Here is a 72089-nt window from a genome sequence, read left to right as displayed (position 1 = left end):
ATGGAATATAAAAACTAGAGGGAAGAAATTTAAATTTTGAGCGTGGAAGACATCAGAATAGCTATCATGATTAAACTTGTTTTTTACTATTTATAATTGCTAATTAACCAATGACTATTAAAGTTGGTTGATTGCATGATTTTCTTTCCACCTATCCCCAGCATCGTTCCAAATTTTGATTGACAAACGCACTCTTGTATAAAAATAGTTTTCTGTTTTCAACCCTATTGAAATAAGGTTTGTGACTGAAGGGAAATACTGCAACTTGATTTACAAATGGCGTCATCACCAATTATTAAGCTAAAGGTTGTCACTGGTTCATTTTAAATATCAACTAATGTTGGGTCGTGATACCGCCGATCTCACACACGCACGAACGAGGAAATAAAGCACGCAAACGATATAACGTGGTTCGGTGATAATCCACCTACGTCCACGGAGAAGATGACCGGAATCTTATTGATGGAACTCTCAATACAAGAACTTCACACTCACAATCTATCACTCTAAGCAAACGCTAGCTAGTGCAAGAATTCTCTTCTAATTGTGTGTGTAATCTGTGTTCTGCGTCTCTCACTACTGAGCTCTATCGAGTTATTTATACAAGATGCAATCAAGAAATAAAATCCAACTAACTCTATTTCCCAAAGTTAGTTATAACCGCTGCTCGGCTAAAACCGAACTGCCATTCTTGGTTAGCAACCGAACTGCATTTCTCGGCTATCAACCGAACTGCCTTTCTCGGTTATCAACCGAACTGCCTTTCTCGGCTATCAACCGAACTGCCTTTCTCGGCTAGCTCAAAGCCGAGCTTTATTTCTTGATCTCTTCTCGGAGCTGCCGAGGCTCCACCACTCGATCACAACCGGACTCAAAACCGAGCTTCATTTCCGAGCTCAGAAGCCGAGCTCCAGTAGTTTGCATGGACACACTTTCACAAATCTCCACCTTGTCCTTGCAAAACTCCATCAATATCTGGATTCCCTTCTCAATCCTTGTTACAAGCTTCAACACTCCACAATCTCAACCAACTTCAAACAATGTTTGAATTTCGAAGTTGGCAGAGACTTTGTCAACATGTCTGATGCATTTTCTTCGGTAGGAACTTTCACCACATTGATCTTTCCACTTTGAATCTCATCTCTGATGAAGTGTCTCCTCACATCTATATGCTTCGACCTCTCATGGAACATTTGATGTTTTGCTAAACATATAGCCGAGTTGCTGTCACAGTTAATCTTCACTGCTCCCAGCTTCATTCCTAAATCTTCCAAGATTCCTTGCAACCATTTTCCTTCCTTTGCAGCCTCAGTCAGAGAAATATACTCAGCTTCGGTTGTGGACAGTGCAACCACAGACTGCAAATTTGATTTCCAGCTGATTGCTGTGCCATATAGTGTGAAGATGTAACCACTCTGAGACTTTCTGTTGTCTAAGTTAGCCGCATAATCCGAGTCACAGAATCCTTCTAGGACTTCCCTCTCCTCAGACCAAACTCCACCACCAAACTTCAAGCCAACCATGACAGACCCTTTCAGGTATTTCAGAATCCACTTTAGTGCTGCCCAGTGATCCCTACCTGGATCAGCCATATATCTGCTTGCAACGCTTATGGCATGAGCCACATCCGGCCTTGTACATATCATCAAGTACATCACACTTCCCACTATATTCGCATAGGGTATCAGACTCATTTCCCTTCTAGCTTCATCTGTCTTTGGCTCTTGTTCTTTGCTAAGTTTGAAATGGCCTGCCAATGGAGTGGAGACTAACCTTGCATCCTTCACTTGATACTTTTCTATCACCTTCCTGATGTAATCAGCTTGAACCAACCTCAGCTCCCTTTTTCCTCTGTCTCTGATGATATCCATCCCTAGGATCCGCTTTGCCTCCCCAAGGTCTTTCATTTCAAACTTCTGCTTCAGTTCCTTCTTGACAATCTGCAGCTCATTCTTGCTAGATCCAGCCAACAGGATGTCATCTACATACAGCAATAAGTAGGCAACTATCAGATCTCCCCTTCTCTTGATATATACACAGCTATCAAAGTTTGATCTCTCAAAATCCATCAGCTCCATCTGCTCGTGGAATTTCTTGTTCCACTGCCTACTACTTTGCTTGAGGCCATATAGGCTCTTTTTCAGCAAGCAAACTTTCTTCTCCTCTCCAGGTTTCTCAAAGCCTTTAGGCTGCATCATATAGATCGTTTCCTCTAGATCTCCATGCAAAAATGCTGTCTTCACATCAAGTTGATGCAGCTCCCAGTTGAAATGAGCAGTCATGGCCAATAAGATCCGAATGGAAGTGTGCTTCACCACTGGAGAGAACACCTCTGTGTAGTCAATACCCTCTACTTGTGTGAATCCTCTAGCAACCAGCCTTGCCTTAAACCGTATGCTTTCAACTTCCCCCACCTCTACTTTCTTCTTAAACAGCCATTTGCAACTGATCAGCTTCTGAGTCCCTGGATCAGTCACCAAAATCCAAGTCCCATTTTTCAGCAAGGACTCTATTTCTTCTTCCATGGCCTTGATCCATTTCTGACTTTCCTTGCAACTCATGGCTTCTTCATAGGTTGAGGGTTCTGAAAACATGAGTACTTCTGCTACACATAGAGCAAAGAAGCTCATGTCATAATCTGAGAATCTGCTAGGTAGGCCTGCATTTCTTCTTGGATTTCTTCTGGCCCCTTGAGCTGCAGCAGCTTGCTGCACTGGTGACTCCTGCTCACCTGTGTTCTGAGTATGTTGAGAGCTAGTTGCTCCACCTTCTTCTTGATTTCCTGTGATCACAACATCCTCATCAGTGTCTGTTCCAGCAGATTCTCCACCAAACTCAAGGTTTTGCATTTCAGAGCTACTGCCACCACCAGAGGGCTTCCCATCATCTTTAAATGGCATCTCCTCTTCATTGAATGTCACATCTCTGCTCACAATGATATTTCTGCCTTCTCTATCCAAATTCCACAATCTGTATCCTTTTACCCCATCTTGGTATCCCAACAACACACATTTCTTTGCCCTTGGCTCCAATTTACTCTGCTTAATGTGTGCATAAGCAGCACACCCAAACACCTTCAAGGCTGAGTAATCACCTAGGCTTCCATACCATCTTTGATCTGGGGTCTCATTGGATATAGCAGATGATGGACACTTATTGATCAGATTAGCTGCAGTAGAGACAGCCTCTGCCCAGAATCTCTTTGGCATTCCAGAGTAGAATAGCATGCACCTCACCCTTTCTAGCAATGTCCTATTCATTCTTTCTGCCAGCCCGTTCTGTTGAGGATTTCTTGGCACGGTCCTATGCCTTCTTATCCCTTTCACCTTACAGAAACTATCAAACTCCGCAGACAGAAACTCCATGCCATTATCAGTCCTTAGATATTTAAGCACTGAGCCCTTTTCATTCTCATATCTAGCATGCCATTCTCTAAATTTTTCAAAAGCTTGGGACTTCTCTCTTAGAATGTAAATCCACACTTTTCTTGAGTAATCATCTATGATGGAGATGAAATACTTACCTCCACCTATGGATTCAGTTTGGGATGGCCCCCACAAGTCACTGTGGGCATACACAAATGGGGCTGATGAAGTGTGTTTCCCACCAGAAAATGGCAGCTTCTTTGCCTTTCCTAGAATGCAAGATTCACATTTCTTTAGGCTGTCTGATGCACTTAACTTCATCACTCCTTGTTTAGCCAGCTCTCTTATGCCTTTCTCACCCACATGTCCAAGCCTGGCATGCCATAGATGCAGGTCTTCTGTCTGGGCAAGATTCACAGCATCAACCACGGTTTCACCCAGCAAATAGTATAGGCTGTTCTTTCTCTGGGCCTCCATCACAATTCTGGTGCCTTTTGTTACTGTGAGGATCCCATCACCAGAGTTGAATCTGCACCCTTTTGACTCTAGCATTCCAAGAGATATTAAATTTCTCTTGATTTGAGGAATGAATCTGACTTCTGTGAGAGTCTTCATACTCCCATCCTTCATCCTCAATCTGATGTTCCCAATGCCCTTGACATTGCACACTTGATCATTTCCTAGCATCACTGATCCTTCCCAAGCTGATAATTCTTGGAACCAAGATTTGTGTGAGCAAATGTGGAAGGAGCACCCTGAATCCATGATCCAGCATTCTTCAATCTTGGCCCCTGAGTGGATATTCAAAGCTTCATTATCTTCAACATCCTGAGCCAGATCAGCAGTCTCTATGTTCCCAGCCTTTTCTTGCTCTTGTTTCCTCTTCCAAGCAAAACAATGCTTCTTTAAATGGCCCGGTTTCTTACAGTAGTGACAGCTTCTCTTCTCCTTCCATACTCCACCTTCTTCCTTCTTCTGGAACTTCTTCTTGGAACCCCTTTTATTCTGATTATTTTTCACATGCAGACTCTCAGCTACTGGATCAGTTTGTTTGTTATTAGCCTTCTGCGATTCCTTCATCTTCAATGCAGAATGAATCTCTTCATAGGTGACCTTGGTTTCTCTTCCAAGAAGCACTGCATCCTTGAAGTGCTCATAACTTTTAGGCAGGGAATTGAGCAACATCAATGCCTTATCCTCATCTTTAATGACCTCATCGATATTCTCAAGATCATCTATGCATTTCCCAAACTCCTCGAGCTGTTCAGAAATGCTCTTCCCATCTGAAAACTTGAAAGCAAGAAGCCTTTGCTTCAAATGTAACCGGTTCGCCAGAGACTTGGTCATGTACAATGACTCAAGTTTCCCCCATACTCCTGCAGCCGTCTCCTCCTTGGAAACTTCCCTTAGCACCCTGTCCGTGAGGTTCAAGATCAGGGTGCTATAAGCCTTATACTGCATATCTTGAAGCCTTTGCTTCTCCTTTTCATCAGCATCAGGTTTGCCTTCTTTAGCGTCACCTTCATTCTTCAAGATATCCCATAGGCCTTGCTGCATCAAGATGGCCTTCATCTTCAGCCTCCACAGCCCAAAATCGTTTCTCCCGGTGAACTTTTCCACCTCGAACTTGGCTGTAGACATTTCTCAAAACGAGCGGTGGGCAATCGCCAAGATCAGCTTATACAACGGAACCTCTAGACACGAACTCACCCAGAAACCAATCAATCGGCAAATCGTGGAAGTCTTCCCACAGACGGCGCCACTTGTTGGGTCGTGATACCGCCGATCTCACACACGCACGAACGAGGAAATAAAGCACGCAAACGATATAACGTGGTTCGGTGATAATCCACCTACGTCCACGGAGAAGATGACCGGAATCTTATTGATGGAACTCTCAATACAAGAACTTCACACTCACAATCTATCACTCTAAGCAAACGCTAGCTAGTGCAAGAATTCTCTTCTAATTGTGTGTGTAATCTGTGTTCTGCGTCTCTCACTACTGAGCTCTATCGAGTTATTTATACAAGATGCAATCAAGAAATAAAATCCAACTAACTCTATTTCCCAAAGTTAGTTATAACCGCTGCTCGGCTAAAACCGAACTGCCATTCTTGGTTAGCAACCGAACTGCATTTCTCGGCTATCAACCGAACTGCCTTTCTCGGTTATCAACCGAACTGCCTTTCTCGGCTATCAACCGAACTGCCTTTCTCGGCTAGCTCAAAGCCGAGCTTTATTTCTTGATCTCTTCTCGGAGCTGCCGAGGCTCCACCACTCGATCACAACCGGACTCAAAACCGAGCTTCATTTCCGAGCTCAGAAGCCGAGCTCCAGTAGTTTGCATGGACACACTTTCACAACTAATGAATTCCTTAAGGAATCATATTTAATTCTTTAGTAGAATCTTCTTGAAACCCATAATGTAATCACATTTACTTGGATTGTGATTAGGGCAACCTTTTGCACCTGTCTTTAGTATAGAAGCTATAATTAAGTCAACTCCATATATCCAAAACTAGCTATGATCATATACACATTAAATTATTAAAATTATTTGTTACGCTCTCAGAAGCCCTTTACATATTTATGCACATCGTCTATGTGATTGATATTGTTTCATGGTAGGTTTTGGTTTCGATAATTTTCGTGACTTTAATTGGTATATATGTTATGCCCATGATCTAGATTTAATTTTGCTTTAGTTCAAAGTAGCCCCCACAAATCGTATAATTGGATACCACTAGGTGAGGCATGCTACGCTAAATATAAAACTATGTAAAGAAATTAATGGAATCTAGATAACTAATGTGCTCTGTCATGTGAGAACTTGTTCTCTAACCAGTGATGTGATAACTCCAACTTACCTACAAATATTATCATTTTGTAGGGACCATGCTTCACATGCCCAAGATTTGAATATATCTCCAACAATTAAGCCTGATTAGATATCATTAGGCATAAATACTCATTAAATCATTGGATTAGTTAATGGCATGCTAATGGGGAGCTAATTATGGTCATGTCTTCTTTTTCACTATTAACTATCTAAATAAGATTCGTACGTCATCAATAGGGAATAACCAAGAATAAAGAAATAGTATAAATATTAGTACATGTTAACAATGAATTCCTATAGCATACTTCATGTTCAAATAGTTAAAAGACCCAACTAAAAGTTATATTTTCTAGAATCTAGATATTTTATTTTTACAGTATTATTACAAGTAAATAAAATTACAATTAATGAGCTTTGTTATCATTCAGCGTAAAAATGAACGATCACACGATTACATACGAAATGAAAAAGAAAAGATTAACGCGGTTCGATCAACTAGTATACAACCAAGGAAGAGCTACAATGTTAGGAAGTTACTTCTACCGGGTGATCGGAGTCCGAAGATCGGCGATCGATGGGTCTTCATCATGGAATGTTCGTCGAGCAAGAGAGAAAGATAGATTAGGGTTTGTAAAATAAACGCAAATAATAAAAGGAGAATTGTGATTTCATTAATTGGAAAATAATGACAAGGCTACTATTTATAAGATTATGTATCCTATGATTGATTCAACTCTCTTTTATGATCTGAAAAATAATTAATAAAAAAACTTAGAAATGAGCTTATAGATATAATCGATTCTAAAAATAATTATTTTAACAAGAAAGTGATTATTGTGGAGGTTAGATAGAACCTCATTGAGGTGCTAGCCGTGTAGTTCAAAGCTTGAGCTATGTACAAGTATATCATAAAAAATACTAATCCCTTCGTTCAATAATAGATGTCACACTTTCCTTTTTGGGTTGTCTCATAAAAGATGTCACAATTCATTTTATTTGGAAAAAGTTTTATCACACGTTAAAATACATGTAAGTATTATTTTCTCTCTCCACTTAACACACAAAACATCTCCTAAAACTTCATGTCATTACTCAAGTGTGACATCTATTATGGGACAGATGGATTATCATTGACTTGAGTAGCAAAGGTCGGAATATACCATACATTGCAGCTTGAAACATGGAAGGGGCATTCGTGAGGCCAAAAGACATTACCAAGAACTCAGAGTGCCCATCATAAGTTCCAAAAGAAATTTTGAATATTTCTTCTATTTTGCATGCGGATCTGATGATATCCCGAGCATTGATCTAGTTTAGTAAAATACTTTGCACACCCCAATTCTTTGAACAGCTAGTTAGAAGTTGTGATTGGGAAATGGCCTATAATCGTGCCCGTGTTTAAGGCTCAGTATTCGATGCAGAAGTGGAACGTTCCATCCTTCTTATGAATCAGTAGGAGTGGTGAGGAGAAGGGGCCATGACTCTTTTGAATCAGTAGAAGCGGTATGTTTCATCCAATCTTCTCTACTGATTTCTCGGTCTCATTTTTCTGAAAGTAAGGGTATGTTTAGGGCCAGACATTTACGGACTTTATATTCAGTAGGAGGTGAATATGGTGGTCAAAACACTGGATTTTGTATGCAAAAAGATGTTTCGAGTGTACATGTCTGATAGGTTGATTTGTGTCATATGTTTTCAATCACTATTTGCTCTATAACGAATATATGTGCATGTGTAGATGCAGTTTTCGGTATAGAAATGATGAAAGTTCGTGATGAAAGTTTTTGGGACAGATGGAGTATAACTTTTATCGATAAGTTTGTCAATAACCTCTACAGTGTTTGTGCAGTGTCATTTACGTGCAAAAGTTAGTTAATTACTCCCTCTGTCTCATTTAAGATGTCCACATTCTTGAATGACATAGGATTTTAGGTGGAGTACTTGAGTGTGATAGAGTAGACTGAAAAAGGTGATTAAATATTATTATGAGAGAAGAGGAGAGATGAATTTATTACCAAAAAATAAAAAAATGGACCTAAGATGGACATTTTGAATGGGACGGAGGGAGGAGTTAATTAACATTGTGTTTTCTGCTAGAAATTCGTCGATGAATCGTCTGATGTCTGTCGATTCACTTCAATTTTTGTAGTGCACTAAAAGACCTCTATTTGTCACGAATTAGTGACTGACATTTTTCATTCATTTTCCATCATTAATTCTTTGAAATTTCAGTGGTAGTCACTCATTCCCCTTTTTTTTTGTAGTGTCTCTAGTAAAAGAATTCATCTACTAAAAACAAATATGAGATCGGGCATGATCTAAGGAGTTAATAAATGCTTAACTGTAACCCGTTATTTAATGGAATTGGATTCTCCTTCACGCACCCTACTTAGGTTTAGTATTCATAGACAATACTATTCTTTAAAGAGTCAGGCACCGTATGGCCCTCAATTCGGAACCTAATTTACCTGCAAGTGGCTTAAAAGTTAAAACTAAATTACTACTAAAAAATTATTAATAGTTTTTTTTTGTTGTTGTTGGTTATCAAAATGCTGATTTCTAGGCATCTCGAAGTATGAAACTGTTGGTCTAAGGATTTAAAGTTGTTCTATATCCAAAAATAGATATAGATCTCATATTATTCGATTAGGAATTGACTAGTCTCATGCCACTCGATCACACTAATTGAACTAGTCTCATGCTTACTTTTTTTTAGTTTATTAATAGTTTTAGAGAAGCAACGAAATTATATAGGGTGTCTTGTAAATACATTGTTGTGCCAATATTTTATTTTGTTTTGATATGGGAATGATTGTTGCTTGAGCTAATTCAGTGCATCTTAGCCGACTTTCACCTAGGCGCAAATATTCCTATTACCGACTTCTTTAATCAAATACCAATATTATTTCACATTAAATTAGGAGTTAGGGACTCAATGTCGTTTGCCAATTTTAAGGTATTTGAAATTAGTCAACCTCTGCAATGATAAATTCATTGAACGTACGTAATAAATACAATACACATGCAAGTAATTAATAACATTTAAATCGGTGTCGTGTCGACCAATATATACATTTAATCTGCACAATATATTTGGCTACTTTTATGTTTTCATCAGTTAACCGAATCTTACACCTGATGTAACTTGTTTTTTTTCTGCATAATTTTGAGCTGGTCTTAATTAAGGATTCGAATTAATGCTTATATGAGTATTTTACTTAGGTTATGAGTATTTTGCTTAGGTTGGGCTAATCAAAGAAGATGGGTTTGATTATTTTTGGTATTAAGTTGAATTAATATATGTCTGCTGCACGTATCCATATTTCATAACTAAGCTGAAACACTTAGTGCTTGATGTAATGGATATGGCGGTGGTTGTACCTGCCATAAATATTATGGAAATTGGTCATAAAATAATTTTCACAATATTTTCCACAATCTTTAAAAATGGTCTTAAATGTTAGCAATTGTTTTAAATTTGTGGATTTTGGAATGCCAAAAAACATACGTATGGACTTAGGGATGTCAATCGGGCCAGCCCATCGGGTTGCGGGCCGGCCCTACTCGGGTTGCGGGTCAATCGGGTGCGGACTAATCGGCTTGTGAATTCTTTTGAGTTGTAAAAGTTCAACCCTAACCCTAAAAGCCCGGGTTTCGGGCTAGCCCAGCGGGTTAATCGGGTTGCAACCGATAAGATTAACATGCGATCAATCCAATAAATAATGATGAAAATTAGTTATATTCATAAAATGGAAAATATTTAATTATGATACATTTGAGATATATGGTCAAACTCAATCATAAACATGATTAAATACTAATATTTGAGATATTTCGTGAAATTTTAATGCATATTTTAGAAATTTAAATATTTTTAAGTAAATTTGAAGTTTTTAATTTATTCATCAATTATTATATTAATAAAAATTCAATAATTTGTATATTTAATATAAAATTGAAAGTTATTTTTTTAGTTATCTATATTATAAAATAAATCAATGAAGTGTCGAATTAGGAGTAAAAAATAGAATAATAGAAATTTTATCGGGTTTTCGGGTCTAGCCCTAACAGATCGCTGGTTAATCGGATGAGGGCTAATCGGGTTTTAATTTTATCGGGTTAGAAATTTTCAGTCCTAACCCTATAAATTTGGCGGGCTATTCGGGCAAGCCCACGGGTTGCGGGCTACATTGACATCCCTATGGTATAATAGCCAAAATTACATTTCATTATGTGAGGAAGATGAAATTGATGATGATATAGATGCTCTAGATTTAGTGTCAGCATCCACGTAGAAAAATTTATACCGAAAATTTTAGTACGGTAAATCCGCAAAATTGATATTTTTAAGACAATTTCTAAAGGTTGTGGAAAATACCATATTTTTGTGAAAATTCACGATTTTTCTTTACCAATTTCTCTAAATATTAATTCATCTAACTCAATTACAATAATAGATAGAGTCTGGGACGGACATAGCATAGGCCAAGCCCCCGAGCGGCGGCTTGGCCGGTGCCGTCCTCCTAGATTTGCCTACAGTGTTCTTGAGTTTTTTTTACATAGACAAACGGAAGAGGGGAGAGGGCGATGAGGAGAAAAGAGGCATAGAGAAGGAAATGTAATAATGACCTTGGGTTGTGTGATTGGGAGCTGTTGATGGAGTATTTCATTTCTTGTTTTGTGTAATCCTATTAGTTTAGGAATCAATTACTACTCTTCCTATTCATAATTTTATTAGTATTATATATTTTGTACAATAATAAGTAGTATATTGTTTTTATCATTTTATTTATTAATTTCTTTCCGCAATGATTAGTAGGAGTGTCATATTTCATTTTTTATATATCCACCACATATATATTTATCTTTTACTAAATTTTATAAATAGACCTCACATTTTAATTATATTTTATAATAAAATGACTAATATTTTATTAATTTTGTTTTACCAATTTGCTTTGTTTTTTTAATATTCGAAATGAGTCAAAGTAAGACAAGTAATTGTTGATGGATGGAATATCATACTCACTCCATCAGCCATTAGGAGTCTCGTTATTTTTTCTGCACTCATTTTATAAAATGAAAATAAATACTAGTAAAGTAAGAGAGAGTATAACCATTTCTCCACTTTAAGAAACATTAATTGTGAAGATGGAATCCACGAGCTCGGCGCTGCATGACAAGTTCGGTATTACATATCGGTTGTTAGCCGAACTGAATCGAGTTCGGTGATTAGCCGAGCTTCATCGAGTTCGGTGATTAGCCGAGCTTAATCAAGATCGGCGAAGTAGCCGTTGTGAAGTAGCCGTTGCTCAGTCATAGCCGTTGAAGTATTAGTTAATTTTCGGTTAGAGTTAGTTTGTAACTGCAGTGTGTAGTTAGTGAGCTGTTGAGCACGGTTTTTTGTAGTAGTCTAGCTCAGCTACATATACTCTACTTCTACTTGAAGAGAGAGTAATCCATTGTATCAAGATCAATATTCAATAAGAGTTTTTCATTGTTTTCTCAATATCGTGTGTTACTCCATACTTATCACAAATCAAGTTCTTCATTCATTCTTGCAATTGTGGCTTGTTCATTCCTGATACGTCTTGATTTTATAACAAGTGGCGCCGTCTGTGGGAACGAAGAACAAAGCTTAGGCAATTGAAATTGTTTCCTGGCTGTTTTGAGGTTATTTCTGCTACTGCACATCATCCGTTTGAAGAATGGCTACTGCAAGGCTAGAGGCTGAAAAATTCACCGGTTCCAACGACTTTGGACTTTGGCGAATGAAGATTCGTGCAATGTTGATCCAGCAGGGGTTGTCTGCTGCCCTTGAAAAGAAAAAGGAAGGTGATGAAGGGAAGGCCGAGTTGGATGAGAAGGCTGCGGCCAAGTTGGCAGAAATTCAAGCTAAGGCTCACAGTGTTGTGATCCTTTGTTTAGGCGATAAGGTGCTACGAGAAGTGGCAAAAGAAACCACTGCAGCAGGCGTGATAGCAAAATTGGAGAGTCTTTATTTGACTCGCTCTCTTGCTAACAGGTTGTGCATGAAGCAGAGGTTATACGCCTATAGATTCCAGGAAGATAAAGGCATTTGTGAACAAATGGAGGAGTTTTCGAAGATGATTGATGATCTTGAAAACATAGATGTCACTATAGGAGATGAAGACCAAGCTATCCTGCTGCTCAACGCGTTGCCAAAGAATTTTGATCATCTTCGAGATGCGATGGTGTATGGGAGGGAGAAAACCATCACCTTATCTGAAGTAAAGGCCGCATTGAGAGCAAAGGAATTGCAGAAAGGTGCTTCAAGATCTCAAGAGAGTGCAGCTGAGAGCCTACACATCAAGAAGTTCAAGAAGCCAAAATTCAAGAAGAAATTTGAGATTTCTAAGCCTTCAAGCTCTGAAGTAAAGGAGTCAAGATCCTGTTTCTGGTGTAAGAAACCAGGACACCTCAAGAACGATTGCTTTGCTTGGAAAAAGAAGCAAGCATCTGAGGGGAAGAAACTGAACAATGCGGATTGTGTTGAGCGAGTAGAGCTTCCAGAAATCATGAATGTAATGGATGGTGGAGTTAGCGGATCTTGGATAATGGATTCGGGGTGTAGTTTTCATATGTGCCCACATGAACATTGGTTCCAAGATCTAAGTCCTGCTACTGGAACGGTGCTCTTAGGGAACAACCAAGTCTGCAATGTTAGAGGAATAGGAAAGATAAAATTCAAAATGATGGATGGATCTGTGAAATTGCTCAGTGATGTGAGGTACATTCCTGAGATTAAGAGGAATCTCATATCATTAGGCTTGTTGGAAGTAAAGGGGTTTTCATTCTCATCTCATGAAGGCAAGATGATGATCAAGAAAGGAGATCAGATGGTTATGACTGCAGAAAGGAGAAACAGCCTGTACTATCTGATTGGAGAGGTTGTGATTGGTGATTCAAATGCTGTGGCTGCTGAAAACTTGAATCTATGGCATCTACGGATGGGACATCCAGCTGAAGGAAGCCTCAAAGAACTAGCCAAGAAAGGTCTTATTTCTGGAAACACATCAAGCAACCTTGGTTCCTGTGAACAGTGCATCTTGAGCAAATCAAAGAAGAAGCCATATCCATCTGGTATGCATTTATCTACATCTCCTTTAGAGTATATCCATGCTGACTTATGGGGGCCAGCTCCAGTAACCACTCTTGGTGGAGGGAAGTACTATCTGGCAATTGTAGATGATTATTCAAGGAAGCTATGGGTTTATATCCTAAAAGAAAAATCAGACACTTTCTCTAAGTTCAAGAATTGGTGCTTGGAGGTAGAGCTTGAGAAAGACAGCAAGGTGAAGTGTCTTAGAACAGACAATGGAATGGAGTTTCTTTCTAGAGATTTTGATGAGTTTTGTAAGGAGAAAGGGATCAAGCGTCATAGGACAGTACCCACAAATCCCCAACAAAATGGGGTTGTTGAAAGAATGAATCGAACAATCTTGGAAAGAGTTCGGTGTCTCCTTTTCGCTTCTGGTCTGAGCAGTAAATTCTGGGGAGAAGCAGTTTGTACTGCTGCATATCTTATCAACAAATGTCCCTCTTCTAGCCTAAAGTCAGATACACCAGATTATAGGTGGTATGGGACTCATGGTGACTACTCAAAGTTCAGGGTTTTCGGATGTGCAGCATATGCACATGACAGAAAGAGTAAGCTTGAGCCTCGGGCAATAAAGTGTGTGATGCTGGGGTATCAGAAGGGGGTGAAAGGTTATAGGCTATGGAGTGTTGAGCCTGGTAATCAGAAGGTTGTATTGAGTAGGGATGTGGTTTTCATTGAAGACCAGATGCCTTACTTGAGCAAGGGAAAACAGAAAGATCAAATTCCCTATGATATGTTTGAGGTGGAGCTAGGGAAGCTAAGCCTGAATCCATCTGCGCGTGACAGTGATTCAGAGAGTGATGAGCTCAGTGATGAGCAACAAGGAGACTCCATTTCTGATCAAGGTGGAGTAAATCCGCAGTCTGCTGATGGCAACCTAAGGAATTACCAACTTGCTAGAGACAGAGTAAGGAGAGAAAATATAAGGAAGCCAGCTCGGTATGCTGAAGCAGATGTGGTATACTATGCATTGTGTGCTGCTGAAAATCTGGAGTATGCGGATCCTCAGTCTTACAAAGAAGCAATGGTGAGCAAGGACAGAGAAAGATGGATAGAGGCTATGAATGAGGAGATGAACTCTTTACTCAAGAATAACACTTGGGTTCTTGTGGATAAAAGCAGCTTGAAGCAAGAATCTAAGGATAGAAAACTCATAAGTTGTAAGTGGATCTTCAAGAAAAAGGTGGAGACAACAGATAAAGGTAGGATCAGGTTTAAGGCTCGGTTGGTAGCTAGAGGCTTTACACAAGAAGAAGGTATTGATTTCACAGAAGTATTTGCTCCAGTGGTAAAGCACACCTCAATAAGGATTTTACTTGCTGTTGTGAACCACAGAAACTGGGAATTGCAGCAGCTTGATGTCAAGACTGCATTCCTTAATGGGGACCTTGAGGAAACCGTCTTCATGAGTCAGCCTGAGGGATTTATAAAGAAGGGAGAGGAGAACAAAGTCTGCTTGTTGAAGAAGAGTTTATATGGCTTGAAACAAAGCCCAAGGCAGTGGAACAAGAAGTTCAATGAGCAGATGGTTATTCATGGTTTTCTCAGGTCTGAGTATGATGATTGTATATACATCAAGAAGGCTGGAGATACTCCTGTAGCATACCTCTTGCTCTACGTAGATGACATGTTACTAGCTGGTCCATCTGTGGCTGAAATCCAGAAGATCAAAGCTGATTTACAGAAAAGTTTTGAAATGAAAGACTTGGGTGAAGCTAGAAGGATTTTGGGGATGAATATCTTGAGAGATAGGAGCAAGAAGTTACTGTTGCTATCTCAGTCAGAGTATATTGAGAAGATCTTGAAGAAGTTTAACATGGAAAATACTAAGGCAGCCTCCACTCCTCTGTCACAAAGCTTCAAACTGTCAAAGGAGCAGTCTCCGAGAACTGAGCAAGAAGTTTTGGAGATGAAGCAAATTCCTTACTCGAATATTGTTGGAAGCGTCATGTATACCATGATTTGTACAAGGCCAGACCTTGCACATGCCATCTCAGTCACAAGTAGATACATGGCTGATCCGGGAAAGGAGCACTGGAATGCACTCAAGTGGACTCTCAGGTACTTGAAGAGTTCTAGGAGCTGTGGGATCTTGTTCAAGGGAAGTCATAAGGAGGGTGAGGAAGCTGTTCAAGGGTATTGCGACTCTGATTATGCAACTAATCTGGACAACCGCAAGTCTCAGTCTGGATATTTGTTTACTTTGTATGGTTCTGTTATAAGTTGGAAGTCCGGCTTACAAAGTGTTGTGGCTTTATCCACGACCGAAGCAGAGTACATTGCACTCACATCAGCTGTGCAAGAGAGTTTTTGGATACAAGGTGTGATCTCTGATTTTGGGATAAATCAAAGAACTATGGTAATTTTCTGTGATAGTAGTTCTGCAATTTGCTTAGCTCGGCATCAGTATTTCCATGAGCGTAGCAAACATATAGACGTTCGTCTTCACTTCATCAGAGACGAGGTTGAGAGAGGAAGAGTGAAAGTGTTGAAGATAAGCACTTTGGACAACCCGGCTGATATGCTAACAAAATGTCTTGGCAAAGACAAGTTTGAGTATTGCAAGGATCTTATAAGTTTGAGCAGTGGAGGAGCTGTGGATTCAGGTGGAGAATTGTGAAGATGGAATCCACGAGCTCGGCGCTGCATGACAAGTTCGGTATTACATATCGGTTGTTAGCCGAACTGAATCGAGTTCGGTGATTAGCCGAGCTTCATCGAGTTCGGTGATTAGCCGAGCTTAATCAAGATCGGCGAAGTAGCCGTTGTGAAGTAGCCGTTGCTCAGTCATAGCCGTTGAAGTATTAGTTAATTTTCGGTTAGAGTTAGTTTGTAACTGCAGTGTGTAGTTAGTGAGCTGTTGAGCACGGTTTTTTGTAGTAGTCTAGCTCAGCTACATATACTCTACTTCTACTTGAAGAGAGAGTAATCCATTGTATCAAGATCAATATTCAATAAGAGTTTTTCATTGTTTTCTCAATATCGTGTGTTACTCCATACTTATCACAAATCAAGTTCTTCATTCATTCTTGCAATTGTGGCTTGTTCATTCCTGATACGTCTTGATTTTATAACAATTCTCTCTCTTACTTTACCGTTTCTCCACTTCAAGTATTTATTATCATTTTTACAAAATGAGGGCATAAAAGTCAACGGGACTCGTAATGGCGGACGAAATGAATATTTACATTAAATTAATATTTTAACAACTCAATTTGTGTAGACTGTTATAATATACTACTCCGTCTCTGGTTAAATTTCAGTACCGGCTCATTTTTATTTCTGATTCCGTCCCTGGATGGAGATGGAGTATGTGTTTATGTAGTAGTAGTATTATTATTTAATAAGTAGAAAACATATACTATATGCTAGGTAAGATGTCTTATGGTCATGGGACAAAAAAGTAAGAAATGCACGTGGAGGCTCATCCATTGCACTAGATCTAGATCTATCGTCACTTTTGAATACAACTTCTGTGTCTATTCGTTTACATTTTCAAAATGGCAAATAATTGCAACTCCGAATTCATGATAAAGACAGTAGTAAAGGATGAAACATATATACAAACAGTTTCATTAGGTAATTAATATACTACTACTTTATATTTGCATAGTAATGATTAGAGGCCAAATCTATATGTTGGCATGTTTGCAAGTGCATGATGGGTAATATATTCGGTAGAATGCAATGAATCTATAATGTCATGCATTCAATCACTGATCCCCACAAAAATATCAGTTGGTGCCCTTTCAAAACTCATTGCTTACATAAAAGGATATGTCACAGACATTTACAAAATTGAGAATATGTATTGCAATAGTGTGATTTTTACATTGTTAAGTGATAACCTTATATTTCTTCTTTTTTTGCCACGTGTGTGCATATAAGAAATTATTTTTAATACTGAAGCTTGTGATAATTTGGCATTGATATAACAAAACAAATAAGCTGGGGGAAAAAGGCTGCTAATCAAACTATTTATAGCAAAGGCTTGAGCTTTAGTGCTTTACAATACTAGTAATAAATTAATTGAGAGGGAACCCATATTGTTCTTGGCGGTTAAACATGGACATTTGTAATTGGGCTGCAAGTTTGGGCCCAGTGGGACGGAGTGATAGTATATTGTTAATAATCTAAATTATTTTTTGATTTAACAAGATTACGTAAGAATTTACTCACATTTTTATTATGTAGTAATTTCATTACTTAAATTATGTGATTTCATTTTTTGAAAAAATGGGACGGATATAATCAAACTGGATTAAAGCGTAAATTTGGATAAATAGGCCCAAAACAATAAAATGATTGATCATCATTTCAGCAAATTTCTTGCATTGGTATTAAATTATTTAAATGTTGTAGTATTATAATAAAAATAATATAGACCATGAAGTGTATAAGTTAGGGGAGATGGGAAAATCATATTTTCGGATCAGAAGAAGAAGAGTAAATGTAATTCCAATAGTGGAGAGAAAAGAAGAGAAATTACTAATGGAATTAGGAACAATTTGATGGATTAATTAGATAAATGTGGTGGTAAAGCAAAGCTGCTGGTGAAGAATTCAAATTGGATTACTTGGTAATGGGTAGCAGGCACCCTCACCCAAAGCTATTCATTCTTCTTCCTTATCTACGACTATTTTTCTAATCTCAATCTCACCACAATAATATATAGTAATATCGTTTCTACTTATGTTATGTAGGATTATTGTGGGCAGCGTAAGCAATTATGTGATGGCCAATGCTAAATGTGCAGTTACCATTGTCAAGAATCCATGATTTTTTTTTACAAATTTTCAACTAAATAAACCTCCATTTTTACTCTCAAATTGTACATCCAACATCTCCCACGATTATTCTTATGTATTGCATTTATTTGTATTTATAAAATATTTCTATGAATTCTGGGTTCGTTAGAGTTACATAACATAAACAACATTTTATGTCAAAATTATTGGGATAATGGTCCCTGAAAATTTCGTCTCAAATTTAGTATTTTCTACAAACTTTAAATTTGGTTGCAAAAATCATCACAAAAATCAACTTAGGTTTGGTAGTGAATTTCCCATGAATTCAGTTATGATTTTTACGATCAAAGTTCCTGGGGTATACTGCCAAAATAAGCCAAGGTTTATGTCACGACCCAATTCTCGTTAACGATAACAAGATTGAGTAATTCGCGACTAATGAGAGATTAAAGAAGCGGGGATAGAAAAGGGGTAGAATCTGAAGAACTTGCCGAAGGCCAAATGTGATATTACAAAATAACAGTCAAGTATTTGATCACAATTCTCAGAGTAGAATAATGCGACATGTCAACTGAATCAGAGTTCGATGATGACACATTACTATTCTCTTTTAACAAAATACAGCATAATAGGTCCTTACTGAACGACTTCGTGTATGAAGACACAAATCGTTGAGAAATCCACACGATTATTTAATAGCATCGACTCCAATCAATTCTTCTCCATCTTGACGTTCAACCTGCACATTTATAAATACATGCAGAGCTGAGTACAGGAGTACTCAGTGGACACGTGCCGAAAACAAAACAAACAAATATAAGTTGCCATCCATCAGCAGTATCACACGGGGGTTTTCTTAAAAGGCCCGAGCATACTAAATTCTTTTGTGATCTTAAAAGTCCGACTGATCAGTCTAAATTCTTGATATACCCACCATGTCTGACAATCCAGTGTGCCGTGAAGGTGGCCGCCTTCAACAAGCACCCTCGTCGGCCAACCTCTCTCTAGGATGGCTCACAGCGCTCGCGCACGTCATTCCGAATAGGATTTGCGGTCCTATTGGGAACCGAATTCGTTACCAAGTTTTTGGCATCGCCAAACTCTCGGCATATAGCCCTCACAGACAGGTCTCGAAAACAAACATTTTATGGCATGACAACAACTTTAAAATAAATCACATCCCCATTTTTGAGAAAAGATGATATTTCATGACTTCAAAAGTATTTGCTTTATATCCACACTATAGTGCTGGATATTAAAAGAAAGTCCACCTGGTATGCTTATCTCCGATTAAAATCCTAGTTTGGCCTCACTTGCCCTCGAATAAATTCTCCTTTAGAAATAAATAGCGTAACACGCTAATTAGTACTTGAACTTTTTTTTAGAAAAGAATGCTTGCATCCTATCTCTTAGTCTCGGCTCATAGGATTTTTCTTAAATCCTAACTCGGCTTTACTATACGACGGCACTTAAATTATTCTGCTCACTAATTTGGAGAAATTATATTTTCTCTTAATTAAATATGGATTTCTAAAATCTGTCTTAAATCCTTTCTTTCGGATTTTACAATTCCTTAAGGTTTCTTAAGGCCGCCATGGCGTCGCGGGGCGACGCCGGTCGGCCCTTCGCGTCTTCGCTTCATCTCATTCCATTTTGGGAAACTTAAATTATTCGGAGATTAATTCAATTAAGCTCCAAGCTTAATTTCTTAAATTAATCCTTTTCCAAATAAAATTAAATTATAATTCCAACAAAATAATTTATGTAGTTCATCCCAAACCAAACTCCCTCGGCCCAAAATTTAATCGGCATCTCATTTAACTTGGCCCAAAACCCAGATAAAATCATTATTCCCTTGTGGCCCAAATCAATTATTTCATTGGCCCAAACAAAAGAAATAGACGGTCCACCATTATACTCCCCCTTCCGTCGACTCTCTCTCTCTCTCAATTACATTCTCAATTTCTAAAATTTCCAAAATCAAGCATCGCAGAGTCTTTTTCCTCACGCTCACGCCTCGACGCGTCGCCATCTCCGGCGTGAATCAATCATCGCCGTCCACGCCCTTCTCCGGCGTCTCCTCTCCTCCCGCTATTTCTTTCACTTTCCCAAAATTGATTTCCTCTTCCGAATTCGGCGTCTTCAAAACCGAATCGGGGAAGCGGTGGCGTCCCCTCGCTTTGGCGAGAACACCGTTACCTCGTCGGGGCTTCGGAGCTCCGCCGGTGCAGGTTCCCTCTCCCACATCGTTCTCTCCCGTCGAGCTTTCGCCGCCTACTCATCTCCTCGCGGATTCGCTCCGCCGCCGTCGCCATCTACCGTTCTCGGCTTTGCTTCGGCGACTCCTTCCCTAAGCTAAGTCATCCTCCCCCTTTCCCCCGCTTGATTTTCGGGAATCGTGGCAGTAGCTATGTGAAATTATTTCCATTATCCATTGGGGAGAGATTTGATAGCCTTGATATCCTCGTTCTGTGTTTAAGTTCTCATTGTTTGTTTCGTGTGGCCTATGTGGTTTATGCATTGTTCCGTTTTGTCGAGTAATGGTCGTTTCTAAGCTCTACCTTATTTCGCGAGTCCTAGAAATCTAAGTCCTTGACTACTTACGGCTGCTCTATATGATGCAATATGGTGTTGAGGAAGCTACCTCACTTGGTGAACTCTCTTGGTTTTCTTGGCTTCCCTCTTAGCCGCCGTCGCCTTGTGCCGCCGTCCCTTACTCCGTCGCACTCCTTGCCTTGTGAAAATTTTGACAGAATGTAGTTGTGGAGTGGGGAAGGGGACGGTGGTATTTATAGGCAACATGCCTTGGCCTCTTGTGGCAGAATCTTGGGCATTGAGCTCCTAATTTTGGCTACAATTTAGCTTCCTTTCTGAGCTTTATAACAATGTTGATCATGCTAAATTGGTGAATAATAGACTAACCTTCCTTGGCTGTTTCCTCAGCCTTGGATGGTGGGAAAGATTGGCTCTGGTCCATGCTTATTTTAAGCTTATATATTGGCTCCTTTTACCACGCCCATTTGCTCTAATTTACACTTTGGTGAAACTTGAGAAGATAATAAAAGGGCTTATCCCAGCTCTAATTTGCAGCCTAATGGTTGACCTATATAGCTCTACTATTCCTCATCTCTAATTGAGCTTTTGTCTCTTTTCCCTTTATTTGTGAGTTCCAAACTGACCCCTTTTTGGTGTAAACTTTGTAGGTGCAAGGTCATCTCTTTGGCACTTTGTGGCTCCTCCAAGACCGAGGAAGATGGGGAGAGATTGGCTTACTTCACCATTTTTTCCTACTTTCCTACTCATCCTAGTTTTGGAGTAGATGAAAGTTGTATGTCCATTTTTATGTAATACTTGAATTTGTAGCTCAAGGAGTGGGGTGTAGTATTTCCTTAATTAAGCATTTGGATGTAGAGTTATTTGTATGCACTCACTTTTCCTTAATAAAAGTATCCCAATTACTTTTATTCTTGAAACTTTTCTTTTGTACTCAAATTCTTTCAATAAGCTTGATTTGTTCCAACGCCGGATATTACAATGAAAATTCTACGTCCTCCAAATGAGAATTAATCGATCTATTAAATCCGACTAAATCCAACTAAAAGGAAAAATTTGGGGCGTCACAGTTTATAACATTATGGACCAATAACTTTTTTAAATTTTATTATTTATTTCTTACACAAAATTTCTATTTTACACATTATTCGTTTCATATTTAATTTTTGTATTACATCAAATGTGTATAATCAAATATTTTATGTATTTTACCATACGATTTTAAATCCTAAGCGATTATTCATTCATCTTATTAATGTTAATATTTACTGTGTAGCAAATATTTTAAATAGGATACCCAATAAAGTTTTTTTTAATAAACTTCTATATAAAGGAGGAAATTACAAATGATGTCATGAGGGCTCTAACTCAGCACCTCTTACAATAATGTCTAAGCTCCTTGCCGATAGGACAAAGGCTCTGGACAATAAAGTTAATTGTACTTGAATCTCAAATTTTCCACTAACTTTAAATTTGATTGCAAAATTAACCCTTATACTGAATTTCCCATATATAAATTGAGAAAACAATTAATTTTGTGGGAAATTCACTACAGAACATAAGGTCATAATATTTGCAAAAATTTAAAATTCGTGAAAAATACTGAATTTTGACCAAAATTTGTGGTTTAAGAAACCAATAACCTAGATACTAATTTTTTCAGAGTTAATCCAAAATAGAAGTTTGGGTTAACGAAATGGGTAAAATCAGACTCTTACTGGGCTAGGCTAGTTACTTTCTTGACAGGTCCTCACACTATATGGGCGGGTTAAATTTCTCGTTTGATCCATTTTCCTCATTGGACTTTATTCCGCAAAAGACAGAAAAACTCTACATTGACTTCTTATTATGCACAATTGTCCTTTAAAATCTCATTTTAACGTTTTAAAAATTATTTAACTTTATGAAAATAAATGGCTAACAAAGGTAGTTAGTGAAACGTCAACTCCAATTTTATACTTCATATTGATTTATACAGACTAAAATGACTTAGTTGAATATAAGATTCACTTATCTGAAATATTGAAAAACAAATAGAATTTTGAATCGCATAATAGCAAAATCGGATACTCCTCCATCCCAATTAAGTTAGGTCAGTTAATTTCTTTTGGGCATAGAGATTAAGAAATTGTTATGGAGTTCAATGAAGATAAAATATGAGAGATAAAAAAGAGTTAAATAGAAGAGGAAATAAAGCAAGAGTGATTTGAGATTTTATTTTTTTATATATAAAAAAAGGAAATAACTCAACTTAATGACACAATTTAGTTAGGACTTAGGACGAACGGAGTGCTCCTTTTTTTTCCCTAGGATTATAATGTACTATTATAAATTAGTGTGTTGTATTGCATGCAGTAATGTAGGGGTGGCAAAGGAGCGTTAGAATCTTCAAAAATTCATGCGTGATCGGCAATTGTTATACAAAATTATACTATCATATTTTTTTAACAGGGTCTAAATTCTATTAAATCAACATTAACTAATTGGCTTCAAAACTCCAAACTAAAATGACATTTCACTGTGTCCGAATCTCAAACCTTTTATATGACTCGATAAGATCTTGAACAAAATAATATTAAATGAACAACTAGAATTTGCTTATAGTTCTCAATTACTACTAATCAGTTCCTTAGCATAAAAATAGTGCAGACTGAATAGTGCAAACTAAGTAACCGAAATGGTGATACCCAAAAATGTGTTAGTTGTTAGAAGGTGGTTGGTTTAAGTTATTTTATTTCCACTTATGTATTTTCTGTTAGAACAACCACCACTACAACATTTAGCACTAACCTTTTACCTTACAAGGAAAGATACAAAACATAATAGGGAGTTGGATGAATAATGCTAAAACTATAGATTATGAAGTCTTAACTCTACCAAAAATAATTGATTGTACCACTCACTCTATGTCCCAATTGGATTCTACTTGCACAAATTTCACCTTTAAGCATGCTTTCATTATTAGTAGTAGTATAATTAGGTAATTTTTATTGTTCAAGTATTTTGATTTAAGAAGCAAGTAAAACCCCAATTTTGACACACTATTTACAACGTAACCCCTTGTTGTATCTTATTATTATTCAAATCAATAAATTGATTGAAGGTAATTTTACTTCAAAATATCATCATATATAAATCAATTTGTACATCTATCAAATGATCAATTAAGTTAATCTTACTAATCTACAAATTCAAAATGCTGGTAATTTTTTTCTTGATATTTCCAAATACCCTACATATACAGTATACTTTATTCCTAAGTCGATCAATCTGATGCGCCCAGATTCTACTGAACCTACCTAACAATTTAACGTCAAAATTGCGTTTTGATTTTGTTGCAAGTGAAAAAATCTATTGTCTTCACTAGACCATGATGAACTGAAACTGTCAGCAAACATGATTTTTGTCACCTAGTAATCCTCACATTTGTCTTGTGCCATGTGATAGATGTGTCTTCACTACCTAATTTATCTTCATGCAACCCCAAAAAAATAAAATAAAATTCAAAAATATAAAATATCATGATAAGTCAAATGTTTTACATCAATGATAATTTACCTTTATATTTTGGTGTGGACGCAATGATTTTGTGAGAGCCCTTGTTGAAGCAAAGCGAAACAATGAAAGGGGAAAACGCATTGTTTAAGCAAAAAAAGGCAGCATTCAAATCCAGGAGCCTCGCTGCTTCCTTTTTCTCGTGAACGCCTTTGCTAATCATTCTCCATAAAAACCTCTCCTATCATCTCTAAAGACATCATTCTTATTCCCACTCCTTCACCTTTTTGTTGTTTTATAAGCTTTTTCCACTTCCAAAAATGGCGGAAACCGAATCAGCCACCTTATGGATAGAGCTCTCCCCTCCCAAGATGAGATTTTGAAGCAGCCCTCTTCTGCATTGCCGCATTGGGTGTCGAAATCTGTCAAATTCTTGAAACAAAAAGCTACTAATTCGAGCAAAAGGTATCATTTTGATGGAATGGTAGTGAACAACTCTGTGTATTGTGATTCAATCGAGGAGAAAATGGAGGTGTTGATGAATGAAGAAGATGAGAATAAGTGTAGTAAAGTCGGAGAGGTGAAGGATTTGAACGAAGAAGAAAGCGGTTCAAGCTCTGAGTTTTTGGCCTCTGAGGTTAGTCTGTGTGATGAAAATAGTAGCACTGAACAATCATCTTCGCCATCTCTGAAGGAGCCGAATTTGGATAAGAGGAAATTAGTTAAACAAGGATCCTGTGTTTCAGGTTATGTTCTTTTTGTACTTACATTTGATTGTCTTCTTCTTGTTCAACACATATTGAATTGTGTGTGTGTGTGTGTGTAGAGAGTGAGATGATGAAAGAAAGATTTGCAAAATTGCTGCTTGGTGAAGACATGTCTGGTTGTGGCAATGGGGTTTGCACTGCTCTGGCTATATCAAATGCTATCACCAATCTCTGTGGTATGAATGTTTGTTTGAATAATTGAATCTGTCTGTCTATGAAAATTCTGTTTTTGATTGTGTGTCTTTGTGTCCTTAGCTACACTTTTTGGCCAAATTTGGAGACTAGAGCCTCTGCAGTCGGAGAAGAAACTCATGTGGCGAAGAGAAATGGAGTGGATTCTGTGTGTTAGTGATCAGATTGTGGAATTGGTGCCTTCTTGGCAGACATTCCCTGATGGCACCAAACTAGAGGTCACTATGATTCTTGAATCTCAAATGAATCTAGTTTTGAAAAATCAATGTATTGAAGTGGATGGCTTTTCCAATTATGTGTTAGGTCATGACTTCCAGACCGCGGTTGGATTTGTACGTTAACCTCCCTGCGTTGCGTAAATTGGACAACATGCTACTCGTGAGATACTCGAATCTTCCTCATAGACTACTTCTACCTCTTGCTAATGTTATAGTAATTCTCATTTTTTGTTCTTCTTTTTGATAGGAAATATTGGAGAGTTTTGAGGGGTCAGAGTTTTGGTATGTTGAGCAAGGGATACTAGCATTGGAGGGAGATGGAACGACATCCTTCCGCAAGCCCCTCCCTAATCAACAAGACAAATGGTGGCTCCCCGTTCCCCGAGTCCCACCTGGTGGCCTCAGCCAAGACTCTAGAAGGATGTTGCAGCACAGGCGCGACTCCACGAACCAGATCCATAAAGCTGCAATGGCTATCAACAATGCTGCACTAGCTGAAATGGATGTACCTGATTCATATCTAGAATCTCTTCCAAAGGTAAGAAAATTAAGATATAGTAGCACATGATTAAAAAAATTTGGAAATGACCCTTTTCTTGAACAGAATGGGAAGGCAAGCTTAGGGGATGTGATCCACAGGTACATCAGCAGTGATCAGTTCTCGCCTGAGTGTTTGCTGGACTGCCTCGACTTGTCATCCGAGCACCATGCCATAGAGGTCGCCAACAGATTGGAGGCCACCATTCACGTGTGGTGGAGAAAGATGAGCTCAAAGCCATTACATGGCAGCACACAGAGATCAAATTCAAGATCATCATGGGAAATGGCCAAGGATTTTGTTAGTGATGCGGATAGACGAGTGGTGCTTGCAGGGAGGGCTGAGAGCCTCCTCCTCTGCTTGAAACTGAGGTTTCCTGGTCTGCCTCAGACCACTCTAGACATGTGCAAAATCCAATGCAACAAGGTTAGTTAGTTAGTTAAATATGCATCAAGATATGTGTTGTTGTTGTAGCTGATGCAATTGGTGTTGACTGTCATTATCTAGGATGTGGGAAAATCCATATTAGAGAGCTACTCAAGAGTTCTTGAGAGCCTAGCATTCAACATTGTGGCGCGTATAGATGATCTACTATATGTGGATGACTTGGCGAAGCATTCAGATCAGCTCATCTCAATCTCCAAAGTTGGTGTGATCACTCACAAGAATGTGGGGTTCAAGGCAACCTATGCACCTCTGAACTTCTCATCACCGTCGCCGCTCATCAGCACCCCTGCCAAGGGAGAGAGAACGGTGCCTCACACCGAGAGAAGAAAGCTCCCACTTAATGGATTTGGAGTGAAGAAGATTTTGACAGATTATCTTAGCATTGATGGGAAAGGGAAGGAGATGAGCGGCATGGAGAGATCAGACTCGTTTTCGAGTACCACACGAGAGATATCTTCGTCTCCGTCTCTAGAATATTTTTGAGGTTTGGTTGAGGCCATTAGTTCCTTCATGTCATGGTTCTTTAACAGAGTTTATATTCACTTTTTTTTTTTATGTAAATGGGGAGAAAGACTAGTGTTTTGGAATTGGGTGTTTTGTATGATTATGTTTTTATTTGTGCTAAAGCCAAAGGATATCATGCTTTCCAAATTCTAGCATTATTAAAAACTCTTCACACGTAACATTATACTATTTGAAACTACACATTAAATACACTATTACTCAAAACATAAACAACTTGTCGTTGTAGTATAGTGGTAAGTATTCCCGCCTGTCACGCGGGTGACCCGGGTTCGATCCCCGGCAACGGCGTTGCTTTTTATATTTGTTCTACAATTTTTTTCTATTAGTACAAAAAAGTAAAATAAAAATGTGGTAGTTACTAGAGAGAAACCAATTTTGAGTTGGGTGGTTGAGTCACCCAAATACCCACACACAATTCAACACCAAAGCAATTCAAACAAACCATAATCATTCAATGCTTACTCACTTACTTGGTGCTTCTCACTTTCCTCTTTTCACATTTCACACCACCCAACCCAACCCTCCTCTTCTATAAAATAAAAACACCATACGATCTCCTCCAAACATCAAAACTCAACCCACATTTCCATTTACAAAAGCAATGTCTCTTCTCTTCAAGGTTGTTTGCCTCGTGGCCTTGCTCCTCGCAGCCGCAGGCCTCGGGACCGAGGGCGCAGGTGGCGCGTGCGGCAAACTGTCCCCGGACAAAGTGGCCGTGCAGCTGGCGCCCTGTGCACTCCCGGGGCGCGACCCAAAGGCCGTGGTGTCGAGCAGCTGCTGCCTCCAAGTGAAGAGGATTGGGAGGAATCCTAAATGCCTCTGTGCCGTTCTACTCTCGGCCACGGCCAAGGCATCTGGCGTCAAGCCCGCCGTGGCCATCACCATCCCGAAACGCTGCCGTATTGCTAACCGCCCCGTGGGCTTCAAGTGTGGACGTAAGTAATCATGATCAAGTACTAACTAGTTTTCAATCCAGAACTACGAATTTCAATATAGTGTATCAATATTATCATACATAAATTATATCAACATAAAGACATAAGTATATCAACATTGATATAATTATATCTTTGTATTGACAATTTTAACATACAAAATTGAAATTGTGGATTGAAATTTGAAAATTAGTTAGCATTTTAAAGACTATATATATGGTTAATTTGTTTTATTTTTTGTATGTGTTTGGTTTTGCAGCTTACAGCTTGCCTTGAAAGGGAGTCGATAACTGCATAATCGGATCATTATGCATAACTACGAGTTTGTTACTTGTGTAATTGCTACTTTGTGTTACTAATATAACAAATAATTGAACTCCCTCTTTCATTATATCTTGCACATCAAAAAAAGGATGAATTATAGTACTCCACTACTACAATATTATGAGGTTTATCTATTTATAGAAAAGGGAACAAATGAAGTTTACTCGGCTACAGTTACAAAATATTGACTGCGGCTAAGAGAAGCTGGCGTTTTGATATAATAACTGTCACCAAACATCTGGTTTCTTCATTATAAGGAGCACTGCTTAATATATTTATGCCTGCAGAGAAGACCAAAAATAAAATTATGATAATCATAGAGGTTGCAATCATCTAATCAAGAATGAGTTATAGTAGTATGATTATTACCTTAATAAGTTACATGTATTTAGGTCTTAATAGTACAGAGATCCTGCCAAAAAAATAGTCAATATGATGCATTCATAAAATAATTTAGAGCATTCCATCAATGGATTCCATCTTATTCTTTAAATACTAGATTGCATATTTTATCACATCGCGCAAAATAAACGACGCACCCTGCCACCAATTCCCTCGTGAAGCACTGCCCGAGTCGTCTTCCCCTCCGTTATCTTTGTTGAACTGACGTCAAACAACGTTCGATGCGTTAGATTATGGGATTGCAATACCACAACAAAGAGAAAGACCCATGGAAGTAAATTTGGGAGATCATTTTAAGCTTTGAATCATGTCTCACAAAACATAATTGACACCAAATCATATATATGAAGGGTCAAAACATGCTCCACACCAACAATAATTTGATCTAGTTAGTCACTCTCAAAATTGAAGAGACATCAACAACAAAAATACGAATTCAGGTAGTGAGTATGGTTACTCACACTAGTCCCGGGATTCTGAGCGGTCTCGGGTCGAGAATAAACATCTTGACCACCGTAGTATATCGAGGAGCTGTAGTGAAAGGGCTGCACCTTCTCGTCCGTGTAATACGAGATGTCGTCCTTCCTCTGGTTTTGCCCTCCTACTGCATTTCTATCTGGATTTGAATTCACACAAGTCAAGTCACATTAAACTAAAATCTTTTCAATAAAGTTTTCACAAACAAAGCAATAGCAAATTGTGATTAAATCATCATCTTATGTGATTGATTAGGAGTATATCTATATATACCTGTAACACCATTCTTTGCAGTCCAAGTTGGATTTCCACTTATAATCTTCTTCTCTGTTCCAGAATACTCTTGTCCCACAACCTACACATATGATCACAATCATGATGCAAATCAATGTCTGAAAACTAAGTAAAATCCTGACAACAAGTATTTTCACTCTTCAAAATCAAGAAATCTCCAACATCCACCTTTTCCTAGTATGTTTGAACCAAATAGGGCAAAATTCAATGGTGTGAACACAAACTCAATAGTTACTAGTTTCCAATTTGAAACAGATAGGAAATTCATTACAAAAGTGACATGCAATGCAAAAACACATTATAATCTAACAAAAAAACCCCATCAAAAATCCAAAATTGGTCCGAATTGAAGAGAGGAGTGTGAGAATGCAAAATTTAGATCACCTTTGGAGGCGGCGGAAACATGGAACCAAAAATCCCAGAAGAAGAAGAAGAAGAATCCTTGACCCCAAAGAGATCAGAGGCAAGTGAAGAGCTGGTTTGCTTTCCTCCTTCCATTTTCTCTCTGTTTTCTCAAATTGAGAAGCCCCTCCACTATTATATACAAGAAGAAAACGTAACAGCCCACAATCTTTCCCCACAAACAAACAGAAACCAGAAGAAAAAGCGAAATCGGTTGCGAAAAAGGGGAAACAAAAAAGGCAAATAAAATAAAATAGAAAAACGAAATGGGCAATGAGAGAAAAAACAGAGCAAGGCACGTGAATGTTTCTCTGAGTCTGATGGAAAATAAATAGAAAAGAGTATTAATTAAAATTGAAATCAAGATAATGGAATTGTGTGTATCTTCATCGCCGACGTTGTATTGTTGGAGTCTGCAATGAATTTAATGAAAAAAGAAGTCTGGTTTCGGTTAAAAAATGAAAATTCAGTTTAGGTTTTCAGTTTCAGTTACTCATCGGGGTTGTAGTCTAACGAGATTGCGGCACGTGGATGCCAGATGTGGGTCCGGTTTCTCCAACTCCCAGCCTTTCACTGCCACGAATACCCAGTGGATAATAACAATCCCTTGCCATTACTCATTTTATTTTTTTCATTTTATGTTTTTTCTCATCGTACTGTCGCTTTCTTGCAAACACAGTTCTGACAGTTTTATCGGATTCACACCATTTTTTTATTTAATTAATCGAAGGTCTGGGATTTTCTTCTTCTTCTTTTCTTAGAACAGGCTCACTTCCAAAATGATGAATTTTATCATTTAATTAAAAAATAATTTTTTATTTTCATTATTCAATGTCGAATTAATTTTAAAAACTGAATTAGAGACTAAATCTCAGTCATCCATTTTTCTAATTTAAATGAACAGTGTATTATCTAATAACGAACTGGAATATATTTTAGTTCGACGGTTTGGCATTAAGAATTAATTATGCCTATATCACAACTCTTATATTGCATTACTAGAGAAGCCCCATATGATTTGGTTGAGTGTATGTGGTCAATTATGCATTTTTGCGAAACAACCACCGAAAGGCAATGGACTTATCGACAGTTATCTTGTTGTAATTTGTTGCAAGCATTGACTGCTACAACAAAGGACAATATTGGCACCAAATAGATGAAAATACATTAAATTTCTTGTACAGTCAAATTTAAGAGCATGGTCTTATCTCTTTATCTTGTCGGTCAAAGCAAACCGATTTGGTCTTCTAATCTTCAATTCCATATAATCTACTTCCTTTATCCCATGTTATCTAAAACGTTTCTTTTCGGCAAATTTTTTTTATTATGATTATATATACTTAATTTGATATGTATTGCATATTTATTGGTAAATTAAATTAAATGAGATGAATAATAAATTAAATAATTAATACTTAAAAAAGTAGAAAATGGGAAAAGAGAGATAAGAGATGAGAAATAAATACTATTAAACATGAAGACTAAAATCTCTTAAAACTAAAAATGGCAAAAAGTTCAAAAATAGTGGAAAATACATCAAATATAATTTATGTGGTTCACTCTTTATTCTACTAGTATTTCTAGATTAATTACATACTCACAAAACTGTGAAGATGCCCCTAGTTTTTTCTCATAAATTTGTCAAAATAAATCTCTTAGTATTTGGGTGTTGGGATTTGGATTTGGATTATGGAGTTCATATAATACTAAACATGTATAGACAATAGTTTGATCTCTATTTTGTTTTTTCCTATCAATTACTTTCGTGTATACTTTGATATCATTAACATAGAGTTGAAAATAAATGGATGAAAGTATTTAGAAAGCGATTGATGGATAATTCGTTTGAAATTGCATCTTTAATAATATATTGAATTTCTACCGGCATATCGCATATGTATATTATCTAGAGAGAGTGAGATGAAATCTAAATTCTAAACTAGAAGAAACGGTGGGATTGGAGAAAATCTTATCCCCAAAGGAAAGTAGGATTTTGAAGATGTTTGGCTTTTGAACATTCGGTAAAGTTCGGATGAATTTCGGCAGCAAAGAACAAATATTTGGATAACCTTTTTTGGGAATGAATTTTCATTGGACATATACATATTTCAATTTGTTTAACTTGCCCTCACTATTCTATTCTTTATAGTTTATGATGAAGAAAATTAGTACCTAGCTTCTATTCATAATTATTATTGATATAATTACTTTCATGCCCTGTCGCTCATATTGGGATCGTATTAATAGATTCGGGGTTATTTGCGACAACTTGGTAAGAGCTAAATAAGTACTAGTCTGATTTTGGATAATTTTAACTAAATTAACAATCCCAAAACAAATGGTTGGGCCCTTTCAATTTGTATCCTCCCATTATTTAAAACAAGTCACTTTTGAGTTTGTTTGAAAAATGTGATTTCTGTTTTTGATATCTACATATTGCTGATTTGTCTGAACTATAATTGGTATTGTGAGAGGGAAAAAACTCAATCAAAATCATATAACAAGTCGGAACTAAATAAAAATGAGGAACGGAAGAGAGAGAAATGGACATGTTATGAAATGGAGTTATATAGTAAGGAGTCGTTTGGTAGTTATGTTAGAGCAGGATACAATTTCTTATTTAATTTTAATCACGTGTTTGGTACTCATATCAGTTCATTAGTTATTTACGAACATTCCAACAAAAATACTTGTATGCATCAAAAACCCCAGGTTCGGCGGGGTAAATGCATTAAAAAGGGACAAATTTTAGCACATGGTGCTGCGATACCTATGTTTTTTTATGACCAAAAGGATCTCGAGCTGAAGCTCATGTTAGTAACTTACAATTTTAGGTTTTTATGGGTTATATAGCTTTGAAAATTGAACGAAGATAGTGCAATAAAATTACTAAGTTGTCCTTCATATTTTTTACTCCCAAACTAGTGTATACACATACATATTAGAGGTTATTTTAGTCTATACAAAATTTACTAAAATTAAAGATAACTTAAAATTTGATTGACTACCAAAAAAATGTAACTAGTATAAACCATGATATGTATCATGATCGTTATCCTAATTAGTCGTAACATAGATAATCTCCCAAATAAGCCCTAAGTAGGTATATTTAGACCTATAAATTAGAAGGCAGTTGATGGTTAGAGCAGTGTCAGTTTTATGTTAGCCCACATGCTATGTCTTTCTATGGCCCATGCTCCAAGATAATCTCTATAGTCATACTACTATAATATACTAAACTATTAATAATTTATTTAAAAATTTCATATTTGAGAATGCTCTTTGAATGTGAGGAGTTTTTATTAAATACATGAACTTTTTTAGATTTTTCTGATTTTGCACATGACTTTAATTCTTTTACTATTCTTATTATTATGATTTAATTTTTTCATAAAATTGGTTGCGATTTATTTTCGTCCCATTAATCCACATGGGATCGTGAGAACATTACAAAAAAAATGTCAAAATTTAAGTTATCACATGTTTAAGTTATAAGAAAAGTAAAAATGGCTCAAAATTCAAGTATTTTATGTCAATATATCATCTCTTGCATTTCAAGTAAGAATTGTTCAAAACGATTGTTTTGAGGTTTAGAGAACCAGTAATTTTGCTAAGTAATTAATTACGTCGAAAGAAATCTACATTTCGAGGTTATTTGATAGATAGGATAAAAATAAAATGGATATGATAAAAGTAGGTGGATAGTAAAGATAAGAACAAGATAGATACGATAATGGTTATTTGCTAGATAAGATTCAAAATCAAAATAGTAGTACTATAAGTTAGATATTTGGAATCATATAGTACTAGTACTATTATTTTGTACAACAAACAATATGATTAGAGCAAATAAACTCAATTATTATCTTGGCTTATAAGTCATAACAAACGAGGCCAATTAATATGTAGGGTTTAGCTCTCACTTCTCCACTCATACATTAAAATGGATAAGTAACGTCTACATCACTTTTACTATGTAGTGCCAAATTACTGATTTGATAACTCTAGGACCACACATATTTAGATTCATGCAATTACAAATCGAGTCAGATTTATAAATCATCTAAATACATATAATCGTCAACAAAATCAAATAGTTGTTGGAAAGTGGTGTTAAGAGAATGATTGTATTGTTGAAAACATAATGTTAATCATAATGCATAATGAATGATGGATAGTCATAGTAATGTGTATTACTATGTCGCATAAATTAACTAAATTATATAATCACCGTGGATGGAATAACATTATTGTCACAATTGGGGCAATAAACATCTTAAATCTAATCCTTATCTTAATCTAGTGGTCTCTGTCCTATTTCAATCTTAAGTGGGCAAAAATGTTTCCCTCACATATGTTCTACAACAAAAGCACACTGATCATTAGTTTAGTAGTGTGGGGTAACACATGGACTTAAAGAAAGATATAGGAGAAGTAGAACTAGTTTGAATTTCTATTATAAATGAGATCACGTCGATTTTCCTCTTCTAGAATTTTAATTCATCTGTGTGATATTATAAATTATAGCCATAAATCATACTCCCTCCGTCCCGTCCCTGAATATGTATCCCACTTTGATCCGACATGGGTTTTAAGAAATCAAATAGAAAGTGGATTGAAAAAATTAGTGGAATGTAAGTCATATTTTTACACATAAGATTTAAAATAAAATGTGAGTGGAATGATTCAATGGAATATATAGTCCACTGCCAAAAATGGTAAAAAATAAAATGAGATAATTAATATGAGACGGACCAAAATGGAAAACTGAGACACGTAATGGGGGATGAAGGGACCAAAATAGAAACGTGGGACACGTAAATGGGAAAGAAATGTTTAATTTAAGTTTATTATTGAATTACATAATGGAAATTTTTCTATACAACGAAATTATAATAATTTTATACACCGGCAGAAACAAGGGTGACTGAAGCCTCCATCAATCAATGTTAATTAAAATTCTTGTGAAATCGTTAGATATTTTTACGTGAAATGTGTGAAAAAGTCGTCGTCGATAAATTGTATCCTACAAATATTCTTTTCAATATTTTGAACTCAATACTGGAACTCCAATTAGTGATGATATCTTCATTCTAATAGAATGTGTTGGATAAAATTAATCCGGAGAGTTTGAAAAAGGGGGTAAAATGATTAATGTTGTAAAAGAATCTCCATAGCCCAACTATCTAGGCCCCGTTTACGAGCTACGTGGGATTGCACTTTTTTTTTTCATTCTAATTTCCAAACCTCTAATGCAGAATGTCATTTATATTTATCAACAGCACTTATTTCCCATTTTAACAAGCCCGATTACTTGGTGCAGAGCGTTAATTTATACGCATGGCTTTATATTTCAAATATCAAATGTATAATGCTCTTTGTAAAAATCTTCAAATCTTGTCTCACATCGACTTAGTCATTGGCGGACACACGTTGAAGTGATGAAGCCCCTCCCAAACTTTTTTTTTATAATAAATTTCTATTGCAAAAATTTTCAGATTTTTCAGAATGTATCTTCGGCCCTTCCCAAGGTAATACCTTTGATGTCTAAATTATTAGAGGTTTAATGGAAGGAGGGGCTTGAAAATAAAATTACAGATAAAAACTACCTGCGGCAATGGCGGTGAATAGAGATGGAAGAAGGAAGATGAATTGATTTACAGCTATCAACAATTAAACTTAAATGATTAAAAATAATATTAAAAGAAAAAGTCAGTTATCCTATTTAAGTGGAACGTTTTAGGCTCTACAAATTATAAAAAATGTCATTACACTTTTGTAAATTGTTGAAATAGAAAAAGGGTTTTGTCTTATGCCAATGCTGTAGCACTTTCCATCAATGTAGAATTTAATTGTCACCGCTTTAGTAAAACAAACACAACTAGAATATGAAATATATCATTCTTTTGATTAAACTTATTATTCAATTAATTTTATCTATTAGATATTTATGCGGTTTTATAATAGTTGTTATTGTGATTTTATTATTATTATTATTATATATATATATAATACTCCCCGGTCCGCGAATAGGAGTCCCGTTTTTTCATTTTAGTCTGTCCTCGAATAGGAGTCCCGATTCACTTTTACTATAAATGGTAATAGGGTTTCACATTCTACTAACTCATTCCACTAACATTTCATTTAAAACTAATATATACAAGTGAGACACATATTTCACTAACTCTTTTTCACTCACTTTTCTTAATATTTCTTAAAATTCGTGCCGTAAAAAATGAGACTCCTAATGTCGGACGGAGGTATGTATATTACATATGAAAAATTTTAGTGAAGCCCCTGCCAAAATTTATTTCTGCGTCCTCCACTGGACTTAGTAATGATCTTATCTCATTTATATAAAATGAATAACTCTCCCACCTTATAAAAGGTTCGGTAATTCATTCCTAATACTCTCATAATCCTTCACTAAATGTCTTATTTTGTCATTTTAAAATATTTATCATTAAATATCTAATTTTACTAAATCATATCATTTACATTTTAATATAAAACTATTAGATCAAAATACAATTTATATTTTTATTAACTTTCTCCCTCAGTTTCAAACGCTCCTTATTTCATAAAACATGAGTAGATGGCAAACGGATGAAGTATTAGCTATGAAGAGTACTACTACTAGTTAAGCTAAAAATAAATAATCATAATCTCCAAAGAAAGTTAAAATTCTCTCTGTTTTCTGGAAATTATTGCATAACTTCGTCATGTAGAGTATTTATAGCATGAATACATAAAATCTGTTAGACAATAAATTTGGATGAGATCTAAAATTTACGAATATAAGCCAACATAATCGTCGGAGCAAATTCTTTAAAAATTAATACTCCTGTAAAAGTTAATAGCATCAAAACGGTACCATTTTAATGCACATAAATTCTACTCCTAATTTCTCACCATTGCTTTCAATTTCGATCCTAATTTCTTTTAAGAAAAAGTCAGATGAATAACAATTCATGTATTTATTTGGATTTAAAACATTTTCAAGAAAAATGCATATTTATACACAGATAACTCATTCAAAGTAGAGCATGTCGCCGCCATAGTCTACCTAAATCATAAATTCATAATGGTTACTTAAACGCCAAAATCTCAGAAAAATTGCCCTCAGCTTTCACTCTCCATGAATCACCGACGTAGAAAATAAATGGGAACAACAAAACTAAAAATCAAGTCTAACAAATAAGAGCAGAAAATGTTTATTATACTGGTGTTTAGCAACAATACCAACTAAAATAAAAGCACCCATTTTATTGCTATATACCACTATACCACATATGGCATCATGCTCAAAATTTAGACGGTAAAAAAAAAAAAAAAAAAAAAAAAAAACTAATGTGATTAAAGCAGAAATGACATTTTCTATCCTGTGATGCTTGCCTGGTTGGTCCTATATAAAATCCGAGCCGTTGTGGAAGTGCTCCAAGTGGATGTAATCCTCCTCCTGATCTTGGTGGATTTCTGGATACATTCATGTTAGTATGCAGCATGCGTGTTAGGATTGTGCATTGTGGAAATGGACAGTTGGACTCATTACTCAACTAGACAACGAAATCAGTGTACACTACCTGGCAAATCGACCAGGCTCAAATCGACCAGGCTCATTAGGAGGTCCATAAGGATCAAAGCGGGCACCAGGGGGTACACCTATGTTCAGAAGATGCATGTGTTAGCCAGTCAAAAAATGCATACTACTCAGCCCCTGGGCCAGGAAAGAGGTCACTGCCGCCAAAACCAGGAATTGCTGGAACAACGTATCTGCATTTAGTCATATGCAGTAGTCTAGTAAGTATTGTAACCAGCATCAAATTTATCATTTTGTAGCGCATTCAGTTTCATCTTGCTACTGAAGCAAATGGAAAGTAAAAGTGGTTGTCCTAAAATTATGTAGCTACTTGTTGCTGTGGAGTACATTTACTGTATCCTCATGAGAGCCACTTATATATGGTCTTTAATAATAATGCAAATGTCCACTGCAGGATCTAAAGTATGAAATTCAGATCATTTAAAGATATTGGGGGAAGGGGAAGCGACTGTGTGAGGTTAACCACCGAACATCATATAGGCTAGAACACCTTCGCAAGTGGATCAGAAAAATTACCCAGGATGTAAGGGTCTTCTGTGTCAGGTCCTACCCTGAGCCGATCTCTTTCTTCTCTTATACTTGTCCCTGTACTACAATTCACATAACAAAGCAACTTAAGAAACGGATACATGAGGCCTAAGATAAACTAGAGCAAGATTATGCAGAGAAAGCAAAACACATAAGGAATACAGATACCAACAACCACCAGATAAACTTAATTCAACCATCTCTTATAAATACCAAGTGTAGCACACATGAAATGAGCAATGCTCCGGTAAGTTACATAAGAACCAAGTAAAGAGCAATGATCAAACAACATAAATAAGCACCTAGAGTTTTTAGACGAGCTAGAAACCGAAGCAGAATCCAGTTTGTTTAAAATTTCCTTGTTAACATTCTCCACCAGTTTCCCCAAATTGTTGAACTGCGAACCATAATTGTTCCCGGCATCCTCTTGGACATACTCACCAGCACTACAAACCGATATACTAATGAGTCTACCGCCTCGAAAAACCCTTTATACATAAGCAAAGATAATACTATGAAAGCTCTTATACTCATTCAACTTACTCCAGTTCAAGATGCAGAGGCTCGGAGCCTCCTTCCTTAAGAACATCAACAATCAATTTATCATTCAACACAAGGCACTTCACGAGCACCTTTTTCGAACCCTTATCCGGGTTCGAGAACACGAACGCATAATTATCTTCGACATCGTTCCAACCATCCATCCCTACTTCATCTGCACGAAATCACATCCACGACATAAATCAAATTGAACATATAGATAATTGGGGGAAATAGCATTCAGAATCCAAAACAACGATCCAACAATTCGGCTCGTTCTCAATTTTATCAGCGATTGGAAAAACCCTAGAACAGTAAAATTGCCGTAAATTACCTTTGCAGGATACGGAAAGAGCGTCGTCGGCAAAAGCAGGAGGACCGTGATGCATGCGTTGCTGAAGGGGACGTGCGATCGCATGCATCGTGATATTAGGAGTACGTGGAAAATAAAGCTGAAGGAATAATGGGTACAAGTGGCATCCGAGTTGGCATTCCAGGGGGAGCGTGTGGCATGGAAAGTGCATGGAGAGTGTGGAGGGCGTGTGCTGTGACGGAAGGGGACGGACGTTGTTTGTTGCTGACGGCCGTGAGGAACATGTAGACGGCAAATGATCTACAAAAGGAGGGGGACCACCGCTTTGTTAAGCATGTCAATTGTGTGATTGTTCTTGGCCTACGGATCTGTGATCCAAAGGATTTAGCTATCATTTCCTTTTATACCTTGTTATCACTTTCAGAGTTCTTATCAATATATTGCTCATTCTCCTTATATTCTCAATTCCGCTTATTTCGCTGCTTTGGGTGAGAGTGCGTGTGTTCCGACGACAGATTTAGCTCATACCCTATCAAGTGGTATTAGAGCCTTCGTTCTCCGGACATGGCTACTCCGAGTACGAGGTCTGCAACGGAAGCAGAGAGGAAGCTGATGGATGTGGTGGATAGGCGGGTGAGCGAGGTGGTGAGTGATGTGGTTGATCGTTTGGTGGAGAGGCAGGATAAGCTGGATGGGCAGTTCGCGGAAATGATGCAGGCCCTCGCAGCTATTAACGGTCAGCTCCGGCGACAGCCGTTGAAAGCGGAGGAAGGAGAGGCGTTCGTGGGTATGGGAGGTGAGAACGCAGATCCACAGGAGGATTGGGGGCGATCCACGCGCTACGAATTTCCCAAATTCAACGGCGACGGATTTGAAGGGTGGTTGATGCGTGCAGAGTTCTTTTTCGAGGTGGCGAAGGTGCCGGAGAGAGGAAGGGTGCGTGTAGCGGCGATCCACATGGAGGGAAAAGCCTTGCAATGGCATAGGGGGTTCATGAATTTGCAGGGTGAAGCGGGGTACGCCAACTGGGATTGTTATGCGTCGGCGTTGGGAGCTCGCTTCGGTGCACAAGCTTACGAGGATCCGCTGGCGGATCTGAGAAATCTGAGGCAATCGGGATCACTCCAGGAGTATATGGAGGCGTTCAAACTGAAGAGATTGGCGGAGGCATTCTCCTTAGCTAAACTACAAGAGCTCACAGTGTGTGCGTTGGGAGGAAAGCCGAAGAGTAGCCCGGGTGGGGGGTAGTCCGGGAGTGCCGCATACTCTGGTACTAAATCCTTGGCTGTGACAGCTACGACCTCGAAGCCGGGGGGATTTTATGGAACTTCAGCACCTCAGGAGCAGAATCGGGGTGGAAATATGCGACCTCATTTGACTCCAAAGGAGATGGATGAAATGAGGGCAAAGGGGTTTTGTTATTGGTGTCCGGAGAAGTTCACAACTAATCATGTGTGCTCAAGGCGGCGGGCATTCGTGATGCATATGGCTGGAGAGGTGGAATCTGACGAAGAGGAGGAGCCAATTACAGAGGAAACCGAGGAGCTGCTTAATCTGGAGGAGATACAACTCTCTCTCTATGCTATGTGGGGAACCAAGGCGCCGCAAATCATGCGCATTCGAGGAGCGAGTCATGGAAAATCCTTGGAGGTGCTAGTTGATACCGGAAGCACTCATAATTTCTTCAGCTCTCGGATGGCCGAAAAGATTCGATGCGAGACCGTGGAAGTTCCTCTTAAGGCTGTAGAAGTGGCAAACGGTCAAGTTCTGAACTGTAATCGCAAGTGTGTGGAGTTTTCATGGGTAATGCAGGGGACGAGGTTTGCTACAGAGGTTTTTATCATTGGCCTTGAGACTTATGACCTGATTTTGGGAGTCCAGTGGCTGGCAACCTTGGGCCGCATATGGTGGGATTTCAGTGACATGAGCATGGTCTTTGAGCTGGGAGGGAAGGAGGTACGGTTGACAGGGGAGAAGGGGGCTGCTCCAAGGGAGCAGTTACAGTGTCTTCATGTGTGGAGTGAGCAAATTCTGGAGGATGAAGATGTTAAGATCAGTAAGTTGATGACTGTAGTTGAGGGGGAAGGTATGTCCTGTTTTAGTGCGAGTCAGGAGGAATTATGGCCGGCTTTGAGTGAGGTATTGCAGGAGTTTAAGGAGGTTTTTGAGGAGCCACAGGGGCTGCCACCCCAATGGGAGCATGATCATCGGATCACTCTCAAAAGTGGTGCAGAGGCGGTGAACATACGCCCCTATCGGTATGCCAATCAACAAAAAGATGCAATTGAAGTCATGATAGCAGAAATGCTGCAGACAGGGGTGATTCGTCCTAGCCACAGCCCGTTTGCAAGTCCCGTCGTGTTGGTGAAGAAAAAGGACGCGACATGGCGTATGTGTGTATATTATCGCGCCCTCAATGCTATCACCATTAAGGACAAGTATCCGATTCCGGTGATTGAGGAACTCTTGGAAGAGCTGGGATCAGCAGCTTGCTTCTCCAAAATATATCTTCGATCGGGCTATTGGCAAGTCCGTATGGCTCTGGAAGACATCTACAAAACAGCTTTCAAGTCACACGCGGGCCACTACGAGTTTTTGGTGATGCCCTTCAGGTTGACAAATGCGCTGGCAACATTTCAAAATCTTATGAATTCGGTATTCCGCGAGTTTTTGAGGAAATTCGTTTTGGTCTTCTTTGACGACATCTTGGTATATAGTGATAACCGAGAGGAACATGTGCGGCATCTAAGGCTGGTTTTGGAGTTAATGAGGGAACACAGCCTTCTTGCTAAACGCTCGAAATGCTCATTTGGATGTAGTGAGGTGGAGTATCTTGGCCATGTAATCTCGAAAGCAGGGGTGGCAACTGATAAGGGGAAAATTGAAGCGGTCTTGGCTTGGCCTCAGCCTCAAACTATCAAGCAGGTGCGGAGTTTCCTCAGTCTAACGGGGTACTATAGGCGGTTTGTGCAAGGGTATAGCTTGATAGCTCGGCCCTTGATTGATGTTGTCAAGGGCAGTGAGTTTCAATGGACTATACCAGCTCAAGAGGCTTTTGAAAGACTCAAGTTCGCGCTAACAACAGCCCCTGTTTTGGCACTGCCTGATTTTTCGCGAGACTTTATAGTTGAAACTGATGCGTCGGGAGTAGGGATTGGGGCTATCCTTATGCAAGATAAACATCCGATCGCATACATTAGCAAGGTACTATCCCCAAAGTATCAAGCTCTGTCCGTTTATGAGAAGGAATTATTGGCTATATTGCTAGCGATGAAGAAGTGGTGCCACTATCTTCAATGTAGAAAGTTTGTGATTTTAACCGATCATCAAAGCTTGAAGTACCTATTGGAGCAGAGGTTAACTACCCCCACGCAGCAAGCATGGATAACGAAACTCATGCAATTTGATTATGAAATTCGTTGCAAGAGGGGGGTCGAGAACTCGGCGGCTGATGCGCTATCTCGGGTACCAGAAACAGAGTTATATGCACTCACATCATATGTTATTCCTCTCGAACTTATTGCTAAGGTTCGTTCTTCATGGGCTAAAGATGCTTAGATTATGCAAGTTATTGAAGATAAAAAGAAGGATCCTACTTCTCATCCCAAATTTGAGTGGAGAAAGGAGGAGTTGAGGAGGTCGGGGAGGCTGGTAGTTGGGAGTGACTTAGAGCTGAGAGCTCAGATACTTTCATTATTTCATGCCTCGGCTGTAGGAGGGCATTCAGGAGGTTTAGCCACTTATAAACGCCTCTCATCGCTGCTCTATTGGCCAAAGATGTTGAGGGATGTGCGCGAGTTTGTGAGGATGTGTGTAGTATGCCAGAAGTACAAGGCAGGGAACTCTCCTCCGTCAGGATTACTTCAACCGTTGCCAGTGCCGACGACATTATTCACTGATTTGACGATGGATTTCATCGAGGCTCTCCCGACTTCGCAGGGGAAGAATGCTATTTTGGTGGTTGTTGACCGAATGAGCAAGTATGCTCACTTTATGGCTTTATCTCATCCCTTCACGGCCAAGCAAGTTGCCGATGTCTTCTTAAACTCAGTTTTTAAACTCCATGGCATGCAGGTTAAGATAATCAGCGACCGAGGAGCCATTTTTGTGGGAGCATTCTGGAGGGATTTCTTTGGGTTGCTAGGCATTGAGCTGCTCTACTCGACGGCCTATCACCCCGAGACGGATGGCCAATCGGAGGTGGTCAATCGATGTCTGCAGTGCTATCTCAGTTGTATGATTGGGGAGAGACCTCACTCATGGGTGCAATGGCTGGGGCTAGCAGATTTCTGGTACAATACCTTGTACCATTCCTCTATTCGAATGACTCCGTTTGAGGCGTTATACGGGTTTCCTCCGCCGATACATGTTCCCTACTTACCCGGAGACTCGCGGGTGGAAGCGGTTGATGTTGCTCTGAGGGATAGAGAAGAGATGATAGCTGTGCTCAAAAGAAATTTGCAAAGGGCGGCTGATCGTACGAAAAGGGAGGCTGACAAGCACGGGGTTGACCGGGAGTTTGAGATAGGAGAGTGGGTGTGGCTGAAGTTGAGGGCTTATAGGCAGAAGTCGATCAAGGGGAATCATCAAAAGTTTGAACCAAAATATCAAGTCTTGGACAAGATTGGGAAGGTGGCCTATAAATTGCAATTGCCGGCCACCGCCACTATCCACAACGTTTTTCGTGTGTCCTTGTTGAAGGCTGCTGCACCACCCACTGGTCCGAGCTCTGACCTGCCACCGACTTCGCAGATTCAGGAGAGTGTTCCGCAGGCAATTCTAGAGCGCAAAATGGTGAAGCGCCGTGATCATGCAACTACACAGTGGCTTATCCATTGGGCCGGTCACTCTCCGGCGGACGCATCTTGGGAGTTCGCGGATGAAATCAAGGCTCGTTTTCCTTGGTTCCTTGAGGACAAGGAACCTTAAAGGGAGAAGTATTGATGCATGCGTTGCTGAAGGGGACGTGCGATCGCATGCATCGTGATATTAGGAGTACGTGGAAAATTAAGCTGAAGGAATAATGGGTACAAGTGGCATCCGAGTTGGCATTCAAGGGGGAGCGTGTGGCATGGAAAGTGCATGGAGAGTGTGGAGGGCGTGTGTTGTGACAGAAGGGGACGGGCGTTGTTTGTTGCTGACGGCCATGAGGAACATGCAGACGGCAAATGATCTACAATAGGAGGGGGACCACCGCTTTGTTAAGCATGTCAATTGTGTGATTGTTCTTGGCCTACGGATATGTGATCCAAAGGATTTAGCTATCATTTCCTTTTATACCTTGTTATCACTTTCAGAGTTCTTATCAATATATTGCTCATTCCCCTTATATTCTCAATTCCGCTTATTTCACTGCTTTTGGGTGAAAGTGCGTGTGTTCCGACGACAGATTTAGCTCATACCCTATCAGACCGGTGGCGTGGAGAACATATCCAGTGGCAGCAAAGGACGCGTGGACGACGTACGCTGCCTTATCAAAGGCGGTGCGGAATTGTGGTCGCGCAGCCCGTGTCACCGCCAAAATCGACTGCTCAGTAGCCATATTCAGGGTTTTGTACTGCTTACTCTATAGATTTTGGGTGTTGTTGCTAAATAGTTCGCGAACTTTCTTTTTCTTCTTCGGCCATGTTTGGTTGGCAGGAAAGTAAAGTTAGCAAGGAAAATGATTCCTGTGAAAATGAATCTCGGGAATATGATTTCTAATAACTTTACTTTCCCGTGTTTGGAAAATATCAAGATTTGAAAGTATATATTTGATTTAAACACTAAACTAAAAATATACTTATCATTTTTTATTTATAAAAAATAATAATACATATTATTTAATAAATTATTAATTACAAATGATAATAAATATATTATTTTATTTATTATTACGATGGATAGTTTAAATATGGATTATACATGATAATATATAATAATATAATAATAAATAAGATTATTATTATTATTATTATTATTATTATTATTATATTTACTTAATTTTTAATTGAATAAATTTTATAATTTAAAATTTCACTACAATTTTATTGTTAATTACTAATTTATAAATTAATAATTCTTATATTATTGTATGATTATAATTATAATTAATTATTTAATAAATTATTATTATTATTATGATAATAAAAATAAAAATAAATATTAATAATATAGTTATAATTATGATAATTTGAATTATAGTTATTCATTATCCTGAAATTAAGTATGATTTATACTTTTAAATTATTTTTAAAACATTGTAATAAATAATAACAACAACAACAACAATAATAATAATAATAATATTAATAATAATAATAATAATAATAATAATAATAATAATAATAATAATAATAAACTGTACTATATTGCATTAAATATGTAAGAATCCTAAAACTGGGAAAAAGAATACTTAATAAAAGTTAGGATTCAGAATCCTGGAAAGTTGTACTGACTTGCCTTGTTTCAGGATTTTGATTATTTTCCTAGTTTGATTAAAAACGGAAACAAACACAGGAATTTAAAATTTAAGGAATCAGATTACTTTCCCAGTCAGAATCCTAACAACCAAACATGGCCTTCAAGTCTAACAAATTTTAGATGAAACGCAATTTAAGTAAAGAGGGGTGACGAATCTATATCTATACTCTAAGCATAGGCGTGCTGTCTCTATCTCGTCTTTATTTGTAATAATATATTAAATGTTTTATTTTCTTTAGATAAATTGTCGACTATTGATCTACTAATTTGATTTGAGTTTAAGATGTTAAAATTTAGAATAGAGATGTTTTTGGATATTCAAATATTGCCTGCTTCGAAAAAAATACAGAATGGTAATTTTTTTATTCATGTATTAGAATAATTTTGTGAATAAAATATTTATTTATTTTTGTAGTATCTTTGTGATTATTTGATACAAGTATTAATTTATTGCATTGCACACCAAATGAGGAAAAAGCAGCTTTAAGTCAAATCCCTAGTAGTTGTCTCAAGAACAGAAATTGCAGCAAGTTGCATGCAGGTTGGCGGCGTCAGACCATTCCCTACGCTGTCTCTATACCGTCCATTAAACCGTCCCTTAACTACTATTTGACAACTATTTGAGGGCCTCACTATCATTTTTTCCTCCATCCCTTAACTAAGGGACGAAACCTGCAACGCTCCGTCCCTTAACCGTCCCTTAATTACTATTCATTCAATTTCATTTTTTTACAACCCAATTAAATTTAAACAAACACAATTCATTAAAATTAAAACAACATTACAACTTAAACTTAAAAAAAAGGAAAAAAAGACATAATTAAAATTCTAAAAAAAATGACATAATTTAATCTTCTCCGCAAAAGTTTTCTCAAATGTGCTCAATTAGATCCTCTTGGAGTTGGGTGTGGGCGCTAGAGTCGCGTGTCCTTGCCCGAATAGCCAACCGTTCTTGTATAGACGGATGCGCTCCACTTCGCGGCGGACTACTTGCGGTTGAGCTTCCGGGAGATTCGGGGTCGAACCAATTTCCCGCATCGGGTCCTTCGTCTCGGACAATCATGTTGTGCAAGATTATGCACGTATACATGATGTCGACCATGCTCTCCATGAACCAGGAACGAGCCAGGGCTTTGATGATGTTGAAGCGCGCTTGGAGAACCCCGAACGCCCTCCCCACATCCTTGCTCGCAGCCTCCTGCTTCTGCGCAAAAAAGAGCCTGCTTTGGGTTCGCAGGCCTGCCGCACGTCTTCACGAAGGTCGGCCACTTCGGGTAGATGCCGACGGCGAGATAGTACCCCATTTTATACAGCCGGTTGTTGGCGACGAAGTTGATGGCCGGCGCTTTACCATCCAAAACTTCGGTAAAGAGATCGGACTGGTGGAGCACGTTTACGCTGTTGTTCGAGCCAGGGACCCCGAAGTACGTGTGCCAGATCCAAAGCCGGTAGTCGGCAACGGCCTCGAGTACAACGGTTGGGTGGGTGCCTTTGTGGCCGCTCGTGTAGGACCCCCTCCAAGCCACCGGGCAATTCTTCCATTGCCAGTGCATGCAATCGACACTGCCAAACATCCCGGGGAATCCGTGCACTTGTTCGTGCAGGTTGAGGAGGAACTGACAATCGTCCGTGCTTGGCCTCCGGAGAAATTCGTCACTGAAGGCTGCCCGGACGCCTCTGCAGAAGTTGAGCAAGCACATGCGCCCAGTGGTGTCTCCGATGTGGAGGTATTCGTCGAATATGTCGGCCGTTTGTCCAGTCGCAAGCTGACGGATGGCTGCAGTACATTTCTGCAGCGTCGTGTGGCTGGGACGGCCGACCGCGTCGAACCCTTCTCGGAAGAACTCTTCCCGGGCTGCCAAAGTATTCGCTATGTGGAGAAATAGCGGTTTACTCATGCGGAAACGGCGACGGAAGTAGGTATCTCTCCAAATCGGGTTATCGCAGAAGTAGTCGCGCACTAACCGTGCGGCGGCTTCCTCCCGGTTCCGATTGATGTACTTCCAGGAGTGTCGTGGGGGTGGCGCGGCTTCTTCCGCCTCTCATCGTCGATCTTCTTCAAATGATTGTTCCATTAATTGACGCATTTGCTCAAAAGGATCCATTTGTTTGAGTTGATTTAAGTTAGAAATTGGAGTGATAGAGAGGATTTGAGAGGAATAGATGTGTGTTTGTGTGTGAAATGAGTATGAAATTGGATTATTTATAGAGTAAATAAATAAATAAAATTAAAAAAATAAATAAAAAATTAACGGTAACATTACCGTTTGAAATTTTTTTTATTAAAATTCGATTTTTTTTAAAAAAAATCGTTTTTTTAATAAAAAAATGAATTATTGCGTCATCCGTGACGACGCCCACTCGCGGGCCAGCGAGTGGGCGTCACGCATGCATCGGGGGCGCGCCACGTCGCCCGGGCGCGTGACGGGCCGCCGCGTCCCTTGTCTCGCGGATGCGGGCTACGGGACGGGCTGGGGACGGGCTACGGGACAGGACGAGGGTTGCAACGCGTCCCGCGGCGGAACCGTCCCCTCCGGGACGGAACGCGAGCCGCGCGCGGGACGCGTAGTGGATGCTCTCAGCAAGTTGTCTCAGAGATTTGACAATAATCCTTTTTAGAGCTTAGGGTATAATCGTCCGAAAAGTCCGAAAAAACCTCGCTTATGATGGTATATTTTATTAGACCCATTGGAGCTATATTTTTTTTAGAATCATAGATGCAACTAACGTAAAAGTTATAGATATTTCATTTAGTTTATACTATAATGGTGTATTATTAGTCCGTGTACATTATTCAACTGAAAATCTGCATTATTAAATGACACGTGACATCGATCTAACCGTCAGATGACAAAATCGTGGGACTGAGATTCAAAAGGACAAAGAACAAAAGATACAAAAATAAAATGAATACATATATATATATACACGTTTTTTTTTTAACATGAATTAAGTGCAAAAGTAAAGACTAAAAATCTAAAATATGATTTTGAAGATACAAATAAAAAAAACACTCAACCTAATCAAAATAAAAATGAAGCATAAAAGATACGTGACCAAATTAAAATATGATTAAGATGATACAATAAACTAAAAAGTTATGGTAATAAGCCAAATACGTCAAAAAAATCAGAAAGTTAATATTAAAATGACACTTTTTAAAATTATGTATTTATTTAATAAATAATAAATTTTGTATATAGTCATATTAATTAATTTAAGTACTGTATAATAGTATTATTTAATATAATCTAAAATTAAAGTTAATGACAAGTGTGTAATTTAGATAAAATATATAGATATGATTGAAAAATATAAAAATTAACATTTAGATTAAATATATAGATATGATTGAAAAATATAAAAAGTAAGTGGGTGGAGAATATTCTTTTTTGTTTGAGTTTAGTGTAAATTAGTCTTGGGCGGGTTTATAAGATGAACATGTGGTATCTGACTGTACTGTAGAGCCATGACAAAAATAATTACATAAAAAATGATCCAATCAAATGCAAATTTGTTGAAGAAGATTTAAAACAGTGAAATTCGGCGACGGCCCGGCCACCGCGAAGAGGAAATGTCCAATTATAGAGTCTAACATAGGACAAATAACGTCCAAATTAATCACTTTTGATACAATATGGAGTGAATCTAACCTTTTATTTCAAGAATTTTGATGTTGGGAGGTTGGACAAGTTTTTTTCTTTTTTTAGAGGAAGGAGGATGTTTGCAGCGCGCAGTACAATTCTGTTTTTTATTTTTTATTTTTATAGTATTTCACAATTAAATTATATATATATGTTCTTAATTATATTGATAAAATATTTTTAAAAATTGTCAATTGATATAGTTTGTTGACATATATTTATTTAATTTTTATATTTATTTCACTAAAAAAAGTAATAACAATGCTATACATGAAATAATAAATAAAAATTATATGATATGAAGTATTAAAAAGATTAATAAAAGCATTATCAAAACATTAATAACTGTAAAAATGTGCTCTATATATCATATATTAGAAAGAAAAATATTTTAAAATTTAAAAATCTTAATATACACTAACCAATTAAATATAAATTTGTGTGATATGTTTCATATAATTTATTAGTACGGATATTCATAGAATTAATTATCATGTATGATAAAAGAGAGTCAAGTAGGAGATAGAATAAATATTAAAAAAATAGTAGTAGTAAAAATGTAAGTATTGTTTTTGTTCAAATTGAAAATCAATCACTTACATGGACAACCAAAAAAAAGGAAATTCAATCATTTTAGGTTCTATTGAGACTTCAAATTAGAGACGACGAAAAAGTTGTCAATTGGGATGTGGTTACTAGAGGTATAAATATTGATTGTGATATAAAGAAGTTTTTTTAAAAAAAAAATATGATGTACGTGGTATATTATTATGATAAAATTTTACAAATTTATGTTTGTTTTTGTTCTATACTTAGATTGTATATGAATAATGGAAGTTCGAGTAATTGTTTGAATGATCATGTTATACTTGGTCTTATATTAGAGGTTGAGTTTATTTGAGCTCTAATAACATATCAAGTTCTGATTCAACATCAAACTATTTTGCTAAGATAAATTCAATCGAATTTTTGAATAATTTAAAGTGTCCAATTACCTCTAGTCATCAAATGTGATTGAAAGTTGTTATTTATGTGATTTTATTAAGAAATGTAGATCATTCTAATGGATTTGTAATGGCAGTCAATTAATAATTACTATGTTTAGGAGGTATAAATCTTACGCGGTCATAATATTGGGCATAAAGTATTTATATTACTGATTTTTTGTATTAGGTATACATGTTTGTGATTTTTATGTTTTAATTTAGAAATTAAAGTATTATAATTAGCATTTTTTTTAAAATCTTGAAACATGTTATTAGGAATGTGATCAAATGCAAACTTTAAATATTGTACAAACTTCAAACTGTAATCTGGATCGTTAGAAAATGTTAACAGATGACAAAATAATAGCAGAAAAAATGTCAACACAGTGTCAACAGTTGATGCTGTGTTGACGTTGTGTTGAAATAAAAAAAATTGCTTATGATGACATGAGTAAAATAGATTGTGACGGAAAATGAGTCTAAAATGCTTGGAACAGTTAGTATTTTCTGAGCATATACTAAAGTTTTAATAGTTTTATTAATATCATAACACATCCAAAAAAATAATCAATTAATAAATATCTTAAACTGATAACTATGTCAAAAACCTACGTTACTGATGTCAATACGAACACATTTATATGTCCACTAAATGTAGTTGACGATTTAGTTGACATACGTATGTCTTGTGTTGACATGTAATGTGGATGTTAACACAAGACACACATATGTGAACTTGTTACGGACTCAATTCCCACATCGGTTGTGAGAACAACTGATGTTGGGTATATAGACTAAATGAGCTCTCTCTCCTAACAGGCTAGTCTTTTGGGATGAGTTCTCCTGTTTGGTCTGTATCAATTGGTGCTTTCATTGAGAGCCCAAACGGCTCGGAGTGGTGGCCGGGCAACGAACTCGCCGTGACCAATGAGTGCGTTTGGGACCGCTCGGAGTGGTGACCCACGGAGTGGTGGCCGGGCAAAGAATCCGTCGTGACCAACGAGAACTCGGAGTGGTGGCCTGGCAAAGAACCAGCCGTGACCAACGAGGACTTTGGCCCTTAAAGGATGGTCGAATGTTACGGACTCAATTCACACATTGGTTGTGAGAACAACTCTCATATAGACTAAATGAGCTCTCTCTCCTAACACGCTAGTCTTTTGGGATGAGTTCTCCTGTTTGGTCTATATTAGAACTATATTTTGTTGACTTACAAATGTCCTAGTCCTAGTGCCAACATCTATAACATAGATTATGTCAATAATTATCAACCTAACTGATCTGTTAGATAGTTATTAACCTAGCAGATCTAAAGAATGAGGCGAGAGCACGCTAAAGTTTTTGTTTCTCAATTAAAAAGGAGTTAAACCGTTTAGAACGAAGAAACAGATATTTATATTCATGTTCAATTAGAGATTTTCTCACTTTACCTTACTGAAAATATGCTTATTTACATCAAAGAGTTGAATGCACGCGGACTAGTTAAAACGTACACATACATCTGGTATTTAATTTTACAATGGGAGAGGTGGACTGCATCTGTTTTGAAGATGAATCCATAGGCTGAACTGTAGGTCTTCTACGTGTGGCGCGGATGTAACAGAAAACCGCCATCAGAAACACCGCGGCTAGAACTACCCCGACAACCACTCCTCCGCCGGCAACCGACTTCTCGAAAGAGCCATGATGGTGGTGGTGGTTTCTCTCCATCACCTCTTCCTCTCCCGGCGGCGGCGCACTCCTAAAATCGTGCTTACTCAGTTTCCTTCCGGCCGCAATCGCTTGCTTTTCTTCCATCTCTGCAGCCGCTGCTGAGATCACAATCACTATCAACCACAAAACAATAAACCTTCCCATGAATTATTTAAAATGTGTATAGTACTACTATATATTTTGAAAATTAATAATAGTTGAGGAGCGAGCTCTGCACTTAATAATAAAGTCTCTATTTATAGACAGAGTCACAGAAGCGATCGATTAAAAATGTATTTTCCAAGGCTTCCAATTTGCATGAAATAAGAATATTATTGTATTGAGCAACGGCGGAAAGAGAGGTGCAAAAAATTTAGCTGGCATTCGGTGAATATGAAGGCGACAGGGTCACACGTGGACTGAATATTTATAATTCGACAAAATAAGCAAGTACGATTGAAACTCGAGCTCCACCGTCATACAGCTGTCTTGCCAGAAAAACGACGTCAATCCCAACAGATTCAACTTCTCTATACATTCATTACTACTCTCGATGATCAAATTTTCCTTACGCTATCCACCCCGCGCGGTTCCTATATCATTCCTAAACCGTGCCTTAAACTATTATTTGCGGGTCCTACTGTACTTTTTTACTCCATTCCTTAACTAAAGAACGGAACCTGCAACCCTCCGTTCCTTAACCGTTCCTTAAATTACTATTCATTCAATTTCATTTTTTTTTATTTCCAACTCAATTCAATTAAAAAACACACTTTAATAAAAAACAAACACATTTTATTAAAAAACACACAACATTAAAATAAAGTTACAACAAAACGGATAAAAAAAACGGTCACAATACCGTTGCAAAATTTTATTTTTTTTTATTAAATTCGAATTTAAAAAAAATGAATTATTGCGTCACCGTGACGAAATCCACTCGCGGGGCAGCGAGTGGGCGTCACGCGTGCGCTGAGAGCCCGCCACGTCGCCTCGGCGCGTGGCGGAAAGTGTCGTGCCGCGTGCCGCGGCAACGACACCCGGCACGGCATAGGCACGGAATGGCAACGACACGGCGGCTGCAACGCGTGCCGCCGCAGAACCGTTCCTCCGGAACGGCATAGGCACCTCAACGGCACAGCGTTGCGGGTGCTCTTAGTAGTACATACTATTACTTATATGCTTTGGATTTAATCTAAACCCCAGGAATTTTTTAACATAATTGAATCTTATAGGAACGTCAGTACAGTCCTTAACAGTGAGCTCACTCGAATACCCCACAAAATTTTAAGGTTGAAATTTCTAACTCAATAAACTGCAATTTGATTAGCCAGCAACCAATTAGTTCCAACCTGAGTAGAACTAACTAGAAACCTGATAAGCTAGTCTAATGGGTTAGACCATAACTATTTTCGATTCTTTCGTCCTATTTGGCAAAGTAATATTCTCTCCTAGTACTTTATTTTCCTATTATCTCTCTTACTTTACTCTCTCCACTTAATATACTAAATATTTATTTTTTAATCTACATACGGAAAGGAAGTGACTCAATTCACAAGAAATGGATGAAGTATTGAATATACATATTTCTAAAATTTTTATAAGTATAATACTACATCCGTCCCACATTAACTGTCACATTTACTTTTCTGCACTCGTTTTGTAAAAATGATAATAAATAATTAAAGTGCAGAAATAGTAAAGTAAGAGAGATAGAATAATGTAAAGAAGACTCTTCTCTATCTTATTCTCTCTCATTTTACAATTTCTCGACTTTAACTATTTATTATCATTTTTACAAAACGAGTGCAGAAAAGTAAACGTGACAGTTAATGCGGGACGGAGGTAGTAATAAATTAATACATTAGAAAATTCAAATTCACTATAAAAAATAATTTAAGTTTTAAAACATACTTTAAATTTTCTTAAATTATATTTATATCTTATTTATAGAAATCTTAAATTAGTACTCCATTTAATTATATTTGAGTTTAAGTATATATCTCAAAAAATCATCGTAATTACATGTTTTATGTCTTATATAAATGGGTATTAGAATGATCGCATGTTAATTTTATCAATAGAAACCCGATTAGTCCGCTGGTCTAGCCTGAAACACAAACATTTAATTAAAGTTAGGATTGAATGTTTACAAATAAAATAATCCGATTAGTTTGTACCCGAATAACCTGCTATATGAATAAAATTGGCACAAAATCCAATCGGTAGACCTAATTGACATCCCTAGTATCTTGTTTAATTTGCATAAAATCGATGTGTGAAATCTTTAAGAGGCTTTTCTTGTTGATTGCATAGTTTTCCACCTACAATTTTGAAAAACTGATTTTATCTATACATATATAAAGGGGGAGTTTTGGGGGTATTTATGGAATTATCATTTAAGCTTAAATATATAATTTAAATACTACAATCTAGACATTTAAGAATAAAAACTTTCTCACATTTTTTATTTATTTGTGTAGTAATTAGATAAATGAAAAGGTTCCCATGATCTCCTTCCACAACTCACACCATTATTTACGTAGTAACTAGAGAAATGAAAAGGTTTTTATATGCATTTGTGTAATAATTAGAAAAATGAAAAGGTTTTATTTATATAAAACAAGTTACGTACATGATACACTCTAAGAAAAATCAATCTATTTAGTAGTATTGTTGGAAAATGATGGTTTCAATTAATTTAATATTATGTGGTGTTTAATTTTCTTTTATGTATTTTCTTGAATATTGTTGTGTTTGATTTATGATTGAAAATGTTCCGATACTATGATCCATTACTAACATTACATTATAATCATGCATATGTTTCCATACTAAATTATCTAATCTAACAAAGCGTGGGAAATAATCAAGCGGTCAAATTTAATTTTAAAAAAATGTGTTTTGTCTCTTCACTTCCACTTGAATAATTTGAAAGGTCACAAGATATAAAGGATATTTATTATTAATTTAATTTACAATAAATAATACTATACCATGAGTTACTATCAAATCTTCTATAAATACCAATTCTATTAATAAAAAAAATATTATTTCAGTAAAGATGCTTCTGTCCATCAAATCATGTGGAGTATTATCTTTCTCTCCCAGCTATTTAATCTAATTTGTGTTTTTAATTATGTTATTTTACTTTTGATGCGTATCTTATTTTAGTTCCTTATCTTTCCTTTTTATTACTGTATTTTATTCTATTCATTATATTATTGCAAACAATTAAAAAATATATGTGGGCAACTATTTTGTAAAATCTTCACCTATTTTTGCAAGTATACTTTTGCCTTGAGAAAGCTTCAAAAGTAACAATTCTGCACCAAGATATGAATCCACAACCTGTTGGTTTGAAAAAATAGATATTATCATATGGGAAGACATAGTTTAGTTGGAGATTTGCGGCTATTCAGTTTTACCTTACTTAACTCGTAGAATAATCGCATCACCGATTACTCAATATGCATGAAATTATAAACAATTCAAGATATTGACAGACTGGTTTACCTCTCTTGCTTTCATTCTTGCTTTCAAGAACTACATTACTGCTTTCATACTTGCTTTCAAGAGCAACATTATGAAGTTACAATTTTTCTTATATGCAATTTTTCTTAGGCATATTAGAATTTCATTGGCTATTGAAAAAAACTTGAATTTCATAAAACAATTAAATTGAAGCATGGAATTTGAAAACCTGCTAATAATGATGCATTGCTTTCCACGTCTATTGCTTGCGCAACATGAAGCATGGAGTTTGTGAGAAAATTAATAATATAATACAAATTTATTTAATTCAATCAGTTAATTTTCTTTCTCGTTTTTAGCGTCTTTTCATATTTCATTACTTTGATTAATAATAAAATATAAAATACAATCCAATAAAATTTAACCGTAGTTAATAACATATTGATATAAAATTTAAAATTGCCAAATTGTGGGGTTTTAATATTGAGGAAATTAATAAGTTTTATTTAATTCTAATCATTAGTGGACAAAATGAAAAGTTTTGATTTTTACTGAAATTTGATTGAGGTTTCAATATCCCCATGATATTAAAGTCTCTACATCGGTGTTGAAGTATTTTATACAATTATATAAAATCCATAATGATATTTACGGAGATTTAATATTGCCATTGATTGGTATTTAAGTATGAGGAATAACGACCTTTTGTTGTATGAGTATGCGGATTAACCGAAAGGTTGTAAAGTAAATTCTGAGATTATTGCTTCAATGGTCTTCCATTTCATTTTCCAAAATTTATTATACATTTATTCGTTACTCATTTCATACAAATACAATGGCGGAAATTATTGTATTCATTTTCCAAAATTTGATAACATTTACGTAACGCTTAGTTTTTAATTTTTAGGAAATTAAAAGGTTTTAAAATTTTTTATAATAGGTGAAGAAAGAGAAAAAGTTTTGAGGAGTTATCTTCTATTTTTTGGACTATAAATATATGACATTTGATAATTTATCCACTCACATATTTTTTTTCATCACGTTTTTCACCCCCTCCATATTCTCCAATACTCTTCATATTGTTTAACATGAAGTTATGATATTCTTTTTATTTTTTTCTATTATTAAATTTTATTTTAAAGTGATTAATAAAGTAAAATTGAACTGGGACGGAGGGAGGATTTTATTTATATTTGGCTCATTTGTTGGTCATGATGATTATATTTTAACGTTAAGGGTTTAGGATTTAGGTTTCAAGGTTTGGGTTTTTAGCGCATTAGGGTCACTATATTGCAATGTAATGAAGCTCAACTATGATAAAGTATAGTACTAATTTAAATGGATACAGAACACAAAAAAGATTACACACAATTTTGTGATAATATTAATCTGCGTCGACGCTTTTATACTTCAAAATACAATTTTAAAACCGTTTTGAGGTTTGAAAAGCTATCGTCCAATTTTAAAACTTGCAATACTACCAATTTGTTTTCGGAATCAAAACTTGATCTTGTGTTAATCAACTACCAATTTGTTTTCGGAATCAAAACTTGATCTTGTGTTAATCAATTAACAATTTTAAATCGTATGATAAAAAAATATTTCGTCGTGCATCGCACGTGGGTTGAAACTATTTATACAAAAATTGAAGGAGATTTTGAGTTTATTTTGTGGTACTACGTGAAAAGGGGAATATATGACAACTCCCCTTCCGTAAATAGAATTTAAATATAATGGAAAATATTTATTTTAATATTTAAAAATAGTTGTGTGCACACTCTAAAAATTTGTCTAAGAATATTTTTTAACCAGTTTTTTGACCACTAAGTTATGTTTCTAAATACACCACCCGGATCTTTGAAAAACGTCTTTAATTTTGGTGTCAAACTAAAATTAATAGGTACAAATGAAAATGTTCTATAAAAATAAAAAATTAAGGTTTAATTGAAATTGTGTATTCTCAATTTATGGACAACTTTCTTTGCGTCCTTGATTTTAATTATTTTTAAAATTTGTACTCATATAATTGTATTTCTAATTTTGTACTATCTATTACTTCCTTCGTACTCAAAGAATATGCACTTTGGATCCAGCACGAGTTTTAATGCAAAATTGAGAAAGTAAGAGAGAGGTAGAGTGAAAAGGTAATAAAAGTATTGTTAGTGGAGAATGGATCCCACCTTATTAGAGTGAAAAAAGAGTTTCCAAAATTGGAAATTGCATATTCTTGTGGGACAGACTAAAAAAAGAAAGAGTGCATGTTCTTGTGGGACGGATGGAGTATAATATAACTTTTTCGTAGTGACCTTTTCATATCAATCATTAAATTCGATGGAGTTTTACCATGTTATTTAGTCTATTTCATATGCGCTTATTATATTTGGGCATCTTATATAATCGGAGTTACAGATCAATTATGCCATTCACCAACGTTGAGAGTGTCCACAATGGTGGCCATCAAGGGCCACCAAATGTGGATCTCCTGGACTCTCCACAATGGTAAATAACAAGGGCCACGAAATGTGGCCAGCTCCAAAATAAAAATTAATTTGTTTTCTTTTTTTTAATGATATTTTTTAATTTAACTACAATAAATTTTATTAGACTATAATTTATGATATTTATACAACGAAATTTTTCTAGTTTAAAAACAACAACTCGAAAACCAGGTTTTGGAACTCCAGATCTACCGCTTCTTGGTACCGTTCATCGTCGGAATCCATATTTCAGAAGTTGAATTGAAATAGATTGGAAAGATTGGAAAGAGTGGTGTTTGAATTGGGGTAGAAAAATGGAGGAAAATGGTGTGTATTTATAAAAAAAAGAAGTAAAAAACAAAAAATATTTTTCAGTGGCTGGGTCGCGGCTCTCGGCCAGCTGCAGTGGTGGGCCGCTGCGCACACGGCTGAGCCGCGTGAGGGCAGCGGCCGCGGCTCCCTCTCGGCTCTCGGCTCCCAGCCGCCCATCGTGGCTCTCTGCAGTGGGGGCCGCGTACCCGAGCCACGGGCCGCGGCTCCCCCACTGTGGACACTCTTAATTGTGTAGGCCACAATTTAAATGGATACACATGGGATTGAGTCCAATAAATATTCCTCACGGAAAGAAATTATTTAAATTTTATATTGTAGTTTCGCCATCGAAATTCAACCTCGTAAAAAGGTTATTTCGCCTCGGCAATAAAATCACTCATTCGAAAAAAATAATTAAATTCCCGCAATAATTTTTCAAATAACCACGTCACGTAATCAACGAATTTAACTCAGTCAACGCACAGTCAATACCCTAAATTCAATTAGGTCACAAGAATATCAAATAATCATTTCACTCGTCATTTAATCCACGGACTTCACAGCATTAAAAGTATTAAATGCAAAATTTTAGGGTTCGAAAATTATGGTTCAAAAAGTGGGGCGTTACAATTATGTTGGTATGTTGACCATTTTGTTAAGAATGTGTAGAAAAAGGTACAAAATATGTCGATGTGCAGCAGCCTTGGTTTAAGACAATTTTACTAGAAATTTTGAACTCCAATCAGCCCCCAATACATATCATTCTCTTCGTCTTCGAAAGAGCTTCGCGTGGGTATCTTAAATGCCTCAATCGGAGTCCTGTAGAAGAAATTATGACCGTTTTACGAACACTGCGCTCTCTAGAAAATCTCACGCGGCCGGGTGTCGCAGATTCAGCGTTCGAGAGTTAGAAAGGGTCGAAAAGTGTCACACGGCCGGGTGATTTTACCCTTATAAATTCACGCGGCCGGGTGCACTATTTTGGCGAATTAATTTGGTTGAAACACGATTTTTGAATGACACAAAAAGCTAGGGTAAGATTCATTCTACACCTACCGTCTACCACACTCTACACACACCCCAAGAACACCTTTGAGAGATAGAATTGAAGATTGGAGACTCTAGATCAGAAGATTGAAGCTTCATTCCATAGATTCGTTCCACGGGAGTTCTTAGCATCTATCTTTCATGCTTTTGATGGAATATTTTGTGTTAAATTTGGTTTTCTCCATGAACATGAGTAGCTAAACTTTTCATGTAGAATTCTTGGTGAAGATGCATTGATTCATAGTTTTAATCCAATTGACTTTGTTTTACCTTGCTGCTGTGATTGTTTGAATTATTCATGTGCTTTTTCCTATCAATTGTTTGATCACCAATTGGGAGTGTTAGGGTTTCTTAGAGTAATCGGGAGACAAAATAATTAATCTTGAAAGAAGAATAATTCACACTTTAATTCAATAGAACTCGGGAGAGTTGAGATTCTAAGTGGGATCATTAATCTAATCAAACTGTTAGGAGTTAGGTCTAAGAATTAGAAGTGGACTTCAATTATTAAACCTAATCTACAGATTTCTCACCTCGGGAGGGGGTTTAATCTACAATTGTGATTGATTCAACAATTCTGGAGACTTTAAATGGTGATCTATTTCAATTGGGTTAGACTATGAGTTGTGTATCGATCCCTGAATTCTGCATATTTCTCCATCATCTTACACAACTTGCTTAATTGCTTTCTTGTTTAAGTGCTTTAATTTAATCTCTGAATTTACATGCTTTTGTTAGTTGCTAGTTTCAAAATCCAAAATTTCCTGATTGTCTGGATAGTAGTTGAAATTGTTCGTGGTACTTAGTTTTACACTTAATTGTCTCTGTGGGATACGATATACTCTTGCTTGCTAAATGCTACAATAACCCGTCAATCCTAGATTTGTAACTCCCTAAATCTCCTAAGACCCTTGAAAAGTCCTCACTCTCAATTAACAGTGCTGTTTTAAAGGAAGCTAATTGTAGTGTCAACTAAGCTCTTCTAACTCGCCAAACTCCTCTCACGATTATGTAGGAAGTCAATAGATCATCATCGAATGTGTCACTCAAACGTGAAGCAATTATCCATTACTTAGAATAGGAACAAAATATGAACAAAACGGATATTGAATAAATAGGAATTGTATAACCAAAGCCGTTACTAACACATCTCTAGAATTCTATGAGTTTAGTTACACATAATGGAAAAAGCTAAACACATAGTTTGTAGGGAATTTATAAAGAACATAAGAACTAAAGCAAGTAAAACCCAAAGGTTGAATCCTTGTAGCCTTGATCTTCTCTTGATTCCTTCTTCAAAACCCTTGAACAATGGAACTCTCAAGCATTTCTCTCTCTGGAATTATGGAGCAAAAAGGGGATCTCTAATGATGAAGCTTGAGGGGGTATATATAACTAGGGATGGGGAAAAATATCGAAAAATTATCGAATTTTCGGTATATAGTAATTTTCGATACGATACGGTATCTTATCGTAATTTTTCGATACGATAACGATATGAATTTTCTTATATCGCGATATATCGGTTTATATCGAATATACGATATATATCGATATTTTCGGTATATCGAATTATATTGAAAATCAATACATATTGAATTATCGATATATACCGTATATATCGAAATATATTGAAATTCAATATATTTTTAAATTAATTTTTGTGTTATTTTTCAGTTTTAAAATTATATTTTTCGATATACATGTATTTTGAAACGGTACGATATTTCAGAAATTGTATCGATCTTTGATATATCGTTCTGAACGATATATCGAATTTCGGTACGATATATCAAAATATCGATACGATAATGATATTGATATTATCCATATCGAAAGTTTCGATATATCGAAACTTTCGATACGATAACGATATGAAATTCTTTCATATCGATATTTTCGATACGATACACGATACAACGTTTTCGATACGATATATCATATTGACCCACCCCTATGTATAACACAGAATTCGTCCTTCTCAAATCTGTGCGCTGCGTTTTCCTAGCGGGCCGCTGCACAATCTTCTGCGGTCGCTGGCGAGTGATCCGTAGCCTCTGTCTCTTGATCAACGGTCGCTGCACATGGGTTTAGCGGTCGCTAGCAATCATCCCGTGGCTTCTGGAACTTCTGGAGCGGTCGTTGCGCACACCCCAACGGTCGCTGGGCATGTTATTCGTTTTAGCACAACTTTTCCGGAGCGGACCGCTATCTGATAAGCGGTCGATGTCGTAGTGGTCACTGGCAGTGTTCCAGCGGACCACTGGACATCTTGAAAACTCCATATTTCCAACTTCGACTTTTAGCTATATTTTTTGGCTCTATTTTACGAATTTCTCACAAAACACGTCAAAATACTAAAATAGATAAAAACATGCAAAATATGGACATGAAATGTGATTTTGACAATCAAAACGGATCAAATAATGGCATAAAAATAGTGCACAATCCGAGCGTATCAGTGGACTCTATTTCCACTACTTTTTCTCTTCTTCTCTATTACTTTACTCATTTTTCTCCTCATTTCTCTTACTTTGTCAATTCTTCTCTCTTATTTTATCAATTGTGCATTAAAATCCATGTCATTTCAGTGTTTCTATTTTTTAAAAAACGGAGGTAGTAAAAAACTCTAATACCTCTAATTATTTGGTTTCCTTAACCATTTTTACGTATTATTTTGTTATATACTGTATTTGTTTGCTCTCCATCTTCTTTTTACGTAAAGGAAATTAAATAAATATTGATTCTTATGATAATGAACAATGAAATTAAAAAAAAACAATGAAGTAAAGAATACTTAATTATTATAAATTCAGATTAGAAAGTCACTTTAAACAAAGCGGTTATTTTTCAAAAAAATAAAAAATAAAAATAGAGAAAATATGATCATGAGATAGCACGATGTCTAATACTAATAAAAGCTATAGTCAACTTATTATAGCATGTCAACTTTGGAATTTCGCCTCTCAGAGCATCTGCAATGGTGCGGAAGTCCCGAGCGGACACCCGACGGACTTCCCAATGTTGGAAATATTGTAGCCTTTACACGGGAAAACTCTTGCTATTACAAAAGAACAAAACTGGAAGGTAAATATAATAATATAAATTACAACGAAAGTAAAGAGATGCAAACTATAGTATTCTTCAAGTCGAGTCGAGGTATCCCTCTCTCCGCAAGACGAAATACGCCCCGGCTAGTGCTCACGGATTGGCGTAATGTCCCCAAAGATGAAACGACTTTCCTCCTATCGAGTTGAAGCACCTCAAACTCGTAGGCTCCGGCGAACTTGAATTGGAGGCGAGAACCGAGCAATGCGATGCTCCTAAGATGCGAACTAGAGTGCTTGAGCTACGAGAGAAGAGAAAAGGATTGTAGGTTGTGTTGTGTGTCTTCCATCTCTCAAAACAAGCTTATTTATAGGCTAGGAGTGGCCACACGAGAGGTCTCGGGTTTAAGGCACCTCATAAACACTTGGAGGTTGAAAAGCCAAAAGACTTAGGAAAAGGAAAGGTTTTGAGTCCTTTCTAATTTCCCACATGTTTTTCCTACAATCCCCCACATTGGTTAGAGCGCAGCAAGCTCAAACCAACATCAGGCACAAATGCATGTATGCAGACTATTTTGCTCAGTTCTCAGGAAACGATGCTGTATTTGGAGAGGTAACTTGTGGTTTTGAACCTTCCATAGTCAACACTATCGGACATACCGGCGGACTAGTGGACGCGATGCCTTGAACTATTCCTCCTTGGTGTATGCCTAGTCAATAGCATCAACACAATATTGTCTCAACTCCATCAGTTCTCACGTTTGTGTCCGTTTCGGCCGTGGAACACCTCTTTGGAATTCATAAGTGACTCACACACACGAAGCGGCCTCACTCCTCACTTACATAGGTGATTCTTTCATGAGTATCCTGCCATACTGCATCTCCTTGAGATTTCAAGAATCATTAAAAGTCAAAAGACTTAACCTCTTACCACGTGCAGGTTACAACACTCAATGCTTTCTAAAGAATGGGCGAAGATTAAAATCTTCTGAGTGTTACAGCTAGATTTGTATAGCTTCGTTTTCCCATTGAACCAATCCCATGGGATCTCTAATCGTATGGTTGGGTTACCACTATACTCATATTTTAAAATGTGGTTTTCAGTCCCATTCCTTTTAGCAATTTATGCATTTGATCACGGTTTAAACCTTTTGTTAACGGATCCGCTAAGTTATCCACTGACCTTACATAGTCAACTGTGATAACACCACTTGTGATCAATTGTCTGACGGTATTATGTCGCCGACGAATATGTCGAGACTTACCATTGTATAAGCCACTGTGTGCTCTACCTATAGCTGCTTGGCTATCACAGTGTATCACTACTGTCGGCACTGGCTTCTTCCAACATGGAATATCTTCTAGGAAGTTTCTAAGCCACTCGGCTTCTTCCCCTGCTTTATCCAAAGCGATAAACTCAGATTCCATGGTGGAACGAGCAATACACGTCTGTTTCGTTGATTTCCACGAGACAGCACCACCCCCCACAGTGAACACATACCCACTTGTAGAAAATGAGTCTTTTGAATCAGAGATCCAATTTGCATCACAGTACCCTTCAAGTACTTGGGGATATCTTGTGTAATGCAACCCAAAGTTAAGAGTATACTTTAAGTATCTCAAAACTCTACACAGAGCTTTCCAATGTTCCTTACTTGGGTTGCTCGTAAATCGGCTCAACTTGTTTACAGGACAAGCAAGATCAGGTCGAGTACAGTTTGTGATAAACATCAAACTTCCTATGACCTTTGCATACTCTTCTTGAGCAACAGAATCACCTATATTCTTGCTCAGATGGACATTGAGCTCCAAAGGAGTCTTTGCTGGCTTACAATCAAACGAGTTGAATTTCTTAAGCATTTTCTCAACATAATGAGATTGCGTTAAGGCAATTCCCTCATTAGTCCTCAATATTTTGATTCCAAGAATCACATCAGCTAGACCCATATCTTTCATATCGAAATTTCTTTTCAACATGTTTTTTGTCTCGTTAATAATGGCACTATTGCTGCCCATTATCAACATATCATCAACATACAGACACACAATAACAAAACCGTTATCTGTGTTCTTAATGTAAACACACTTATCGCACTCATTGATAGTGAATCCATTTGCCAACATCACGTTGTCAAATTTCAAATGCCATTGTAATGGTGCTTGCTTCAACCCATATAATGACTTTACCAGTTTGCATACTTTACGCTCTTGCCCAGGCACAACAAACCCTTCGGGTTGTTCCATATATATTTCTTCTTCCAGATCACCATTCAGAAACGCAGTTTTCACATCCATTTGGTGAATCTCAAGATTGTGCAAAGCAGCAATCGCAAGAAGCACCCGAATGGAAGTGATTCTCGTAACAGGTGAATAGGTATCAAAAAAGTCATGCCATTCTTTCTGCTTAAAGCCTTGGACAACTAGGCGAGCTTTGTACTTATCTATAGTACCATCTTGCTTATATTTCCTTTTCAGAATCCACTTGCACCCTAAAGGCTTACAGCCTTCAGGCAAGTCTAGTAACACCCAAGTGTTATTTCTCATGATGGATTCAATTTCACTGTTGATAGCTTCTTGCCACCACGCCGCGTCTGGGCCAGACAGAGCTTCCGCCAATGACTTTGGTTCGTCATCCAACATAAAAGTTATGAAGTCAGGACCAAATGTTTTAGCAACTTTAACTCTTTTACCACGTCTTGGTTCAACATCCTCAGGACTTGACCTCGTCCTTTTTGGAGGATCAGAACTAGTGGATTCATCCATCATTCTTTCACTAGAACAATCCTCTTGCCTCTTGCAAGGGTATACATTCTCAAAGAATATAGCATTCCTTGACTCAATCGTTGTTCCTTCAGCCACGCCAGGCACAGCTGACCTATGGACTAGGAAACGATAGGCACTACTATTAAGTGCATGGCCAATAAAGATGCAATCGACTGTTTTAGGCACTATTGCAACTTGTTTCGGAGGTGGAACTTCTACCTTCGCTAAACACCCCCACACTTTGAGGTATGAATATGAAGGTTTCTTCCCTTTCCACAACTCATAAGGAGTCACATCCCTATTTTTTAGTGGAATTTTATTCAGGATATGATTCGCTGTTAACACAGCCTCCTCCCACATGTTCTGGGATAAACCAGAATTAATCAACAGAGCATTCATCATCTCTTTAAGTGTTCGATTTTTTCGTTCAGCAACTCCATTTGACTGGGGAGAATATGGAGCCGTTGTTTGGTGAATTATACCACTTGCATGGCATAATTCTGCAAACGGGGCTACATACTCACCACCTCTATCACTTCGAACACACTTAATTCGACAATTAAGTTGATTTTCGGCTTCATTTTTCAAGTCTTTAAACGCTTCAATTGCCTCATCTTTACTTCTTAATAAGTAAAGGTAACAATACCTTGTGCAATCATCTATAAATGTGATGAAGTACTTTTTACCACCTCTAGTTTGCACAAATTTTAAATCACATACGTCTGTATGGATTAACTCTAGAGGTTTTGTGCTCCGTTCTACCGAGCGAAACGGTAGCTTGGTCATTTTTGCTTCAACACAGACTTCACATTTTTCTTGTGAGTTAAACTTATCTACTTTTAGTAAATTAAGATTTACTAATCTTTTTATAGCATTTAGATTTACATGTCCCAATCTTTTATGCCATAAATCAGAGCACTCAAGCAAATAGGAGGATGCATCATCTTCCTTATTTCTTAATCCTTTTCCACGGTGAATGACCGTAACATTCAACTCAAAAAGCCCATTCACTAGGTGACCTTCACCTATGAACTTTTCATACTTGGTCAATATAACCTTTTCACACTCAAATTCTAGTGAAAATCCATGATTTACTAGAAGAGAGCCTGACACCAAATTATTTCGGATGTCTGGGACATGCAGCACATCCTTGAGGGTAAGAACCTTTCCGGATCCTAATTTTAGGAACACATTACCCACACCAACCACCTCGGAAGAGGCTTGGTTTCTCATACGTACTTTTCTACCTCCAACAGATTTGTAAGTAGAAAAAACGCTTCTCTCGGAGCACACATGACATGTGGCACCCGTATCAACAAACCATTCATTTGGATTATTACCATGGTCCACGTCGGAGACCACTGCGATCACCTCGTGATCTTTGTTGTTTATAACAACACGTTCAAATAATTTGTACAGTATTGTTTCCAACAATAAGTACACAATTATATTGAACCAAATGTGCATTGGTATATTCATCAACCCATGCATCCCAATTACTACTACCAAATCTAAATTGGTCTTGCTTGTCAAATGACAAACGATAAACATCATTCTCAAGAGAATAGATCTCAAGGAATTAACCACTCCATAGCGCATCGACATTGCGACCGTTCGTTGCTTTATTCCAGCTTTGAATTTCATGTTTCCTCCGGCATCGGTCGACATGAATTCAACAAGAGTACAATATTTCGTCTTGCGAATGTTGGAAATATTGTAGCCTTTACACGGGAAAACTCTTGCTATTACAAAAGAACAAAACTGGAAGGTAAATATAATAATATAAATTACAACGAAAGTAAAGAGATGCAAACTATAGTATTCTTCAAGTCGAGTCGAGGTATCCCTCTCTCCGCAAGACGAAATACGCCCCGGCTAGTGCTCACGGATTGGCGTAATGTCCCCAAAGATGAAACGACTTTCCTCCTATCGAGTTGAAGCACCTCAAACTCGTAGGCTCCGGCGAACTTGAATTGGAGGCGAGAACCGAGCAATGCGATGCTCCTAAGATGCGAACTAGAGTGCTTGAGCTACGAGAGAAGAGAAAAGGATTGTAGGTTGTGTTGTGTGTCTTCCATCTCTCAAAACAAGCCTATTTATAGGCTAGGAGTGGCCACACGAGAGGTCTCGGGTTTAAGGCACCTCATAAACACTTGGAGGTTGAAAAGCCAAAAGACTTAGAAAAGGAAAGGTTTTGAGTCCTTTCTAATTTCCCACATGTTTTTCCTACACCCAAAAACACCTTCTGCCACGTCCTAAGCACATCCCACTGCACTGTCACGTCATAAGGACATTCCACTGCACAATGACGGACATCCCGACGGACATCCACAATAATAAAAATTCACAAATTCACCAAATTAACAATTTACGGAATTAAAATTTTGACACAAATACGGACGGATAAAGTGCAATGATAGTTTCATTAAAAAAATTTAAACAAATTACATTATAAAATATCGACGTGCGCCCCTTCGCGTCCATAGCTTTTCAATTATATCGTTCTGTAGTCGAATATGGGCTTGTTGTTGGCGTATGTCGGCAAATGCACAGACCCGATCGGTAGCTCCATGGGGTATCCCCATACGCATATTGGTGGTGGCCACGCCGTGGCTTGGACCGGCAGCATTAACATCATCATTGGCCCAATCCGTCAGTGTTGGACTTTCATCTTCGACAATCATGTTGTGCATGATAATACATGCGTATATGACATTAGCGATGATGTCAATATACCACTGCCGTGATGGACTCTTCACTGCCGCCCATCGAGCCTGGAGCACACCAAATGCCCGCTCCACATCCTTGCGCGCTGCCTCCTGACGTCCTGCAAAATAGATCATCTTTTCTTCTAATTGGCATCTGATCGTCTTCACAAAGACGGACCACATAGGGTATATCCCATCTGCCAAATAGTAGTTCATATTGTGTTGGTTGCCGTTGGCGACAAAACTGACGACCAGACCAACGCCCATGCACTGCTCCAAAATACGCATGTCAAATCCACAACCGGTAGTCAGCTACTGCTTCAAGGACAATCATGGGATGCTTTTCTTTGAAGCTGGTAGTGTACACCCCTTTCCAGGCGGCGGTGCAGTTCTTCCACTCCCAATGCATACAATATATGCTGCCCAACATTCCCAGAAACCCGTGCTGACTCCCGTGCATATCCATCAGAGCCTGACAGTCTTCGGGGGTAGGCTTCCGAAGATACCTATCCCTGAATATCTCCCTAACGCCCTCACAAAAATACTTCAGACATTCGCGGGCAGTCGACTCACCGATGTGGAGGTACTCGTCGAACATGTCGGCCGAGACTCCGTACGCCAGCTGTCTGATTGCGGCAGTGCACTTTTGTAGGGGCGTGTGACTGGGTTTAACCACCGCACCCTCCCTGAACCAGAAATACTCGTATCGACACTCTAAAGCGCTCACGATACGCATAAATAGCGGACGATGCATCCTAAAACGTCGCCGGAATAAGTTATCCCCAAACCGTGGCTCCGGAGTGAAGTAGTCCTCATACAACCGATGGTGTGCATCAATGTGTTCCCGGGGTACTATAGTTCGAGTGCGGATGGGGCGAGGTACTGCCGGCTGCTGCTGCTGCAAGGCCGCTTCTATCAGGCGATTTATCTCCCGGGACGTATAGGCCCGCACCTGTTCGTTAATTCATCGGCGTATGTCATCAGCACTCCCACCACTACCACCCGCACCGCTACCACTACTACCACCACTAGCCATTTTGGATATACTGATAGAAACGTAGAGAGAGAGGGAGAAACTCGTTAAAATAAGTAGTGCGAATAAAATAAAGTTCAACGAGCCGTATATATAGAGTTTTCAAAAAAATTAAAAAATCAGGACGTCCGTCGTAGCACCGCAATGGCGGACATCCCGTGCGGACATCGCCGGAAGGCCGCGGATATGCGGTGTCCGCAAGGGACGTCCGTGTTCACCCCTCTCACGTTTAATGGCGGAAGTCCCGCGGGGACACCCAACACTCCGGTCGGACGTCCGGCGGGAAATCCGCCATTGCGGATGCTCTTATGTTAGGTTGGACTCATTATGTTTTCACAATGGGTAGAACCACTTTCACTTTGGATTGGAGTTGAGGATTAAATTTAATTGGTCATGACTCCGGATTTTGCAAAAATGTTGGAGACGTGAGCGGCCGGCTGGCGTCGCCGCGACACCTTGGGCGGCTGAAATAAATTGAAATAACTGAGCTACTAATTGGGAGAAATTGCAATCTTATAGATAAGAAAATGATCGAAGCCTTAAGATTCATGCATCTTCTTTATTTATTGATTCCTTGTGTTGATCTATGTGTTATTTTAATTCCAAAGGTGATATCCTGCAAGTGAGTCATGATCGCAAGGGAAAGAATAAAATTTCGGATTAAGCACTCGAGGTGTGCTTTCTTTTAAATAAGGACAATGTCGTAACTATTTTTTTTATCGATGGGAATGAAATGTGAAAATGTTTATCATGTCGTATTCTGGTTTAAACGCGCCTATCTGAAATGACTTTGCCATTTATTATTTAAATCGAATTCGGGTCCTTGTAGGGCCGCAAACTGTACTTTTATTAGTGTACACCCATGGTAGACCGTGTCCCAGCGTACGGGTTGGCCGGTCTAATGGCTTGGTTTGTGGACATATTCCAAGTCATGTATGAGCAGATATGGTTGACGTCTATGGGAAAATAACTGGCCAGTCGTGATTTTGAATGATGAAATATTTTGGTGCCTCGGGCCTTTCTAAAGCTAAAACCCCGATGGTTACTTGAAAATGACATGATAAATATAAATATTTTGTTAAACTGTTTTCGGCATAAGTCCACTGAGTATTTTATGGTACTCAGCCCTGCAAGTGTTTTCCTTATGTGTAGGTTGAGCGACGACGAGCATTGGTGGTGTTGAGCAATTAAAATTGAAGTCTTATTGGTTGTCCTTGCACTTTGAGTGTCGTTGTGTCTTCACACATGACGTCACTCTTTCTCTTGAACGCTTCCGCTGAGATTTTTATTATCTTTCACTATTATGTTTTGAACCTCATCAGTCGACTTTTGGATTTAAATGTCAAGCATTACTCTGATTTTCCCTCCATTATTTGAATATTAATTATTTGGTCAAACTCTTTATTGAAACCCTAGAATTTTCCCCTTTTCATAAAGTCACATTAGTCGCAACCACCCGCATTTATTGACCCTAAAAAGGGCGGTCGTGACAATAATAGAGAAATAGATATAAACACGCCTAATAGTAGACGAAATATGATCAAATTCATACAAAACCACCCTCTAAAACCATGTCAAATCCAAGTATATCACTAGTGTATGTAATCTACGCTTGTACCGCATGGACATAAATTATGTGACTTGTCCTTATATAAGCTGAACTTATCTCCTTTGAGTCAATCATTCGTGCACATATACGGTATATACCAAAGATTCAGTATACCGCGGTATAACGCATATACAATATATATCGAATATTTGGTATACCACGGTATATTGCGGTATAGGATATTTGATACAGTTACCGTACCAAAAACTTTCGGCACGGTATCAAACCGTACCGAAAACTACGGTAAATGTCAGTTTTTCGGTACGGTAAGTCTGGTATTTCGGTATGTCGGTATTTTTTCCCATCCCTAATCCTTCTTCAAGAAAAATTGGGGAATATTATCGTTTAAATTACAAATTTAATTGGCAAATGACATGGTGGTGTATGAGGCATCAATAGTTTAAAGAGTTAACTTGTACCCGGTCCTTTAATTTTGCATAAAAGTATCTGATTTTTTTATAGCATTTTTGGTATCTTGTGAAGAAAATAACCTAGGTATCAAATATTTGATATTTGGGCTAATGAAGGTATTTTTGAAAATCCCAGTTAAATAGTATCTCATCCGTCCAATAATAGATGTCACACTTTTCTTTTTAGTTTATCACATAAAAGATGTCATATTTTATTTTTTGGAAAAAGTTCTCTCTCACATTAACGTAAATATATTATTTTCTCTCCATCTAACACACAAAATATCATCTCCTAAAATCTCATGTCATTCTCCAATCATGTCATCTATTATGGGATGGAGAGGGTATCAAACATGTAATTTCATTTTTCTCCTTTTTCCCTTTTTTTCTTGTAATTTTTGTTTTAGCTTCTTTCTTCTTTCTTTTTTATTTCTTTTATTTTTTTTAGTGTTTATCTATATATTCGCAACAAGATTTTAGGTCATTTTTTTATAATTCTTTTCATTTAATAAATTAATTAAAAAAACATCCTCAATCATTATACATTTGAAATCCTAACAATACCGATAAAGAATTTATTTACAATTATAATTTAAAAAATATTATTATTGAAAATTGTACTTCCAATAAATCACACTTCAAATATGTTAGAATTGTTGACCAACTAGTTAATTGGATGAAAAATATAAAAAAAAATTCAACCGCTCCCATTGTCCAAAAGACTAGTTTTATAAATATATCCACGTTTATATATGATAGTGTTAGAGAGAGAGAAATGAATTAGGGAAGAAAAGGAGATCATAGAGAAGATTTTAACAATATTATTTTAGATTATTTTTCGCGTAAGCCTTAAAATGTCCTATATGGCAAAAATGTGGAAATATAATTTTTGAAGGGTATTTTGGGGCAAAAATCAGCATCAGGTACCAAAAATGAGATTTTCATGTGCCAAAAATGCTATAGGAAAAAGATCAGAAACTATTTTTGTGCTAAACTGAAAGATTATATATCATTTTTGAAGTTCAATCTATTTTTAAAATGATTACTACTTACATTGACAAAAGCGGGGCAAAACACAAACAAGCGAAGGGTGGTTCAAGGCATCAACGCCAACTTCCTTGATCCCGGGGAGGCGCTTGACCGCCTTCTTGACTGAGGCAGCGCAAGTGGAGCACGTCATTCCGGTGACGGAGAAGAGGGCCTTCGCCTCCAAACCCTCCATGCATTTTTCTTTGTCCGATAAGAAGCTCGTGCTCTTAGGGTAACTCGGCACCGATGGATATAGTGGTCGAGCCGACAAGCTCCCGCTTTCAGTTCTTATGCATGTTGTTAACACATTTCACACACCACATATTTCACACTTCACACACTTTACACACATTTCACACGCACTTCACACATTTTACACACTATACGCATTTCACACACTACACACATTATATTCACTATTCAATTTGTATTTAGGAAAACATTATGTGAGACTGTGACATGTTCTTTCTTAAAACAATAAAAAAGATTTGATTTTAACTTAAAACAAGTAAAAAAACACATAAAAGCTTATCATTAGTCCATTCGAGCAAATTTTTTTGAATCTAATCAAAGTCGTGTACAATTCATATACAAATAAGATTTTCATTTACAAATATAGCTAGTTATTATATTTTCATTAAAACTTTAATAATTAGGCCTTTGATTTGTATTACCAATAGATTTCAGGATTATGCAAATTAAGAATCATTTAATGCACATTACAACATTACATTATAGTATATATACGATCATATTTGTAATTAGAAA

The 72089-nt window shown here is 37.4% G+C and overlaps 3 protein-coding genes, 1 non-coding gene and 1 pseudogene across 5 annotated transcripts; 3 read left to right on the top strand and 2 right to left on the bottom strand.

Annotated features, from left to right (window-relative positions):
* The first annotated feature begins 24212 nt into the window (after nt 1-24212).
* Nucleotides 24213-26914, top strand: LOC121764053 (rop guanine nucleotide exchange factor 7-like). Its single transcript, XM_042160144.1, has 7 exons — nt 24213-24872; nt 24953-25069; nt 25149-25303; nt 25389-25463; nt 25551-25841; nt 25908-26267; nt 26349-26914. Exons 1-7 carry the CDS (start codon nt 24473-24475, stop codon nt 26769-26771), a joined length of 1821 nt encoding a protein of 606 aa, XP_042016078.1. The 5' UTR covers nt 24213-24472; the 3' UTR covers nt 26772-26914.
* Nucleotides 26915-27029: 115 nt separating this feature from the next.
* TRNAD-GUC lies at nt 27030-27101 on the top strand. The gene has a single exon. It is a non-coding gene; the product is annotated as a tRNA-Asp (tRNA).
* A 211-nt stretch (nt 27102-27312) lies between these two features.
* Nucleotides 27313-28139, top strand: LOC121764047. The gene is made up of 2 exons (XM_042160139.1): nt 27313-27748; nt 28008-28139. Exons 1-2 carry the CDS (start codon nt 27415-27417, stop codon nt 28022-28024), a joined length of 351 nt encoding a protein of 116 aa, XP_042016073.1. The 5' UTR covers nt 27313-27414; the 3' UTR covers nt 28025-28139.
* On the bottom strand, nt 28110-30105 carry LOC121764034. 2 transcript variants are annotated; one of them, XM_042160134.1, is made up of 6 exons: nt 29630-30104; nt 29225-29306; nt 28936-29090; nt 28612-28675; nt 28442-28484; nt 28110-28353 (listed from the first exon to the last, which is right to left on the bottom strand). In XM_042160134.1, the coding sequence occupies exons 1-5, from the start codon at nt 29741-29743 to the stop codon at nt 28468-28470; spliced, it is 432 nt and encodes a 143-aa protein (XP_042016068.1). In that variant the 5' UTR covers nt 29744-30104; the 3' UTR covers nt 28110-28353; nt 28442-28467. The 2 variants fall into 2 exon arrangements, 1 of the variants encoding a protein (XP_042016068.1); XR_006042546.1 differs by having other exon boundaries at nt 28442-28675; nt 29630-30105.
* A 6947-nt stretch (nt 30106-37052) lies between these two features.
* Nucleotides 37053-44170, bottom strand: LOC121780695 (annotated as a pseudogene).
* Between the last annotated feature and the right edge of the window lie 27919 nt (nt 44171-72089).

Source organism: Salvia splendens, chromosome 2, assembly GCF_004379255.2.
Source record: "Salvia splendens isolate huo1 chromosome 2, SspV2, whole genome shotgun sequence".
In the NCBI taxonomy this organism is placed as follows: domain Eukaryota; kingdom Viridiplantae; phylum Streptophyta; class Magnoliopsida; order Lamiales; family Lamiaceae; genus Salvia; species Salvia splendens.
The sequence above is the reverse complement of the archived record's forward strand: the minus strand, read 5'-3'. Positions and strand labels throughout refer to the sequence as shown.

Coding starts and splice junctions, on each gene's coding strand:
- LOC121764034 (XM_042160134.1), bottom strand. CDS start 29,743: ATGGAAGGAGGAAAGCAAACCAGCTCTTCACTTGCCTCTGATCTCTTT. Junction 29,307..29,629: donor TGTTTCCGCCGCCTCCAAAG/GTGATCTAAATT, acceptor TCATATGTGTAG/GTTGTGGGACAAGAGTATTC. Junction 29,091..29,224: donor TGCAAAGAATGGTGTTACAG/GTATATATAGAT, acceptor ATTCAAATCCAG/ATAGAAATGCAGTAGGAGGG.
- LOC121764053 (XM_042160144.1), top strand. CDS start 24,473: ATGGATAGAGCTCTCCCCTCCCAAGATGAGATTTTGAAGCAGCCCTCT. Junction 24,873..24,952: donor ACAAGGATCCTGTGTTTCAG/GTTATGTTCTTT, acceptor GTGTGTGTGTAG/AGAGTGAGATGATGAAAGAA. Junction 26,268..26,348: donor GCAAAATCCAATGCAACAAG/GTTAGTTAGTTA, acceptor GTCATTATCTAG/GATGTGGGAAAATCCATATT.
- LOC121764047 (XM_042160139.1), top strand. CDS start 27,415: ATGTCTCTTCTCTTCAAGGTTGTTTGCCTCGTGGCCTTGCTCCTCGCA.